Source organism: Acipenser ruthenus, chromosome 35 (assembly GCF_902713425.1).
Source record: "Acipenser ruthenus chromosome 35, fAciRut3.2 maternal haplotype, whole genome shotgun sequence".
In the NCBI taxonomy this organism is placed as follows: domain Eukaryota; kingdom Metazoa; phylum Chordata; class Actinopteri; order Acipenseriformes; family Acipenseridae; genus Acipenser; species Acipenser ruthenus.
In genome coordinates, this window is record NC_081223.1 from 3,899,869 (window position 1) to 3,964,128 (window position 64,260).

The 64,260-nt window shown below is 42.8% G+C and overlaps 2 protein-coding genes and 8 non-coding genes across 15 annotated transcripts; 6 read left to right on the forward strand and 4 right to left on the reverse strand.

Moving 5' to 3' along the window:
• Positions 1-5,007: 5,007 nt before the first annotated feature.
• On the reverse strand, positions 5,008-20,411 carry LOC117395327 (cyclic AMP-responsive element-binding protein 3-like protein 4). Of its 5 annotated transcripts, none has more exons than XM_033994184.3 (10): positions 20,302-20,411; positions 16,871-17,014; positions 15,977-16,262; positions 15,202-15,332; positions 14,071-14,160; positions 11,979-12,085; positions 11,139-11,207; positions 9,407-9,491; positions 9,042-9,138; positions 5,008-7,969 (listed from the first exon to the last, which is right to left on the reverse strand). In XM_033994184.3, exons 2-10 carry the CDS (start codon positions 17,009-17,011, stop codon positions 7,584-7,586), a joined length of 1,392 nt encoding a protein of 463 aa, XP_033850075.3. In that variant the 5' UTR covers positions 17,012-17,014; positions 20,302-20,411; the 3' UTR covers positions 5,008-7,583. The 5 variants fall into 5 exon arrangements, with proteins under 5 accessions (XP_033850075.3, XP_034766039.2, XP_058863778.1 ...); XM_034910148.2 differs by lacking the exon at positions 20,302-20,411 and adding an exon at positions 19,777-20,295; XM_059007795.1 differs by lacking the exon at positions 20,302-20,411 and adding an exon at positions 18,811-18,984.
• A 131-nt stretch (positions 20,412-20,542) lies between these two features.
• Positions 20,543-35,857, forward strand: LOC117395328 (zinc transporter ZIP1-like). Of its 2 annotated transcripts, XM_059007796.1 has the most exons (5): positions 20,543-20,949; positions 27,575-27,686; positions 28,677-28,957; positions 31,748-31,878; positions 32,294-35,857. In XM_059007796.1, the coding sequence occupies exons 3-5, from the start codon at positions 28,768-28,770 to the stop codon at positions 32,996-32,998; spliced, it is 1,026 nt and encodes a 341-aa protein (XP_058863779.1). In that variant the 5' UTR covers positions 20,543-20,949; positions 27,575-27,686; positions 28,677-28,767; the 3' UTR covers positions 32,999-35,857. The 2 variants fall into 2 exon arrangements, with proteins under 2 accessions (XP_058863779.1, XP_058863780.1); XM_059007797.1 differs by lacking the exon at positions 27,575-27,686.
• A 1,593-nt stretch (positions 35,858-37,450) lies between these two features.
• On the forward strand, positions 37,451-37,569 carry LOC131705590 (5S ribosomal RNA). The gene has a single exon (XR_009310538.1). It is a non-coding gene; the product is annotated as a 5S ribosomal RNA (ribosomal RNA).
• Positions 37,570-38,464: 895 nt separating this feature from the next.
• On the forward strand, positions 38,465-38,628 carry LOC131705536 (U1 spliceosomal RNA). The gene has a single exon (XR_009310489.1). It is a non-coding gene; the product is annotated as a U1 spliceosomal RNA (small nuclear RNA).
• Positions 38,629-43,783: 5,155 nt separating this feature from the next.
• LOC131705598 (5S ribosomal RNA) lies at positions 43,784-43,902 on the forward strand. Its single transcript, XR_009310549.1, has one exon. It is a non-coding gene; the product is annotated as a 5S ribosomal RNA (ribosomal RNA).
• An 896-nt stretch (positions 43,903-44,798) lies between these two features.
• Positions 44,799-44,962, forward strand: LOC131705547 (U1 spliceosomal RNA). The gene has a single exon (XR_009310500.1). It is a non-coding gene; the product is annotated as a U1 spliceosomal RNA (small nuclear RNA).
• A 2,862-nt stretch (positions 44,963-47,824) lies between these two features.
• On the reverse strand, positions 47,825-47,943 carry LOC117968910 (5S ribosomal RNA). Its single transcript, XR_004662419.2, has one exon. It is a non-coding gene; the product is annotated as a 5S ribosomal RNA (ribosomal RNA).
• Positions 47,944-48,734: 791 nt separating this feature from the next.
• Positions 48,735-48,898, reverse strand: LOC131705557 (U1 spliceosomal RNA). Its single transcript, XR_009310510.1, has one exon. It is a non-coding gene; the product is annotated as a U1 spliceosomal RNA (small nuclear RNA).
• An 886-nt stretch (positions 48,899-49,784) lies between these two features.
• On the reverse strand, positions 49,785-49,903 carry LOC131705462 (5S ribosomal RNA). Its single transcript, XR_009310418.1, has one exon. It is a non-coding gene; the product is annotated as a 5S ribosomal RNA (ribosomal RNA).
• Positions 49,904-51,123: 1,220 nt separating this feature from the next.
• LOC131705432 (5S ribosomal RNA) lies at positions 51,124-51,242 on the forward strand. The gene has a single exon (XR_009310388.1). It is a non-coding gene; the product is annotated as a 5S ribosomal RNA (ribosomal RNA).
• Positions 51,243-64,260: the final 13,018 nt, after the last annotated feature.

The following is a 64,260-nucleotide window of genomic DNA, read 5'->3' on the forward strand; positions in this document are numbered from 1 at the left end:
CAGCTATATTTATTATTATTAAGACAGTAGTTTACAGCATGTTGGTTTTATTACAGAGGTAATTGATATGTTTAGCACTGCTGATGACCCCTTATGAAAGTTTACCATGGTAATTTGGCAAAATAGTTTAGTTTTCACCCATGCTTTTGCATTGTTATGCATTAGTTTACCATGCTTTGCCATGGTTTTTAATATGCGTTTACCATCCCTCTCTTGGATTTACAATGCTTACCTACAGCTTTGGCCAAAAGTTTTGCCTCACCTAGAATTTTAGGATTGAGATATAAAAATAAACTATATGAGCATCTTATGTTTAACATCCTGTAATCAAAGAAACTATAAAATTATATTGCAAAAATCTACCGGAAGCCATAATAGTATAGTGTCTGTCAGTTTTTTGTGAAGTATATGGAAATCTATAAAGCAGTATCTAATTCAATATGTTAACGTAACATTCAGCAGTTTCATTTTTTTTTTTTTTACTCAGTAGCTCACTCAGTCATTATATACTATAGCCTGATCACATGATAAGGGTGACAAATTTAGGTACTAAAACAGAGTTTATTTCATAACAATAACCTAAACCTAAGGTTCGTGGGGTATTATGGTCACGTGGTAGGGGTGTTTAGGGTCTGAAGCACTGCGTAAATTACGAGTTGCGCACACAGCACTACCCTGCGCGAGCCTTCGTTCTGCTGTGCTATACTCTTGACCCATCCACAGAACTGCGTACAACGTAAAAGGCTATGCAGTTTAACAAAAGATTAGAATAAAACAACAACAGTTTCCAGAATTAAAACAGTATCCAGAGTCAGTGTTCAAAAATGTTGAATATAGTGCTATATAAGGCCCTAATGTCAGAGTTCACTTGCAAATGAAAATGCACAAAAGCAAATAAAGATAACAGATTAAAAAAATACATCACAGTATCTAAAACTGTTAATGATTAACTGTTACATTACCGTAGCTTCTCTCTCCGTTTTATTTTGGCTGCATTTCCGTCCGGTGAAACTGGAAGAAGCGCTGTGTAACTGCACAATAAAAACAGTCTGATTTGGCATGCAGAGAAAAAAAGAGATGGGCATTGTATCAGAAAACGGTGAACGAGTCAAAAATCGTATGTGACGGGTAAGTGCATTCATTTGTTATAATGGGGATTGATTTTATTCTTAATACAAGGGCGGTAAAATGCGACTGATGTGTATCTGGGTAACAGATATCCAAGTGCTTACTATATATATATATATATATATATATATATATATATATATATATATATATATATATATATATATATATATATATATCCTACAATTCTAGGTGATGCAAAACTTTTGGCCATAGCTGAACAGTAGCCTAGAACAAAGAAAAATTAGAGGAGATTTTAATAACTGAAGTCTTTAAAATCTTAAAAGTAAACTCTAACCACTAATTTTTAAGTACAGCACAAAACCTAGGACCAGAGAACAGTTGGAAATTAAGTGGGTTACCTAGTCATATTTTTGAGGCAGAATCACTGGGGTCCTTTAAGACCTGACTTGACAATGTTATGAGATCAACCAGCTACTAGGAACCGAACGAACAGACCTGTAGATTGCTATTCAATACACATGGAAACAAATAAGAATGTGGCAAAAGATAAGTTCTGCAAATATAGCTTTGTGGCAAAATGGCTGCTGAGTGAGAACAGGTGCAGAGGTGATGCAGTGCAGGAATAATCACAACCAGAATCTGGAATCCGTTTGGAAAAAAGGGGTCTTTTATTTGTAATCCCGGTCTGGCAACCAAACAATAAACCTCCGGCAATACACACCAATGTGTAAAACACGGAGGTAACAATGATAATGGGTTGCAGCCCAAATAATATAAACACATGTTATCCACCCCACAATAATACTGTACACGGTCACCAGTCCGGGTGCGTGCATTAGTGCTCGTGGTGGGTCATAACAATTTATAAAGTCTGTAGTGTAGTGTTGTTCCGGGTAGTGATTGCTCAAGGCGACAGCTCCGGATACGTGTTAGCTGTTTAGTGATTCACAAACGAAAGACAATTACTAACAGCAACAAACAAACAAAAAACACTCACATATCCTTTTTTTATTCTTTCTGGGTTTCTCCCGGTCCTTCCAGTTTCACTCTCTCTCAAAACCAAGCGAAAGAGTAGATTGTGATTCTCCGTCCCCTTTTATGCTATCACGCATGACCCCTTGGTAAACGAGTATAGCTGTCTCTACAATCAGCAGCTGCTATGTCGTTTCCCTTCCAGGTCAATACATTCCTGCAACAGAGTCTCGCCTTCTTTCAGACTGACCTACTTCCCAGCGCTGGGAAAGAACTGTCAGGCCAGCCCGTCCAAAGAACTCTACTTTCACTGCTTAGCGCCCTCACAGTCCGGGAGGGAGATTTACAACCAAGATTCATTATATCTCTGTCACAAGCCCCTATGGTAATTTTAATAGATATTTAATTTAAGGCCGTCACTTGTAGGCAAAGTTTCCATCATACAGAAACTTGTCCTTTGAAGCTACCGAAAGGCGATGCTTGTTTATCATGTTGTGAAATGAATGCAAGCAAATAAACTTGCAGCACTGATTACAAACGGAATAATAAGGGCAGCTCACCAAAGGGGCATTGATGATGAGGGTAAATCTCATTATAAACTCACATGAAGAGTGCAGGGGACAAACAGAGTTCCTCTTATGTATTCTTTCATTCATTCATTAACTCACTGCAGCCCAAATCCTTTTTGGATACAGCCAACAAGATGCTCGGATATATTGTGAGAAGTGTTGAATTTAAATCAAGGGAAGTAATGTTAAAACTTTACAATGCATTAGTAAGACCTCACCTAGAATATTGTGTTCAGTTCTGGTCACCTCGTTACAAAAAGGATATTGCTGCTCCAGAAAGAGTGCAAAGAAGAGCAACCAGAATTATCCTGGGTTTAAAAGGCATGTTGTATGCAGACAGGCTAAAAGAATTGAATCTATTCAGTCTTGAACAAAGAAGACTATGTGGTGATCTGATTCAAGCATTCAAAATCCTAAAAGGTATAGACAATGTCGACTCAGGGGACTTTTCTAACCTGAAAAAATAAACAAGGACCAGGGACACAAATGGAGATTAGATAAAGGGGCATTCAGAACAGAAAGTAGGAGGCACTTTTTTACACAGAGAATTGTGAGGGTCTGGAACCAACTCCCCAGTAATGTTGTTGAAGCTGACACCCTGGGATCATTCAAGAAACTGCTTGGAGATTCTGGGATCAATAAGCTACTAACAACCAAACGAGCAAGATGGGCTGAATGGCCTCCTCTCGTTTGTAAACTTTTTTATGTTCTTATGTTCTTATTTACTTTTTGCTTGTTTTTCGCTACTTGGACAAACTGAAATGGACAGTCCTCAAACTAGCATCGCAAACCCTGTTTATTTATTTATCAACATGTTTCTCCCCAATGGACTCCCCTCACCCCAGCAACCCTACCACAGCTCAGGAGAACTAAAGGGCAGCGGGCAGCCTCCTAACCCAAAGCAATCCCCTCTACACCCAGGAGCGTCAAGGCAGATGTGATCTACCGCCCCTAGAGGACAAAGGTTAGCACTGTAAGTGTCAGTTTTGAACTCACTGGGGCCTGGGAATTAAAGTCCACTGTAGTGTGGTGAGGAGAAACAGTCCCTGCTGATTTTGACTCCCTACCCCACAGGAACATCAGAGCCAATGCTCCCTGTGGAATCCCATGCAAAGTAAGAGCCATCTCGCGGTTTTCCTTTTGCTTACTGGTAAAATGATCAATGGCGTGTCTGTTTAATTTCTCTCTTGATGTAATATCCGACGACTTTTGTGTTGTACTCGGGGAATAGTATCATTTGCAGGCTGTCTTTGCCAGTTTTATTATAATGTATTTATGTATTTATTTTGTGCTAGATTTTGGTGCAGACTTGGCAGCACTACTGGAGAATTAGATGGAATATTTATCAGCTGATCTGGCAAAACACAAGCGGTGGGCCTGCTCTGGACTATAGGGAACCCCTTTCTCTTAAGGAAGGAGGGAACAGTTAAGTCTAATGCCTCAAGCCTGCCCTGGGGGCCGTTTCCCAAAAGCTCCTTGAACCAAACCAACAGCGTTTTGAAACAGCATCGTAACTCCAGTAGTTTTTGAACCTCTATGTCAGTTCACAAGAGGTCTGAGGTTGTCCTAAAATGTTCATGGAGGTGTTTAATGAACACTTTAATACAAAATAATTTATTATATATAAGTATGCTTATCAGGGCTTGAAGGGGGGGGGGGGGTGTCTCTATTTAGGAGCTGCCTGCGAGCAGCTCGGGGCTGTGTTGTGGTGTCCTGACGTTGAGTAAATAAACATCTGAATGAGGTTTTGTTACGGTGGTCTGTCTCGTTTGTTCCCCGGAAATGCTACACTACCAAATGAAAAGACACCAAATTTCCTTTTATGTTATCTAAGTTGCAACAGGATCAGGCATATCCAACGCCATTTGTGGAGCGCACTTAGTACTGAATACATTGCGGCGATGCTGTAATATAAAGTGACTGACTGTTATTTATGTGAATTAATGCTTGATTATGTCAATAAACATTTTGTCAGGGAAAGCGTGAACACGTTAAAATCATTGCGAGTGCGCTGTTAAAGTGCTCTACGGGCTCCAGAAATGTCTCCACTGTTTAGTAACTCCGTCCACTTGGGACATCATTTTACTGTCGTTTTTTTTTTTTTATATCGTCCTATCTCAAAACGAAACCTAAGCTGTGAACTCTGTCACATGATGAGAGGCGTAACTTGAGGCAATCGTAGTTCCGTAGTATCCTACACCACATACATACGTCTTTGGAAAGACCCGAATCTGCTTTTTAAACAAGCCATGAACCATGTAGGTGGCTTTTATGGTGCCTGAGTAATATGTGCGTAACCTAAATGAATGGGGCTGAGTTTCAAGAGTTAAAGCGAAAGTCACCGCTTGCAAAACAACACTTAGACTTAATATCGTTTTTTTTTGTTTTCAAAACCGTTTACTTATACTGCAGTGTACTGAGTTTCTATAATGTTTAAGAAAGCGGCCGAGAATCACGTACGAGAGAATAAAGTCTCGCGGCACTTAAAATATCCAGCACTACTTTTAATTATTTATTTTCGGCTCATAGTGCTTTTGTTACTGACAGCCACTTCTTTAGAGATTGTTGAAGCGTTACAGGCATTCTACATTGGATGAAAAATACAGTAGTTTGGTGTCTAAAATAACTGCAAAATTATTTTGCCCCCATCTTCAAACACTTTTTTTCTTTGGGCTTTGTTCCCAAAAGCAAACAATCGTTTATACCACGTATATGTGTTGCAAACGTGCCTATGCCTTTAAGTGCGAAGCAGACCCCACCAGAAGCTGCACTTCCAAGATTGCTAGTTAAGCTGTAGTTTCACGTGGGGCTTTGGGAAACACTGGAAGATCGATCAAAAGCAGCTGCAGTGGATCATAATTAGCATCTTCAAACCCCTAGTACTACTGTTATTGGGAAACTGCTCCCTGGACTGGAGGGAGCACCCTTTCTCTTAGGGGGTGAGGGAGCAGTTTAGACTCCATGCCTCAAGCCTGCCCTGGGCTGAAGGCAGCAGTTCAGTCTCCCTGCCTCAAGCCTGCCCTGGGCTGAAGGGAGCAGTTCAGTCTCCCTGCCTCAAGCCTGCCCTGGGCTGAAGGGAGCAGTTCAGTCTCCCTGCCTCAAGCCTGCCCTGGGCTGAAGGGAGCAGTTCAGTCTCCATGCCTCAAGCCTGCCCTGGGCTGAAGGGAGCAGTTCAGACTCCATGCCTCAAGCCTGCCCTGGGCTGAAGGGAGCAGTTCAGACTCCATGCCTCAAGCCTGCCCTGGGCTGAAGGGAGCAGTTCAGACTCCATGCCTCAAGCCTGCCCTGGGCTGAAGGGAGCAGTTCAGTCTCCACCCAATTTAGGAACAGAGATGGAACAGACACTTCTACCTAGATCTTTTTTCCCCTTTAATATATAAATACAAGAAAATAAAAATAAGAAAACATCAAATCAGATCATACTGCTTTGCAGTGTTCATTATTAATACGCTTATAGTGAAAATCTGCCTGCAAAAGAAAACAGTGGTCAGCTCAATACTGGATCTGCAAGTATTCTTTTTATGCATTAAAGCCATGTCCTACAAACATGTAGCTGTGCAGCCTGTGTTGAGAGTCCAGCTTGTTTAAATGAAGGTAGTTTTAACTCTTTCTTTTGAAATCTGCTTTCCACTAATGCCATGTTTCCATCTGCACCAGGAAACCAGTCTGTGAAACTCCTCTTGTTCCCAGTATCAAACTGACGCTGCAGCCGTTTCTATCTGCAGTCTACAATTCAATTACACAAACGTATGTAGATTTGCTATTTATACTGACAGTATAATATTATCACAGCCAGCATGTTCTGTCTATTTTTTTTCTTTTTCATAAACCCCTCTCACATGTTTTGTGTTGGACGTTCATTGGGTAATTTCCACCATCAGTGTGGAGTGATTGAGTTCTGGCAGCCTGCAATCCTAACCGGGGCTGACAGACAGGCAGGCAGACAGACAGAGTCCTGATTGAAATGGATTTGATCTGCTGCTGATGGAAACAAACAAATCTGAATTCAAACCACTTTCAAGTCAGTCCCAGTGGCAGGTGGAAACATGGCTTTAGTCACTCTGTGAGCCCGACATGCATACACCCCCCTGCAGCAGTTGGATAGGGGTTATAAATGAAAGCTTCATGTTCTGCAGTAGATCCTAAAGCAAAACTAAGCAGATAACTATGTTTTAGCTATTCTAAGCTGATATTTCCAACAGGAATTAAGTGCAACAACCTTCGCTAAACTTGTAGAAAACATGTCCAACAGACGGGTTTGGTGTGCATTGACACCTTGCCAATAAATAGACCAGCAATATGTGGTTTTAATGGGGGGGGCTTCCTAGTGAAGGGACATATAATTCAGTTTGATGTATTTTATTTCTTATTTGTAGACTGTTTTAAATTTACTGAAATAACTTTTTTTTTTTTTTTTAATCAAGTGTATTCTTGTTTACACCACAGTGTAACCATAAACCTACCCGCCTGCAACACTGCCCCCACTGAATGTAAGAAATACCACATTTGTTCTACCGATGTAGTATTTGTGACATCCACTGGGGGGCAGTGTGCTGCAGGGGGAACATCTTAATAGTTACACTCTGGTGGACTGGCTGTAGAGATAAGACATTATTGAGAGCTCTATATAGGCAACGGGTGCTGTAAACTTAATAAAAAAGTTCTCTGGGAAGTGACATCAGAAACAGAAAATAACAGAGTAAATCTGAACAAGAATATGTCTGTCAAGATATTTCAGAGCCTTATCAGGTTACCTTTTAAACCACTAATCAGTATGTACACCAACTCCAGCTGGTGGACAAGTAACACATTACAGCTCCCTCCTAATACCCAATATGAATGCTGGAAAGCAGACCGTACAGGACCTACAGAACAGCTTGAATGTTTGCAACAGACACACCAGCAGGGACTAAAAGAATAAGGTTTTCTAGACAATTCTTAAGAATGTGGTTACATTTCGTCTGCGTGGACTGGCTTGGAAGAATCAAGGCTTCTGTCACCGTGTCCTTTCACTGGCATCACATCCAGCGCCGGCTGGCTTTCTGGGTCCACAGAATCGACTGGCTCACTCGGCAAGGACACGTTTTTCAGCTTGACCTCCTGAAGGACATTGGCTTGGATAATGCCCTCTTCTTTCTTATTATTTGCATCCTCTTCGCTGCTGATTGGCTTTTGAAAGGTGATGCTGGAAGGATCCGTGTTTTCCGACTGGCCAGTGTCTGAGTTGGAGGGCGGGAGTTCTTGAAGGGATGGAATCTTGTTATCGGTGATGACATCATCTGCTGTGTCCGACATTCTAAAAGATTCTGTCTCTGTTAGAATGTTTCTCGATATCACTGGAATGAGATAACAGAAGTCAGATTTAGTATCTCCCAGTATCTCTAACTACTAGATCCACACTGCCTCTCCCCCCCCAGTATTTCACCTCTAACCACTATCCACACTGCCTCCCTCTCTGCCAGTATCTCACCTCTAACCACTATCCACACTGCCTCTCCCCCCCCAGTATTTCACCTCTAACCACTATCCACACTGCCTCCCTCTCTGCCAGTATCTCACCTCTAACCACTATCCACACTGCCTCTCCCCCCAGTATTTCACCTCTAACCACTATCCACACTGCCTCCCTCTCTGCCAGTATTTCACCTCTAACCACTATCCACACTGCCTCCCTCTCTGCCAGTATCTCACCTCTAACCACTATCCACACTGCCTCCCTCTCTGCCAGTATCTCACCTCTAACCACTATCCACACTGCCTCCCTCTCTGCCAGTATCTCACCTCTAACCACTATCCACACTGCCTCTCCCCCCCCAGTATTTCACCTCTAACCACTATCCACACTGCCTCCCTCTCTGCCAGTATCTCACCTCTAACCACTATCCACACTGCCTCCCTCTCTGCCAGTATCTCACCTCTAACCACTATCCACACTGCCTCCCCCCCCCCAGTATTTCACCTCTAACCACTATCCACACTGCCTCCCTCTCTGCCAGTATCTCACCTCTAACCACTATCCACACTGCCTGTCCCCCCCCAGTATTTCACCTCTAACCACTATCCACACTGCCTCCCTGTCTCCCACACCAGTCACTGTTCTCTTGGTGGACTAGCTCAGCACTTATAAAAGTTCACAACAGTAATTGTTCAATTTTGCTGTGCTTTTCCCATTGGATATACTGTGCATTAATATGCTTTACCATACCTCTCTGGGCTTTACAATGCTTTCACTGTGCTTTATTACATGTTTACTATGGGAAACATGTATTTGGTTTAATTTACCATTGTATGTTTTTTAATATGCTTTACCATGCTTTCAACTGTGCTTTACTACACTTGACTGTGCTTTTACTATGGGAATCTCCTATAAGGCAATGCCTGGATCGGTGTGTCGGTCGTGTTGCTCACCCCCTGCGGGTCTGTACCTCTCCTCACTGACCACAGGCTCCGAGCTGAAAGGGCTGTAACTGGGAAAGATGATCAGAGCCAGAGAGAAGATGAAGATCTGGAAAACACACCATGCATTACTATTACTACCAGTATCGATTCAGCTACTATCTGGGATTGTTAACACTGCATACAGGGATGGCAATAACACTCCTATTGCATAGCAGTTTGATCCATTCCTGCTCTTTACTACGAGTTTAAAAAGACACACCTGAACTTGTTACTTATAGACACTGTGGCTGATCAAGCTTGTAGTAAAACCTGGAGTGGGTGAAGCTGCTCTGCAACAGGAGTCTTATTTTCATCCCTGTGTATGTGTGTCTCACCAGGATACAAGTGCCAGTCTGCGCTGCCTTGGTTGAGGTCAGCTTGATGAGGGACTGCAGCCTCCTCAGCTGGGCTATGAGGGACCTGGTAATGGAAGGAAGGTACAGAGAGAAAAACAATCAGAGGGGTGCAAAAGCTCCACTTTACTGCTTCCAGTAAAAGCTGCAGCCGAGTGTAATCAGGATGACGCCCGTCCTATTTCTGATCACCTGGGGCTGGTTTTTCAAAACTTGAAATCTGCATAACAGTGATCCGGATTTTGTAATACTATATTTTGTGACAGAAATTACTTGTAATCGTAATCGTAATTATTTGGATAAATGTGATCCAGCAGCAGTGAAAAAACGGATCAAAACAATCCAGATAAAAGTAATCTCGATCACAAAATACAGGATTACAAAATCCGGATCACTGTTTTGAAATAAAAAATAAAAAAAAAACGGTCCCTGGGGTCATCTGAGTTTAAAACAGAGATGCTGTGGATGCTTTGTCAGCTGTCTGCCTTAGAAAGCACTGATGCCAGTAAGAATGCAGGGTGCATACAGGGTGTTCTAGGGGTCACAGGCACCGTGGTTAATACTGGTTTTGTCTCTAATCAAAACATAAGAGGAACAGATTCATATTTCTGTGCGGGGTGTGGCCGACCGATCCAACAAAGCATCCTGATGGGCAAAATATACAATATTGTCTCTTATAATGTCAGATTCATCGTGAAAACTGGAGGGTGCGTGGAGGACGACATGCAAAGGAAAGTGTCTGTGACATAGAGCCTCTGTGACACACTGCTTGGCCACCAGAGGGCTGTTCAATAATGTCAGCATTTAAATAGAATTGAAAACAGTGCAAAACAACAATGATGCGTGAATTAGGAGCCACCCTGTATAAAACCCATTTTCAGAAAGTATAATTTTTTACATAATAAAATATGTGTCACAAGGGTTGTTGATTTTGTTTTTGGTCCACTGATTCCTGCAGTGTTTCCAGCCTGTGTCTCTGTGACACTGTGACAGAAATACAGTGATTCTTGGTAGTAAATCTCCCTCCCGACCTGTGAGGGTGCTAAGCAGTGAGAACAGAGTTCCTTGGACAGGCTGGCCCGACAGTTCTTTCCCAGGGGTCAAGGGAAGTCGGCCAGCTAGAAAGGGGACGGAACTCCATTGCATTAACGCATTGACCCGGAAGGAAAACAAAGTGCAGTCGCAGATTGGAGGGGCGGATGCACTCGTTTACCAAGGGGTCATGTGTGACGACACGAAAGGGACGGAGAGACGCAATCTGTTCCTTCGGTTTGGTTTGTGTTGTTGAACCTGAAAGGACCCGTGAGAGACCCAGTGAATATACGTATCACGAGTGTCTTGTTTGTTATTATTAGACGACTAACACGTTCTGGAGCTGTCGCCAAGGGCCAGCACAAAACCCGAAACAGCACTGCACTACTGTCACTGATAAACCTGTATCACCCACCACGAGCACTACTGCACGCACCCAGGACTGGTGACCGTGTTTGTATATTGTGGGACAGATATTTGTGTTTATTATTTGGGACTGCAGCCCTGTTGTTATTTACTCTGTGCTCTACACATTGTTGTGTATTGCCGGGGATTATTATTTGGTCACCAGACCTGGATATAAAACAGTATAACCCTTTCCGAACTGGCTTATAATCCTCTCTGTCTGCTTCATTATGCACTGCTCCTGTACCCACTCAACCACTTTGCCACAGGCACCTACATGTTGTGTTTCTCCAGCTGGTGCACCGTCTTCTGCAGCTCCTGGTTCTGCACTGAACAAGCAGACACTCTGCAACACAGACAGCACACACCATCATGTCAAACCAGCCAGACCTGCTATTGGCAATGGTAATATGAACAAGCACCTGTACAGCTATGGCCAAACGTTTTGCATCACTCTCAAATCTTAGGATTGAGACATAATAAAAAATTTAAAACTGTATGAACATGATTCAGATCTTTTATTTAACATCATATAATCAAAGAAACTAGAAAATCATATTGCAAGTGTCTAGTGGATACCATAACAGTAGTACAATATTTTATGTTAGATTTCAAAATATCACATATTTCAATTCTTGTCATTTGTTTTGTTAAGTATATAGAAAACTACAAAGTGGTATGTAATTCAATATGTTAACTTTAAATTATTAAGTAGGTTTCATTCAACTTTAGGAAGCAAAATTAGTTCATTTTAAAGGGTGATGCAAAACATGGCTATATCTGTATATCTGCAGGGTGACAGATGAAAGTAACAGGGCCTTTGCACTACGTCGTGTTCTGTGAAAGTCAGCCATGTGTTTGTCACCATGCTCTGAGCTCCCACATAGAAGAACCCGTGTGTGTGAAAGATCACTTTTTAAGAATGCGTGTTTGTGTGGCACAGTGTGTTGTGAAATGTTGTGAGCATGTGTCTGCTTTGCTGGCATAGTGTGTTGTGAAGTGGTGTGTGCGCATGTGTCTGTCTTGCTGGGTAGGGCACAGTGTGTTGTGAAATTGTGTGTGTGCATGTCTCTGCCTTGCTGGCACAGTGTGTTGTGAAGTGGTGGCTGCTCCTAACCTGCTCTCCAGCCCGTCGATGTAATCCTTCTTCCTCCGCCGACTGTCCTGAGCAGACTGCTTGTTTCTGATCTTCCGACGCACTTTCTTCAGAATGCGCTCCTCCGCCTTCGGCAAACGACATAACCATCATCATCATCATCACTAAAATCAAGCCGCTTAATACAGACGCTTAGGGGACTAGCGCAAACTGACTTGATCGTCAAACTACTTCACGAGGGAGACGTGAGTTCCACAGCCCTTCCTCGGCACACAGCGCCTGCCCTAGTAATGTTGTTGAAGCTGACAACCTGGGATCCTTCAAGAAGCTGCTTGATGAGATTCTGGGATCAATAAGCTACTAACAACCAAACGAGCAAGAGGGGCTGAATGGCCTCCTATCGTTTGTAAACTTTCTTATTTTCTTATTCCCTCACTCACGTGTGCTTTAATGCATCATTATCATCACCAACCATCAATGCAGGACACACCTCCTCAGAATTCGGGCCACTTGAACTTGATTAAGAAAGTTTTTAGTTGCCTGCCATAGACGTGTGTAACACAGGCTAGCTCAGTCTAAGTGCCTTTATATATCAGGAGGAGCTGGCGCCAGCGAGGGAGCTGCCCCTTTGCTATCAAGCTTCCTGTAGTTTTGCTGGAGACACACAGAGCATTAGAAAAAAGTCAAACATCGCCATCCAGTGTTAGAGGGTAGAACAACAACCAGTGACAAAAGTCACTTTCTGATTAAGCACAGAAGTCTAAGATATGGATGAAAGCAGTAAGCATTACCCTATTATAAAGTTTTTTTGTATATGTGAATTCAGTATGCAGTACCTAAGCAAAAGAGGTGCATTAGTTTATGTTGATGTCTCTAGGTTATATCACTCAAAGACACCTACATCTGTACCAACAACATACTCCGCTTCTGTTTCATATTCTATTATGTGGGTAGAATTGTCTATTGTTGTAATCTTATTCTTATAAAACAACTTTGGCTGACATAACGTAACCTGTGTCTATGGCAGGCCATGACAGCTATGAACAAAAGTTTTGCATCATCCTATAGAATGAACTAATTTGGCTTCATAAAGTCGAATGAAACCTGCTGAATAATGTTACGTTAACACATTGAATTACACACCGCTTTGTAGTTTTCATTGCAAAATATCATTGCACCTGGATTATTGTTGTCTGTCTGTTCATTGATCACTGCTGCATTCCTGCACCTGCACACTGTTAACCACTTTGCCACATATGTCTACATGTTTTCTGCAGAGGATATGGCTTTCCAATGCCTTGTACACTGCTGATCCATAAGCAGGGGTTCACATAACTGGTCGCATGCAGACCAGTTAAAAAATGCAGACTTAGTAATTGTTGTATAAGATGCAAGAGTACCGTCAGTATATTTTTAACAGGAAAGCATTAATAAAGGCAGAGACGGTGCTCACGGTTTAAAGGTGAGCTATACATGCCTAATTTATGGATTAGTCCAGAAGAGTGGGGCTCTTTGTCAACAATCTCTGTGATCAAGCCCCCCCACCCCACGTCGCTCGCCCGCTCGCTGCACAAGTGAAACAAAAATAAATATATTTGTATCTTAATTTTTCGCCAGCACCTTCCTTTCGTTCCATTATTTTCTGCAATGTGTACTTGTTTGTGGACCAATGAAATAGCAACTTGTCAATACAGCCGTCTGCAAACACTAATGGGGTACGTAATGTAAAAACAACTGCTTTAATGAAACCGGGCCTTATTTTTTCAGTTTTTTTTATTTAAAAAAAATATATATATATATAAACCTCACCAACTATCACAAATGTGTTGATAGCTTAAAAAAAATGAAAGATTAAAAAACAAAACAAACAAAAAAAAAAAACATTGGGAACATTTTCTTCCTCCCGTATCTGCACTGATCACATCAATACCCCCGGGGGACTGAGTAAAAGCGGAACACCGCCAATCAGCTGAGACTTTTCATCTCTCTGAGTGTTGCGCACGGCACTAACACCCATAGGTGAAGCATCGTGCAACACTGATAACCTTCCCCAGACAGATGGATTGTGACCACATACCAAGTGTCTTTCTAAAGCAGACCATGTTAGGTGTACCTTGGTGAGAGGCAGGTTGTTGGGTAATGCAATCCCTTCTTGGTTCAACAATCTCTGCTCCTCTTCTGTCAGCATCAGATCAGGGTACAGCTGGAGAGAGAGAGAGCTAGATATTACTTTACACTGTGGCACACTGTAACGTGAATGGAACTCATTACTGTGCAGCCAGCCAAGCAAATGCACAGAAATACACACCTGGAATGGTTTGTATTCCAATTACTCAAACACTGCGTTTACTTTTTTGTGTGTTCAGGTGCTGTCACCTGTGGTTACACATGTCTATGAGAGGCAACTAGAACTGAACAGCAGCTCTTGAACTCACATAAGACTTACAAAAAATAAAAAAAAAACACAATATTTCAGTCACAGCAATAAGAACCAATTTGAAAATAAAAAAAATAAAAAAGGGACAGTAACCGAGGAATGAAACCTGAAGCTTCCTACACAGTCTGTACTGGGGGGTTTGTAACCAGAGAAATGAAACCTGAAGCTTCCTACACAGTCTGTACAGGGGGGGTTTGTAACCAGAGAAATTAAACCTGAAGCTTCCTACACAGTCTGTACAGGGGGGGTTTGTAACCAGAGAAATGAAACTTGAAGCTTCCTACACAGTCTGTACAGGGGGGTTTGAAACCAGAGAAATGAAACTTGAAGCTTCCTACACAGTCTGTACAGGGGGGTTTGAAACCAGAGAAATGAAACTTGAAGCTTCCTACACAGTCTGTACAGGGGGGTTTGAAACCAGAGAAATGAAACTTGAAGCTTCCTACACAGTCTGTACAGGGGGGTTTGAAACCAGAGAAATGAAACTTGAAGCTTCCTACACAGTCTGTACAGGGGGGTTTGAAACCAGAGAAATGAAACTTGAAGCTTCCTACACAGTCTGTACAGGGGGGTTTGAAACCAGAGAAATGAAACTTGAAGCTTCCTACACAGTCTGTACAGGGGGGTTTGAAACCAGAGAAATGAAACTTGAAGCTTCCTACACAGTCTGTACAGGAGGATTTGAAACCAGAGAAATGAAACTTGAAGCGTCTTACACAGTCTGTACAGAAGGTGTAATAATTCCTGAGTGGCATCAACGCACATGTACAGGAGTGTGACTCTGGCAGGGTTTGGTTCCCTACGTACCGGTAGCGAGCCCAGACTGCAGGGGTCGTTGGCGGTCAGTGGGCTGGTTCTCCCCGCTGCGCACACAGGGAGGGAGGGCAGCTCACTCATGATACAGCCCTGGGGAATGAGCATCTGGGAGCTCCACTCATCTGGAACACACAGCAGGGAGCGAGAGGGGCAACCGGGGGGCATTATTAGAGTTTGAGAGCATCACAGTCTTGCTAACTCCAAACTTTACCTTAACATTTAAAAAAATAAAATAAAATAAAATACCCTATGAAACTCAAAGTTCTGCAACAGCACATTTACTAGAACTATAAACTGGGCACTTGAGAGCTACAGCAGTGCGCAAGTTTATTAGAACACACCTCATTGCTTCTGTGGTTTTGCTTTGTTGTACATATGAAATCAAACCACTGGAATGGAAAACTTTCAAATAAGCATATATACACACACACTGCAGTTCAATATAACCCTGATACAGACACTGCAGTTCAATATAACCCTGATACAGACACTGCAGTTCAATATAACCCTGATAAAGACACTGCAGTTCAATATAACCCTGATACAGACACTGCAGTTCAATATAACCCTGATACAGACACTGCAGTTCAATATAACCCTGATACAGACACTGCAGTTCAATATAACCCTGATACAGACACTGCAGTTCAATATAACCCTGATAAAGACACTGCAGTTCAATATAACCCTGATACACACACTGCAGTTCAATATAACCCTGATACAGACACTGCAGTTAAAGACAGTTAAAGACACTCTCACTGACCCAGCTCTATGGATATCACATCCACGCTGCTGGATCCAGGCTCAGTCTTCACCCCATCCAGCCCGCTGATGTCATAGACAACCTGATAGAGTGTGGGTGTCGCGGTGACGACGGAAGGCACCTCTGATTGGCTAGCCCCATTGTGGGGTGGGCTGTCAGAGCGGGGGTCCTCGGAGATTCCACTGTCACTCTCTGAGGGTGACTCGAGTGCCTGATTAGAACTGTACACCTCATTTGGGTTAATGATGGAGTGCAAGACATCTTCCGATTCACTGTCGTTCAAACCCTGTGAAGAGAAAGCAGAGATAGTAACCCAGGCATTACAATCTATTAGCTCCTATCAGCACTGTCCTTACAGCACAGCAAAGTGGTATAAAGCACAGGTAAGCACAGTAACACAGTAGCAAAACATGGTAAATGATTGGTATAGCCATGGGAAAACTGCAAAATGACTGTGCAAATGTACTGTGGTGAACTTTTAAAATGGAGGTAGCATGATCACAAGAGATCCAAAAAGGAATAAATCGTTTATTAAATCAGCAAAGCTTTTATTTTATGAGCCTCAATCCTTTCCTGGCGCGTTGCCAGAGTGATGTGAAATGGCAGAACCTAATGAAACAAAACCAGTCGTCATCTTGTTTTTATACCGATAAGGTTTTCTCAATCCATGATATCACTGTGTATGATAATATGCATGTGCACGTTTTTAATTGTACAGGAATGCTTTTGAATAATAAAGTATTCTCCATTAGTGTCCATTATTACCTGTCCGATTGCTAATTGCACCTTTACAATATAGGATAAAAAAAAAATCAAAACCTTGCATGCACAACATGAACAAATACTTGGCATGTGACTGATGAGCAGTGAGGTCAGTGGGTCAGTGGTACTCACACAGTGCTGATTCATAGCCCACTCTTCCATGCCTGTCTCAGGACCCCCGTACAGGGGATCGGAGCAGACGAAGGGTCCCTCAACCCCCTCCTCCTCCTCTTCCCGTTGTCCGAAGAACACTCCCTGATTCTCTTCGTCCATCTCCTGGAGAAACAAAACAAGCAAGCTCAGCCTCCCCACAGCCATGGAACTCACACTGAACACTGCCCTTCCTGTCAGTGCAGCAGCCTGCTTATCTGTATGGGACTCACACTGAACACTGCCCCCCCCCCTGGTCAGTGCAGGTCAGTGCAGGTCAGTGCAGCAGCCTTCTTATCTGTATGGGACTCACACTGAACACTGCCCCCCTGGTCAGTGCAGGTCAGTGCAGCAGCCTGCTTATCTGTATGGGACTCACACTGAACACTGCCCCCCCTGGTCAGTGCAGCAGCCTGCTTATCTGTATGGGCCTCACACTGAACACTGCCCCCCCTCCCCTGGTCAGTGCAGGTCAGTGCAGCAGCCTGCTTATCTGTATGGGACTCACACTGAACACTGCCCCCCCCTGGTCAGTGCAGGTCAGTGCAGCAGCCTGCTTATCTGTATGGGACTCACACTGAACACTGCCCCCCCTCGTCAGTGCAGGTCAGTGCAGCAGCCTGCTTATCTGTGGAGACTGAGGCCATGTTTCCACCTGCCATGTGGAATGAATTTAAAGCGGTTTGAAATCAGACTTGTTTGTTTCCATCAGCAGCAGCAGATCAAACCCATTTCAATCAGGACTCTGTCTGTCTGTCTGTCTGTCTGTGTCAGCCCCAGTTAGGATTACAGGCTGGCAGAACCCGATCTCCTCACACTGATAGTGGAAGTTACCTAATGAACATCCAACATGAAAAGGTTTTTAATCTCTTGCTTAAAATATGTAGACAGAACATGAGTGAATATATCACACCGTCAGAGAAATGGTGAATTAATTTATAAATAGCAATTAACGGTTATTTTCCCTTGTTCCAGGTCTCAATTATCTTATCTCATTTAGTTTAACACTTTAAAGCTCTGTGTCCTTGATGTCTTACAGCCACTCGAGTGTTGTAAGTACCGTACCTAACATGAATCTTAAAAAAATAAATAAATAAATAACACATTGAACCAGTAATGAAGACAATATGAATAAACAATTAGGTAAAATGCACGCGTCTTTAAGAATTGGTAACTATGTTGTGATAGATCCTACGGTGTATGCTGTACTGTACATAAGAACCAGCTCTTTATAAGGCACATATTAGGGGTATCCACTCAAAGGGTGTAACAAATTAAACAACAATGAGAATATTATTCACCAGAATTGCTTTTCAGTTCTTCATGTATGCCCTAAAAGTCTCACAGACACATTATTCCTGAACATATAGTAACACAGGCCCTGTCTGTTTATACAGGGTGTGCACACTGGAGTTATGAAGCTCAGTAGTACTTTAAGCTTCCTGTGTGCTGATAAAGACAGGATCTTTACATCCTGGTTTAAGCAAAGCAAACAGATTAAAAGGTTTGTACAACCTTCGTCTTCACTATTTCTATCAACAGGGCTGTTGAATATTATTCTGACACATACTAGAAATAAGACCCTACATTAGGCAATACTCAGTGAAATGGTTCACGGGTCACTGTAATCTATGAAGCACAGGTGGTAGAATACTACCTCAGAACAAATGCCTGGTTACATCAAAACTGGACAAGTGCTAATAAGAACAGAAGAAAGGTTTGGGAATGAGAAAAGGCCATTTGGCCCATAAGTGCTTGTACCTTCTTATCACACCATTCTCCCCTACCAGGTGCAACTCATTTAAAAGCACACAATATAGTCTTTTTTTTTTTTTTTTTTAATGTTCCCAGTATTTTAAATACTACTACCAGGTATGCTATTCCATGCATGTTAACTCTCTGTGTAAAAAAGTGCTTCTTACCTTCTGTTCTAAACTCACTTTCACTCAGCTTCCATTCATGCCCTCTTGCTCTCTCTGTGCTCAATCTGAAGTAGTGTCTGGTTTAGCTTTATCTAGACCGTTTAATATCTAAGATATTATGAACATGTGTAAATAATCATACAGTGACATTCAGTGCAGCGCACATTGGAGTAAAAGGCATCTTGAAAGCACTTTTGTTTTAGTGACATGGGATGGCAATAAGACTCCCACTGCAAAGCAATTTGACTCATTCCTGATTTTACTACGATTTTAATAAGACACACCTGAGCTTGTTATCTATACACACTGTGGCTAATTAGGCTTGTATTAAAACCTGGAATGTGTGAAACTGCAATCAGTCTTATTTCCATCCCAGCACAGTGACACGCTGTAGGTTTGAAGGGAAGGAAGCAAGCTTTTGCCCCTACACCTGCCATGGAGGAACGCAAACCAACTGGAATATCAACAATTACTATTATTTGTTTATTTAGCAGACGTTTTTATTCAAGGTGACTTACAAGGACTAGGGTGTGTGAACTATGCATCAGCTGCAGAGTCACTTACAACAACATCTCACCCGAAAGACGGAGCACAAGGAGGTTAAGTGACTTGCTCAGGGTCAGACAGTGAGTGAGCCAGGATCTGAATTAGGGACCTCCTGATTACAAGCCCTTTTCTTTAACCACTGGACCACACAGCCTCCAACAATACATGCTTGTTAATACAGAAACGTTCACAGGAGACTAAACAATGGAAAACGTAGTAGACATTCCCTTAGAATTACTTTTTAGTGTAAAATTAAAACTTACACTTAATTTCCTTATGTGCTTTACCATACCTCTCTGGTTCCACTGTGGGAAACTTAAAGAGCTGGTACATCGTGGAAGAAAAAAAAGCCAGTCCCGTCCCTTCCCCCCCCAACTACAATAAATAATTTCAACCAAAGATAACTGGTAAACACGGTACCTTGGTTTGTTGCTTTGAGTTACTGCAAAACCGTCAGAGCTGAGGAGAGGTAATGTTTTTGTGTCCAAAGTTCTCCGAAACTGAAAACAAAATACAGTCCTCCTAGTAGCAATCCTGCCTCGTCGAAGGGCCGTGCTGAAGTTCACGGTTGTTACTGTCTTGTTGCTTTACCGATTACTGCAAAACGACTCGCTGTGTACATCACCCAAAGCTTAAAATGTTAACATATGGAACGGCGCCCCTCACTAAATACGCAATGAAGTAGGTAGGGCGTTTAGTTGCAGAGCCAGACAAACAAGAACGGCATTGTCCTGGAGGCTGGGGTAACCATTCCTCCTATTCAAACCCTCAGGGATACACCATAGGAATATGTGATTCATGTGTGTGATTTTTTGAGGCTCATTAAAAATGCAAACTGGTGATTTACTATAGTATTAGTAGCTATCTGTCATAACTTCCAAATAATATAGCCTATCACACATTACTGCGTATACCCAAATTGCACGGATTGGAAGATCCACTCACCCTACGTCTCTGCCTTCCAGGCTGGCAGTTCTTACGTCAACCACTTTGCAACCCAACAGGGTATACCGGCGTGAAAGAGACCCCCTGCGTCTGATTGGTCACTGGCAGGCAGCTCTGAACAATCGACGCGAGGCAGGCGGGACTGCAGCGCGGAGTTCGGAGGCGGTTTTGTTGTGAAGGTGGAGGGAGGGATTGCCCTTTACGCGATTGGTTAGTCACTCAGATTGAAAACATCCTGACCGAAGTTTGTGACGTACCGTTTTTAGTGTGGTGGTGTGCTCTGCGGCACAAAGACAGTTATTCCTCGTGGAATATAAAGTGTAATTTGTGCAAAGAAGCATCTGCCAACCGAGCGATCTTGTTTATGTTTTTCTTGTTTTTTGAAGCACGGTGTGTAAACAACGCCATTGTGGCTCCAACAGAGGCAGCTTGAATTGAACTATAGATAAGACGGAATCAAAATGGCGGAACACAGATGCAGTTTCTTATGCTCATTGGGCTGTGAAGTTCCGTAGTGTAATTGGTCATTTGGAATGTCAATTACCCCTAAATCCCGCCTACTTCCCCGACTTGTGTTCTGTGGTTCGTCGGCTGAGGAGACTGAGTGTCGGTGAAAATCGTGACAAGAGTGTGGCTGGAAAAAAACCTGTAAGTAGCTATTTCAGATTCCATAATACAGTCTGTTATTGTATTTATTTTGTATTAAAAAAAAGGTTGTGTTTCTTAGGCTAGTCAAATACATATTTCTAACTAAACAGAATGTGGTTTTCGTTACGCCAGCTAATGTTGCGTGCGCGGGTCATTGTCACTGTAAAATGTGACTTGACTAAAACTGATTATTTTGCAACGGAAGTCTATTTTTGCATACCATATATAACCACACGTCATGTGTTGTAGTGTGAAGGTTGCTAAAGAGGTGTCGTTTGGCGATTTGCACGTCTGTCAAATGAGTCCAGATAGTTTATATTGCATGTACTGTACTTCTCAAACTTTGTTTTTGTTTGTTTGTTTTTTCAAGGGTCTCATTTCTGTAAGCGTGTGTCGAGGGAAATGCGGTACTGCTTTTGTTGTCAACATCTGTGTAGTTTATCCATCTCAGCTGATGAAAATAAAACATAGTAAAACTTTAAGGTTATGCCCGAAGCGAGGGCGCGTCCGAAAAACTAACAAGCCTGCCCCTTTCCAGACAGAGAGTCCATTCCGGGAATTAAACACTCACTGCACACGACGCGTTGCTTGTTGTGAGTGGTAGAGTGACACGGGAACGTCAGTTCTGTCCCATCCTCTCCTGTCGAAAACGTTCCTGTCCCATCCCATGAAAGTGTCATCCTTAACAATTCTGTACCATCCTGTAATGTCCACACTTTCCCCGTCACGTAACTTTTTTTTTTTTTAATTCCTGTCCCACCCTGTCCTGTCAAAAAATCCCGTCCCGTGATGTACAGAGACAAACTATTATTTGGAGGTACAGATATTTTTGTATTCATGTATAAAATTAGGGTTTATAAGGTTTTGCATTAAACACTACCGGCATACTGCTAGTAATTTGTTTTTAGTTTTAGTTTTTTTCAGAAAAAAAAATACAGTGCAAGCACAATGTCTTTATAAGCACCATGTGCAATAAAGATGTAATATATAAATACGGTAATATAAAAACAACTGTAGAGTTTTGTGCGGCAGTTTCAGTTTCTAAACCGGTTACTAAGCAACTCGGCTCAGAGATTTTAGTATGTATTACGAACCATTAATTCATAAAAAAAAAAAAAAAAAAAAAAAAAAGGTATTGAAATAATATTTCATAAACGTTCAGGGAGTATCCATCATTTATTTATTTATTTATTTATTTATTTATTTATTTATTTTATTAAAAAGCATAGTATTATACATACCCCTTCAAGGTAGTGCCCTAACAGAACCTCCAAAATAGTAGCTGCTATGGCCAAATCGAAGCCGTTGGCATCTCTGCATTGTGATTAGGGGTAATATTCACAAAAACCGAAAATGTGCACATCCTTAATATACTGTGCATATAGAGAGAGATATGTTAAATACATGCCAGTAGCAATCCACAGCGTTTGGTTATTCTGCTAGTATCAGTAATTCATGTATCAATATTGTTAACTAAAGGACTGACATAACTATACAATTATGGGTAATTATGAAATATTTTAAGTATCAATGTTAAACCTAAGGGTTTTTATTAAACATTCCGTTTTGCCAAGACGCTGTTTCCCGCGTACATCTTTTGTCCCTCCGGGTTGATGTCGGTCTCTCTCCGAGTTTGACCCTTCTGATTCGGAGGCATACTCCTCGAATTGATACGGGAGACAATCTCTGTTTTCTCTCTCTAGGTCAGGTCTATCACTACATGATTCACATTCATAAGAGGTGTCTTAAACTGATAAAATGAGGCCACTCTCACTTTCACTGCTGCTGTCAGCCATACTGGCAGATGCAAGCAGCCTGCGGGTATCTCCCTCTGATGTCACAGTCTCCTGGCTCCACACCAGGAAATGGAAATCGCCCTCTGTGTATTTCCGGGTATTATTTGATTAATTGTAGTGCGATTCAACATAATTTGGTAAAATGAATGTAATTATATGTTCAAGTGGGACCTGTTATTATGTTTTATGTTTATGGTAACAGTCAAATTCCATGTCATAGGCTCTGCTGGTGGCAGAGTAGTCCTGTTCCTTCCCATTCCCTGAAGCTTAAATCCCGTTCTTACCCGTCCTGAGAGCTTTATTTTTTTTATTTCCTGTTCCCGTGAACTTCACTCCTGTACCATTCCATCCCGTAAAATTTAACACAATTTTTTCCCGTACCACAGGAATCCTGTGAGTCCTGTAGGTCCCGCAGGAGTCCTGTCTTCATGTCACTCTCTAGTGAGTGGTAATGATCGGGCTCACCAGCACACTCACAGCTCATTCTTTCTGTGTGATAAATTTCTTCCATTAATAATACTGTGTTCCTCTTCACTCAGCCTGCATATAGACCTGCTTCCATAAGCTATTCACCTTGTCTCGCTGACCCACAATGGGCTCCAAAATTTTAATCCAACTCATACCATTTGTTGTGAAAGATAAAAATAATATATCAAACAATAATCAGATTAAAACTATTTTGTTTTCTTTCTTTATTCATTTGTTATACTATCTCTTGCGCTTTTGTGATGTGTGCATTCACTCTGAGCGATTCCTATTGAAATCACTCTCATACAGTACTGCGTGTGTGTGTGAGCGATTCCTATTGAAATCACTCTCATACAGTACTGTGTGTGTGTGAGCGATTCCTATTGAAATCACTCTCATACAGTACTGTGTGTGTGTGTGAGCGATTCCTATTGAAATCACTCTCATACAGTACTGTGTGTGTGTGTGAGCGATTCCTATTGAAATCACTCTCATACAGTACTGTGTGTGTGAGCGATTCCTATTGAAATCACTCTCATACAGTACTGCGTGTGTGTGTGAGCGATTCCTATTGAAATCACTCTCATACAGTACTGTGTGTGTGAGCGATTCCTATTGAAATCACTCTCATACAGTACTGTGTGTGTGAGCGATTCCTATTGAAATCACTCTCATACAGTACTGTGTGTGTGAGCGATTCCTATTGAAATCACTCTCATACAGTACTGTGTGTGTGTGAGCGATTCCTATTGAAATCACTCTCATACAGTACTGCGTGTGTGTGTGAGCGATTCCTATTGAAATCACTCTCATACGGTACTGTGTGTGTGTGAGCGATTCCTATTGAAATCACTCTCATACAGTACTGTGTGTGTGAGCGATTCCTATTGAAATCACTCTCATACAGTACTGTGTGTGTGTGTGAGCGATTCCTATTGAAATCACTCTCATACAGTACTGTGTGTGTGTGAGCGATTCCTATTGAAATCACTCTCATACAGTACTGTGTGTGTGAGCGATTCCTATTGAAATCACTCTCATACAGTACTGTGTGTGTGTGAGCGATTCCTATTGAAATCACTCTCATACAGTACTGCGTGTGTGTGTGAGCGATTCCTATTGAAATCACTCTCATACGGTACTGTGTGTGTGTGAGCGATTCCTATTGAAATCACTCTCATACAGTACTGTGTGTGTGAGCGATTCCTATTGAAATCACTCTCATACAGTACTGTGTGTGTGTGAGCGATTCCTATTGAAATCACTCTCATACAGTACTGTGTGTGTGAGCGATTCCTATTGAAATCACTCTCATACAGTACTGTGTGTGTGTGAGCGATTCCTATTGAAATCACTCTTATACGGTACTGTGTGTGAGCGATTCCTATTGAAATCACTCTCATACGGTACTGTGTGTGTGTGTGAGCGATTCCTATTGAAATCACTCTCATACAGTACTGTGTGTGTGTGTGAGCGATTCCTATTGAAATCACTCTCATACAGTACTGTGTGTGTGTGAGCGATTCCTATTGAAATCACTCTTATACAGTACTGCGTGTGTGTGTGAGCGATTCCTATTGAAATCACTCTCATACAGTACTGTGTGTGTGTGAGCGATTCCTATTGAAATCACTCTCATACAGTACTGTGTGTGTGTGTGAGCGATTCCTATTGAAATCACTCTCATACAGTACTGTGTGTGTGTGAGCGATTCCTATTGAAATCACTCTCATACAGTACTGTGTGTGTGAGCGATTCCTATTGAAATCACTCTTATACAGTACTGTGTGTGTGAGCGATTCCTATTGAAATCACTCTCATACAGTACTGTGTGTGTGTGAGCGATTCCTATTGAAATCACTCTCATACAGTACTGTGTGTGTGAGCGATTCCTATTGAAATCACTCTCATACAGTACTGTGTGTGTGAGCGATTCCTATTGAAATCACTCTCATACAGTACTGTGTGTGTGTGAGCGATTCCTATTGAAATCACTCTCATACAGTACTGTGTGTGTGAGCGATTCCTATTGAAATCACTCTCATACAGTACTGTGTGTGTGTGTGAGCGATTCCTATTGAAATCACTCTCATACAGTACCGTGTGTGTGAGCGATTCCTATTGAAATCACTCTCATACAGTACTGCGTGTGTGTGTGAGCGATTCCTATTGAAATCACTCTCATACAGTACTGTGTGTGTGAGCGATTCCTATTGAAATCACTCTCATACAGTACTGTGTGTGTGAGCGATTCCTATTGAAATCACTCTCATACAGTACTGTGTGTGTGAGCGATTCCTATTGAAATCACTCTCATACAGTACTGTGTGTATGAGCGATTCCTATTGAAATCACTCTTATACGGTACTGTGTGTGTGTGTGAGCGATTCCTATTGAAATCACTCTCATACAGTACTGTGTGTGTGTGTGAGCGATTCCTATTGAAATCACTCTCATACAGTACTGTGTGTGTGTGTGAGCGATTCCTATTGAAATCACTCTCATACAGTACTGTGTGTGTGAGCGATTCCTATTGAAATCACTCTCATACAGTACTGTGTGTGTGTGAGCGATTCCTATTGAAATCACTCTTATACAGTACTGCGTGTGTGTGTGAGCGATTCCTATTGAAATCACTCTCATACAGTACTGCGTGTGTGTGTGAGCGATTCCTATTGAAATCACTCTCATACAGTACTGTGTGTGTGTGTGAGCGATTCCTATTGAAATCACTCTCATACAGTACTGTGTGTGTGAGCGATTCCTATTGAAATCACTCTCATACAGTACTGTGTGTGTGAGCGATTCCTATTGAAATCACTCTCATAAAGTACTGCGTGTGTGAGCGATTCCTATTGAAATCACTCTCATACAGTACTGCGTGTGTGTGTGAGCGATTCCTATTGAAATCACTCTCATACAGTACTGTGTGTGTGAGCGATTCCTATTGAAATCACTCTCATACAGTACTGTGTGTGTGTGAGCGATTCCTATTGAAATCACTCTCATACAGTACTGTGTGTGTGAGCGATTCCTATTGAAATCACTCTCATACAGTACCGTGTGTGTGAGCGATTCCTATTGAAATCACTCTTATACAGTACTGTGTGTGTGTGTGAGCGATTCCTATTGAAATCACTCTCATACAGTACTGTGTGTGTGAGCGATTCCTATTGAAATCACTCTCATACAGTACTGTGTGTGTGTGTGAGCGATTCCTATTGAAATCACTCTCATACAGTACTGTGTGTGTGAGCGATTCCTATTGAAATCACTCTCATACAGTACTGTGTGTGTGTGAGCGATTCCTATTGAAATCACTCTCATACAGTACTGTGTGTGTGAGCGATTCCTATTGAAATCACTCTCATACAGTACTGTGTGTGAGCGATTCCTATTGAAATCACTCTCATACAGTACTGTGTGTGTGAGCGATTCCTATTGAAATCACTCTCATACAGTACTGTGTGTATGAGCGATTCCTATTGAAATCACTCTCATACAGTACTGTGTGTGTGAGCGATTCCTATTGAAATCACTCTCATACAGTACTGTGTGTGTGAGCGATTCCTATTGAAATCACTCTCATAAAGTACTGCGTGTGTGTGTGAGCGATTCCTATTGAAATCACTCTCATACAGTACTGTGTGTGTGAGCGATTCCTATTGAAATCACTCTCATACAGTACTGCGTGTGTGTGTGAGCAATTCCTATTGAAATCCCTCTCATAAAGTACTGCGTGTGTGTGTGAGCGATTCCTATTGAAATCACTCTTATACAGTACTGTGTTTGTGAGCGATTCCTATTGAAATCACTCTTATACAGTACTGTGTTTGTGAGCGATTCCTATTGAAATCACTCTCATACGGTACTGTGTGTGAGCGATTCCTATTGAAATCACTCTCATACAGTACTGTGTGTTTGTTTTGTTGTTTTTTAATTTATTTTTTGGTAAGTCTGATTTGCTTGGGACATTAGTTCAGGAGAACAGATCAAAAGAGCAGATCATTAAATGACAGTGGCGCTGTCTTCAATAAACACACTGATCTAGCCTGTGTTACATATATCAAAGGCAGGAAACTAGAACAGAAGAGCACCATACACAGGCACAGTAACACATCTACAGTATGTTAACCCCTTCAGTGCTAGGGGACATATGATGTACGTGCTAAAAATACACTCCTAAAGTGCTCATGGACGTACGGTGTACTTCCTCCCATATATCACACTGTCCCGCAGGCTGTGAGTAACCGATCGCTTCAAAAATGTCACTGTGTGGGAGGGTTTAATCTCTAGAAATATGTGAATGGTGTATCGATCACATCATTTAAACAGTGCATTTTTCTTTTTTTTGTGATCAGATTTATATTTTGTTTAAAACAAAAGCACATTCTCATTCCCAAAGTATGGACACCCAGCTGCATCCATCTGTTTAAATCACCCTCAACCTGCCTGAAAATCGTATTAAAGTTGGTGAGTACAGTCGAGTGTAAAGATGGATGACTACCTGTATGTTTGCAGGCAATACTATATCAGTCATTGCAGTATTCAGAGGCAACAGGGCAGACTTAGACCAGTTGATATATATATACTGTGTATATATATACTGTGTATATATATATATATAATATATATATATATATATATATATATATATATATGCGCCAAATTCAGGAAAAACCTCTAGCACTGAGGGTTCCAAAAGCCCTAGCAGCGAAAGGGTTAATAATAATAGTTTGAACCTACTAACTTTAAATATGTCCTTGTTCACTGCTGTAAGCAGGTAGGTTTGAAGCACTGATACACGTACTATAAACCAACCCAGACCTGTTTCTTTAACCTGTGTGCTTATTCACAGCTGTAACGCATCGAGCCACAAGCACATCCAAAACAGGGATCTTTTACATTGTAATTGTGACGTGCCTCCCTGGGATGCCGTTGACATGAAGACTGCTTGCTGTACAAGAGTACATTTGTATCAGACCTGGGGTCAATTACTATTGGAATTTGTCATTAATTGCAATTACAATGTAATTGTAGTTGAATCTTTGCACACCTGTGTAATTGTAATTACCATATAATTGAACAATTACAATTCAGTTGCACACAAAGTTGTTTTTTTATATTGACCGAACATTCTTCTCATATTTTCAACCACTTTCTGTAGTTAGTTTGTGTATTTGTATCTGTGATTACTGCTTGGTAGAATAAACAGAGTAAACATGTTAATGTGTGGAGCTATTTATGTTTTTTTCATGTAATTCTAATTATAATTGCAATTACTGCAGCATCATTTTAACTAATTGAACAGCATTGGATTTGCGATTTCAGCAAAGGATTATGCAGTAATTGTAATTATAATTGACCTCAGGTCTGATATGGATTGGATTGGATTAGATTGTAGCTTCTCAAGTATTGCATCAATGACAATAATAAACAAGCTTTTCCTTCTTTATCGTCCAGGACCTCACCCATGATTGATCTGTTTGGATCGAGTGTGTGCTTGACGTGAGTGGCCAGTGTATGTGTGTGAAGCAGAGCTGCAGCGAGAGAGATGGGCTCGCGGACCGGTTGGGTCCCCGGGGCTCCCATGGTGTGGAAGGCTGGGGACGCCCCTCTCCCCTCGCTCACAGGGCTGGAGGTAAAGCTGGGCTCCCTGGCTGTGCTGCTGGTCATGACCCTACTGTGTGGCGTCATACCCCTCTGTGTACTGCGGGGCTCGGGGAGAATCAACGTGGCCACCGGTGAGTCTGGAGGGGGAGCAGGGATGGGAATGAGACTCATGTGCACGTTTCGGGATTATAAAGCTTGCATTGTTGATATTCCAGTTGGTTTGCATTCCTCCATGGCAGTTATAGCTGTAGGGACGCACACTTGTTTCCTCCCTTTGAAATCTGCAGCATGTCACTGTGCAAGGATAGAAATAAGACTCATATTGTAGAGCAGTTTCACCCATTCCAGGTTTTACTACAAACTTGATTAGCCCCAGTGTGTGTAGGTAACAAGCTCAGGTGTGTCTTATTAAACTTATAGTAAAAGCAGGATTGGATCCAACTGCTATGCAACGGGAGTCATATTTCCACCCCTGTAGCTAGTCATTGGCAGAGAGAGGTTTTTAGCTGAATTTATCGAGAAGATAGCTAACGTTATACTGGTGGTAACAGTGGGAGATAGAGAGATCAGGGATGGAAATAAGACTCCTATTGCACAGCAGTTTCACCCATTCCAGGTTTTACTACGAGCTTGGTTAGCCACAGTGTATAGCTAACAAGCTCTGGTGTGTCTTAATAAACTCATAGTAAAAACATGAATGGATCAAACTGCTATGCAATGGGAGTCTTATGTGTATAATTTAAAATGTGTATAAGACTAGATGTGTACAACACTTAATGCTGAATATAAAAATACTGAAAGAAACTTAAATTTAATGACAAACGTTTGAAATGCTTGTCATTGAATTTAAGTTTCTGTGTAGTCTAAATTCATCACTATTGAGTGTTTAATAGTTATGGATTACACAACATTGATGCATATATAGAATAGACTATGAAGAAGCCTTGGAACCTTACCCTGTGTTTTACTACTGCAAGAGGCCAGCATCTATATTTCATATCATGACATATTCCTGATAACAGTGAAGCATTTAGATAGAATTATTATTATTTATTTCTTAGCAGACGCCCTTATCCAGGGCGACTTACAGTCGTAAACAAAAATACATTTCAAGAATCACAGTACAAGTAATAATACAATTACGAGCACGAATGTGTGGTTGCTGGTGATACGTAAACCACATATAAGGGCTCCAATGACTGAACTGGAGGTGGAAAACATGCCCATTTTCATGGCCCATTGTTTCCCCCAAGCAGAGGATTGACTAGACGTTGGTGTCAATAACGTTGGTGTCAATAAGCTTGTTTCAAGAGCTTTTCAACTAAAAAAATATATAAGTGACCAGGGGTGAAACACCCCAGCCCACTTGAGCTGCAGTGAGCCATAAGGAATGTTTTATACCACACTGTGTGTGTGTGGACTCTTAAAGTCATCAATTAAATGTCATATGCACAACAAATGAAAACTACAGAAGTAAAGGCGTGTTCTAATAAACGTGCACACTGCTGTATGTATTGATGCCTGCACTATATCCCAGGCCCAGGGAACTAATATTTAGGATGTATACTGCCGTAGGCAAGCATGTATCGATCCATAACTATTAAACACTGAATAGCGCTGAATTTAGAAACACGAAAAGAAACTTAAATTCTAAAGTTTCGACTGCAACTCTTTTCCAGTGTCTTGAGAGACTGTGGCAAAGTGGGTGATTGTGAACAGGTGCAGAGGTGATGCAGTGCAGGAATAACACAGAGATTGTAATCCGATATGGAAAAGGGTTTGTTTATTTTTTATAATCCAGGTCTGGTGACCAAAACAATGATCCCCGGCAATACACAGCAACGTGTAATGCACGGGGTTAAATAATAACGGGTTGCAGTCCCAAACAATAAACACAGGTATCTCTCCCACAATATACAAACACGGTCACCAGTCCTGGGTGCATGCTGTAGTGCTCGTGGCGGATGATACAGTTTAATGAGTGACAATAGTGCAGTGCTGTACCGGGTTTTATGCTGGCCATCAACGACAGCTCCGAAACATGTTAGCCATCTATAAAACACAATTAACAATGATAGACAAGACAAAAACACAGTCACAATATTGTAAAAATGCTGCACGGGTCCTTCCGAGTTATGTTTCGTAACAAAAGCAAAGGAACCGATTACGATTCTCCGTCCCCCTTATATGCTGTCATGCATGACCCCTTGGTAAACGAATGCAGCTGCCTTTTCTATCTGCAGCTGCTAAATTGTTTCCCTTCTGGGTCAATACGTTCTTGCAACAGAGTCTCGCCTTCTTCCAGACTGACCGACTTCCCGACCCGGGGAAAGAACTGTCAGGCCAGCCCATCCAAAGAACTCTGTCCTCGCTGCTTAGCGCCCTCACAGGTCGCCAGGGAGATTCGTTATATTCCTATCAGAGACTTCCAGTTGTAACGTTTGTCCTTGAATTTCAAGTTTCTTGTACAGCTTTGGTCAAAGGATTTGCATCACCTAGAATTTTATGATTGAGGCATAATGAGAGAGAGAGAGAGAGAGAGAGAGAGAGAAAGAGAGAGAGAGAGAGAGAGAGAGAGAGAGAGAGAGAGAGACTTTCTGACTTTTCAATTTCCTTACAATATGTCATTAACACACCACAGTTCTTCACATTTTTCTATATTATTCATTAATTTATAGTACCCATACTCAATCTTTAGTCTACATTTCACTAACATTTTAAAAATAGTGATCACATCCTCACTCCCCTCCCCCTTCACTCTATTTGTTCTACTCTTGGCTGTGGTGTGTTTTAAAGTGAAACATGTGTTGACCCTGTGTGTGTGTGTCCCATGGTGCTGGTCCTGTGTGTTGTCCAATGGTGTTGACCCTGTGTGTATGTCCCATGGTGATGATCCTGTGTGTGTGTCCCCTGTTGTGCAGCCACGCGCAGGACCGTGCTCAGTCTGGTGAGCTGCTTTGCAGGCGGTGTGTTCCTGGCTACCTGCCTGCTGGACCTGGTCCCTGACTACCTGGCCGGGATCACAGAGGTGTTCGACAGCCTCCAGGTCACTGTGAGTACATGAGAACAGAAGGAAAGCCTGGGAACGAGAACAGGCCGTTAGGCCCATCAAGGCTCATGTTAGCACACCATTCTCCCCTACTGAGGGGAACTCATTTAAAAGCACACAATCTAGTCTTTTTTTAAGTGTTCCCAGTGTTTTAGATCCTACTACGTCACCTGGTATGCTGTTTCATGCATTTATAACTCTCAGTGTAAAAAAGTGCTTCCTACCTTCTGTTCTAAACTTTCTTCCACTCAGCTCCAATGCATGCTCCCTTGTTCTTCTCTCTGTGCTAAACTCATGTATCCAAATTCCCCGCAGTGACACTGATATTTCCTGTGGATTTAAACGCCTCTATTATTTTGCTTTTAATCTTTTTTTTTTTTTTTTTTTTTTTTTTTACTTCCTTTGCTTGCCTGTGCAGCTCCAGTTCCCCCTGCCTGAGTTTATCATGGCTATGGGCTTCTTCCTAGTCCTTGTGATGGAACAAATGGTGCTGGCCTACAAGGACCAATCAGCCAGCTCCCTGGAGGAGAGACGGGCCCTCCTGGGGGACTCCAGCATCCAATCGGGGAGCTGGGATCATCAGGAGCCTGTCCACAGGCACCATGTTCCCAGTAGGGGGGAGGGGGACAGGGATGAGGGGGGGATCCATCTGCACGTCGACTTCAACTCCCACTCCGCCACCCGGAGCTTGATCCTGGTGGTGTCGCTGTCGCTGCACTCTGTATTTGAGGGCCTGGCCGTGGGGCTGCAGGCGCAGCGGGAGAAGGTGCTGGAGATCTGTGCTGCCCTGCTGATCCACAAGTGCGTCATCGCCTTCAGCCTCACCCTGAAGTTGGTGCAGAACCGGCTGCGGAAGGGTGTCGTGGCGGCCTGCCTGCTCCTCTTCTCTGCCATGTCTCCCCTGGGCATCGGGCTGGGCATCACCCTGACGGAGAGCGCCAGTGCCGTGCACCAACTCCCCCGCTCGGTCCTCGAGGGCATAGCGGCCGGGACCTTCCTCTACATCACCTTCCTCGAGATCCTGCCCCACGAGCTGGGCTCCCCGGAGAAGCGCGGCCCCAAGCTGCTGCTGCTGCTCATGGGCTTCGCTGTGGTGACCGGGCTCCTCTTCATCAAGATCTAGAGAGGCTGGCTGTGCACTGGACATGGAAACGTGTGTACCCAGACTCCACCATCACTGAGGAATGTCCTCGCCAGGTTTCATCACAGTTGTTAAAACGGTTTCTGAGATATACGAAAAAATGTGACAGACCTACAGGCGCTGGGGATTCTGCGGGTTACGGGGGCAAAACTATCAGGGACTGGGTCACCTCACCACATAGAGCTCCTGGGTGTAGAGAGGTGATTGGTTTGTGGATCGGAGGACGCCCGCTGCCCTTTCGTTCTCCTGAGCCGTTGTGGGCAGTTGCTGAGTTGAGGGAGCGTAGTTGGACATTCCAAATAGGGGAGTAAAATAATCGAATAAACTGTTCTAAAGCTGTGATACTTAATTTCCATATCTATGTAAGTGATGTAATTGTGATAAAGCTTGTTATACTATGAGGATGTCGAGTGGCTCCCCTGTAAAAGCACCATGAATCCTGCCAGCACAGCCCGATCACACTCTTCACCTGGGGACATACAGGGCTGCTGCACTGTCATGGGGCTCCAATGCGGTTGGGAATCAAGTCGTTTAAGCATGGAGGGTAAAGAGGAGATTGGCTTGACCGTGTGATCAGAGGTGGCTCGTTGACCTTTAGTCCTCTTGATCATTAAGTGTTCTGCAGCCGATTTTGAAAAGAAAAAACAAATACAAAAAATACAATCAGATTTGAATGCAGTATTAGACTTGCTTAGAGCAAGTATGAATCCTGCCTGTTGAAGGCTGCTGTGTGTCTTCAGAAACAATAAAACAACTTTTTGCATGTTTTAACAGAGGGGGGAGGGGGGTTGCAATAAGACACCTGGCCGCCAGTGTATAGAGACGGGGGTCTGTGTAGCTCCACTATTTCCACAGTGGCTTGCATCCTTGGGATGTTGACGTAATCCACAGGGGGAAGCAGAACACGGGGATTGAAAGCACTTTGTGGTGAATGACAGCGTGAGTATATGCTTGCTGGCTGTTTTGATGCCATGACAGACCCCACCTGCCACGGTTACTGCCTGTTCATTTTCAATTCCACGCTGCACACATATATCAGTGTACTAATGAACCACGTCACATATCCATGTCTAAACAGGGTGGCGGAGGTGCTTAGAAACTGATACATATAATTAGCGGGGCCAACATAAAAGTTGTAGTATAAAATGACTTGCAGTATATATTTATAACAATATTATAACTTTTTATTTTGAAGTACTTTCATTGTTTGGCTTGTTTCCTAGATATGCTGTTATTTGTTCTTACATGGGTATGTATAAAGAACACGTACCTGGTTTTCATTGATTGATATTTTACCTGCATTTCAATTACAGTGGGAACTACATTTGAATACACAGTGTAATAATGTTGCTATACCATGGGATCCAGATAGCTCATGTTAATAGTTTTACCTTGGTCCTGTATTTTATCCATCTGTATTGATATACATTATTCACATCAGAATAATTTAAATAGTACTGGAAATAATGTAGTTTAATATAGTCCTTGTTGTAGCACCACACAATTTGGTACACTAAACCATGGGTACGTCAAAGAGAGAGGGCAAGGGTTAAATGGGCATTTAGAGAAAGGGTGCTTCCTCCAGTCCAGGGCAGTCTTGAGGTATTGAGACCCCTCCCTCACCCCCTAAGAGAAAGGGGGCTCCCTCCAGTTTATAAGTTAAATGAAATAGATATATTTCATAAAATATTTTGATTGATTCCGTAGTATATTACATATGTATGCACAGTGTTATTTCAGTATGCATTACAAAGTGCATCGAAGGAAACAAAATAGCACTAAGATGTAACTAATTGTAAGACATTTTATCTTTAGGTTTTTTTAAGGAGAATTATGTATGGGGTTATACAGAACTGACACAAATAATATTAATGGATATTTTAGTTTTCACTTATTCTGTACATGATTTATTTGTGCTTGTGTGGAGAAAGGCCCATCGATAAAGACACAGTTGTTCTTAATTTGTTGCATTAGTACAGCGTGCAGTTTGGATTTGAATCACTTGGGCACAAAACAGCAAGGAGAAGAGGGCTTTGTCACAATAAGAACGCAATTTCCACTATGACCCAATTGAGTGGGACACAGTGGAAGCTAAAGAGGATCTTTGATCTACATGTTCATTTTAATACAGTAGTTAATTGCTTACCTCTTTAATGTCATGTGTGTCCTCCGTCATTCTCTTAGAATATTTAGTAAACCGGGTAATGAACATTCAAGCAAAGATGTAAGTCTCCAACTACTGTGTCTTCTGAAAAGACTCCCGCATGGTGTATTTGATATTAAACAGGTAAGAGGTGTAGATGGGGTCACTTTAATGTGCAGCACACCAATTTAAGTCCATTCTAAGTGTTTTGTGATCACAGTATCAGCTTGAGTGTATCGGTTCATAGTTTTGCACCAAAAGCGAGCAGAGGCGAAAAAAAGAACTATATACCCTATTCTTTAAAATATCACTTTGCAGTGCAAATTTGAAGAACGCAACCACTTAGCAACTTGCAAATTGGTACTGCAATTTAAAGGCCTGTAGTGTCAGACTGGTAGTCCCTAACTGATTCAAGTGTTTTTGGAATGATTCTAGCAAAGACTGATTTATAAGAAAAAAGAGAGATTGACAAACAGCATTTTGTTTTATATGCAGAAACGGGCAACTACAAGAGGGTGTCAAACAAGCTGTGAATGTCTTAGGAGGCTACAGAGTACCTCTGGGTATGAATCCACATGCTCGCAGTACCTGTTCTTAGATGTCCGAAACCACTGTATCGCTGTATATCTGTATACCCTATAAATATCACTTTTTATTGTGTATTTGAGGAACACAACCAATTACAAACTTCTTTTGAATTGCTGTGCTATCAGAATATCAGTGTATAACTTTGCTAGGTATTGCAGTGTATGCTGGGTATCAAAAGGCTTTCACTTTTACAAAAGGCTGTCAAAATTTAAAAAAGGCCCTCAAAGTTACAAAAATGGGTGTGCTCCTAACCCAACATTTGTCTTTTTAATTCTGTGCATCCAAATACTTGTAGTTAAAAGTTTTAAGAATTAAGCCTATTGTTAGTTGTTCTGTCCTAAACCAGCAGTTTGTCACCCAGATTTATTAAATAAACGGGGGGGGGGTCATCAGATAATTCTCCATTTTATTGTAAGTGAGGTACCGTTCAGTTGAGCGGAAATTGTAAAGGGGTACTCGAGCTGAAACCTCCAGATAGAAGAGGTACAGTTTGAAAAAAAGGTTGAAAACCCCTGACCTACAGTATAAACTATCAGGAATAGATAAGGGAAATGCTGACTAATACAATACAATAGGATTTATTTGAAGTTGTTGAATGGCACTGGTCTCTTAAACCCAGAAGTTCTGATAAACCCCTACGCCTCACTATATACTGATGGACATTACATAAGCAAATGCGATGTCCTTTTTTTTTTTTTTTAGTATACCATGTTCCTAAATCTTTTCTGGGAGAGTAAAAAATACATTAACTTTAATTCATGTACTAAGGGTTACTCTTAAATGAATTAATGGTCCAGTTTATGGTAAACTGTGCATGCATGACTTAGAAACTCGGCTGTCAGCTAAGCAGAATATCTCAAAAACTGGCCTGAATTCGAAAATGCAGAATTTGGGACGTTATCTAAAAACCAGAGCAGCCCAGAAATTGGGATGTTGTCAGAGCGGCCCAGAATTTGGGACGTTATCTAAAAACTAAGCGGACCAGAATTTGGGACGTGAATGAAAACATGGGCAGTCTATATGTAAAACTGTGATTACATTAGAGGTAAAATAATGTATCCTCTAACAAAACTGCAATAGTGTATACATTTTATATTAAAATACATCACAAAAACGATTATAGATATATGCTACTTGAAAGAAAAAACTACACCACCACAGAAAGCCAATTCTTACATTCGTGCATAACATGATAATTCATATAAAGTAATCACCCATAGTTTGTTATATCAGTACAGCGTAATACCACATTATATTTTAATGGAAAGGTTGTGGAAAGCAGATCACTCCCTCTCTGATCACAATGTTAAAAATGCCTGCACGCTTTTCAACCCGTGTGACGAGAAATTCATGTGACAGACATGGACCAATCAAAATGCTAGACTGTTATGCGTTTCCATCCCCAAAAACGGCCCGTGTCATACCTCCTCTGGGTAATACACAAAATGGATGCATTTGAGAACTTAACACTTTCAATGCCAACGCGTGGCTACTACTTTGTGAACATACAATTTCGCAAGAATCTAATGGCACTTTTAACGCTGTTATATACACACACACGGGCCCGCACATGTGGAGCCCAGAGCTGCTTAAATGTTAACGTTTGTGACAAATTCGAGATCTGGAAATCCCTCCCCCAACCTGTCATTGCATGAATGATATTAACTTAATACTATGAAAGAGATCAACCAAGAGAGTCGTTCGCTTACGGCCATACCACCTTGAGAACGCCCGATCTCGTCTGATCTCGGAAGCTAAGCAAGGTCGGGCCTGGTTAGTACTTGGATGGGAGACCGCCTGGGAATACCAGGTGCTGTAAGCTTTTCTTTCTGCAGCTTGACAGGGGGCGCTGTTTCCCCTGTTATTTATGTTATTAACCTGGAAGCTGTAAAGATAAACATCGTTTTCATTTTTTGTTTTTTTTTTATTGTCCCATTCCACACGAACAAGTAAGTATTGTATCGGCCTTTACTGGTTTTGAAAACTGAGTTAGGACAGAAAGGGTGATCGTATTATATTCAAAACCGAAACTACCAGTAGCGGTCTGATACAAAAAAATGTGAACAGGGTTAAGACAAAAGTACTGACGAGTTTTGCTAGTTATAGTTAGTTTAATTAATTTAAAAAAAGAAAAAAAAGTTGATAATATACTTTTTATAGTAACAGAACGAGACATGTTTTAAAGCCACAAACTGCGTGTTTAGATTATTGTGCCAAACAAGAGAACAAAACGAGCATACATCAACCAAGAACGGATTTAGTGACGCGTTCATTCATTCGAGTTTATTTATATTATGTGTGACCTTAACAAATGTTTGACCAATGTTTTGCTTTCTTTCTTTTTGAAAGTCGTACATTTGTTCCATTTTTTTATTTCGTTTACGCAGACGTGTATACAGTCCCATCCCTTCTTTCGCGGAACATCTCACATGCTGCTGCACGACTGACGTCGTCCTGTGTAAATGCTGGCATCTTGTCCTCCAATGATAAAGGCGCATGCAAATATATACCGAGAGGCATTACGGGAATGCAATTTATAAATACTTATACTGAAAAATGAAGGAACCCATTACATCCAACAGACTGGAAAGTGCGATATAATAACAATGAAAGTGTTATATTAGGAAAACAATGTTTCTTTAAATTGCAGATGTAGGCACCGTTTCTTTGAAAAGTGTCTCTTGTGGACGGGTGACGAGTCGAAATGTGTACAACTCATACTTACCTGGCAGGGGAGATACCATGATCATGAAGGTGGTTCACCCAGGGCGAGGCTCGGCCATTGCACTCCGGCTGTGCTGACCCCTGCGAATTCCCCAAATGCGGGAATCTCGACTGCATAATTTCTGGTAGTGGGGGACTGCGTTCGCGCTCTCCCCTGAAACTATGGTCAAAGACAGAAACAAACACGAGCCTGTGGAAGGAAGGACATGAGCAGTTATTCAACAAGTGTCCAGCAGGTGGATTCGGCAGACAGAGAGGCAGGTTTTCTTTAAGTAGCTAAATCTTTTGATCTTTCTCACTGTCGAATAAATAGCTACGTGGTTCCTGCACATCTATTTCCATGTTTCCTTATTTTTTACTGAGAACACTAAAAGTAAAGAGTCAGCAGTGCCTGTATCAAAGGTTTTATTTTTTATTTTAAATAACTGGAAATCATTTTCAAGGTTATCAGTTTTATTTATTTATTTAGTAGATGTTTTTATTCAAAGCAACTTACAGATAAACTGTGCATCACAACTGCTGCTGCAGAGTCACTTACAATAGGACCTGGGTTTTACATCTCATTTGAAGGAAGGAGCACAAGGAGGTTAAGTGACTTGCTCAGGGACAGGGTCACACACAATGAGCCAGTGGCTGAGCTGGGATTGAACCAGGAACCTCCTGGTAACAAGAGCTTTTCTTTAACCACCTGACCACTAAGCCCCTTAAAACATATCTTGGCAGACAAACACTTTAATTAGACAACATAAAACCACATACAAGCAGATTTCCATTACATGAGAGTAGATGTTAAAACTTCATGCTGATTTGAACTCAGCTCTCACCAAGATAAGCACCAACTAAGACGTAGCTTTGCAGTAAACTAATGTGATCCATCTGTGTCTCCATCCATTTGCGTTTCCTTCCATATGATGATGCAGATATCCTTCTGGCTGGTGTTGATGGCTGACGTGTAATGCTGGCTCCAAGGATCAGCTTATTTTACCTCCATAGCGCATCAGCACGCACAACGGCTGCGATGCTGGCTTCGGGGATCAACCACAATGCGGTCTCCCCAGCGCATCAGCATGAAAACCGTCTGGATTGAGCTAAGTAGGGTACATCTCTGGGGTCTTCAAGTGGGCACCTTCCATCCTCAGTGTTTTGTCGACTAGTCCACTGTCGACATCTCAAGAGGGCTCGACAGTGATTCTGGCTTCCCAACATCACCCCTCTCCATCCCCCACTCAACTCAGCCCAGCTTACTTACCCGTCCATCAGCGTATCTTTCTTTCTTTCTATTGTACTTGAGATCCCCAACGAGAATCTTTCCGTCTCAACCACAGCCAATTGCTGCTCCTCTCTGCTGCTTCAGATAAGTTCTTCACTGTGCGATGCAACTCTTGGCCACTGAATCCGACGTCTCTGAGAAACCGGGTTGTAGAGTGTGCCACAAATCCTCGACAACCCACCTCCACTGGATAAACCCGGACCCTCCATCCTCGCTGTTCCGCTTCAGCGGCTAGTTGAGCATACCGCAGTTTCTTCCTCTCATACGCCTCATCTACAGCATCCCCCCATGGCACTGTTAACTCTACCAGGTGAACAAGGCGTGCTGATCCAGACCACAAGACAATATCTGGTCGAAGGTTAGTGGTGGCAATCTCAGGTGGAAAAATAAGCCGTTGACCAACAGCTTCCAGTTGTCCTGGGCGAGGCTTTGTTTTAACACCTTTTCTTGGCGGTTGCTCTCCTGGGTGGAGGAATGTTGTCTTTTGTGTGTAATGTTTTGATGGAACTGGTGGCAACTTATTGGTCATGTTACGCTTGTCTTCCAATGCTAAGGCCTGTCAAAATGTGCCTTAATGTTGCAGGTGATGAACACAAAGGACATAAGGGATCCTCTTCTACCTAGAGGTTTAGGTTCTGTGGTGATGGGAGAACATCATATGTTGACCTGATGAGGAAACTGATCCTGCTCTGTTCCATTGTCCATAGGTCTTGCCAGCCAATCTTGCGTTGTTCCACACTCTCCCATCTCATCCATTCTCCCTGCTTGGCCTGGGAAACGGCCTTTACGCACCTCATCCTCTCCTCCTGTTTTTGCACCTCGTTGACCACCAGCTTCCTCTGTTGAGCTGAGGCTGCCTTGTGCCATGTAGGAGGAGCTGAACTGAGACCAAGAACCCCTCTTCTATGCTGAACTTGCCCCATGATATCACCGATTCGAAGGGCAGCCTTTGCATAATAAGCAGAAAACATCTGTTTATTAGACTGGTTAAGATTTACAGATGTAGCTTAGTACTGCATTATTCGTTTGTCCCTTAATTAGCCTGTCTGTTTCCTAGACAGAACAAGATTAGGCACATCCAACAGGACCACACACACAGCTACTACTACCGTTGTGCACAGCATCATTACTGTAATAACTTCAGTATTCCAAAAGATCATTAAATACAACTATAAAACAAAACATAAAACTCGAAATTAAACCTAACACACGTGATCCATGCAGAAACCCTTACTCTTTAAGAAATGTGAGCCATGAAGTAAAATACAGGTAAACAACACCTCCCTGCACAGGTTATGTAAATGTCCGGTTTCAATCCAGCGAGGGGCGAGAGTTTTCAAGCAGCACTACACTCATGCACAGCACAACAAATTGACAGCACTAAGATGTAACTAATTGTAAGACATTTTATCTTTAGGTTTTTTTAAGGAGAATTATGTATGGGGTTATACAGAACTGACACAAATAATATTAATGGATATTTTAGTTTTCACTTATTCTGTACATGATTTATTTGTGCTTGTGTGGAGAAAGGCCCATCGATAAAGACACAGTTGTTCTTAGTTTGTTGCATTAGTACAGCGTGCAGTTTGGATTTGAATCACTTGGGCACAAAACAGCAAGGAGAAGAGGGCTTTGTCACAATAAGAACGCAATTTCCACTATGACCCAATTGAGTGGGACACAGTGGAAGCTAAAGAGGATCTTTGATCTACATGTTCATTTTAATACAGTAGTTAATTGCTTACCTCTTTAATGTCATGTGTGTCCTCCGTCATTCTCTTAGAATATTTAGTAAACCGGGTAATGAACATTCAAGCAAAGATGTAAGTCTCCAACTACTGTGTCTTCTGAAAAGACTCCCGCATGGTGTATTTGATATTAAACAGGTAAGAGGTGTAGATGGGGTCACTTTAATGTGCAGCACACCAATTTAAGTCCATTCTAAGTGTTTTGTGATCACAGTATCAGCTTGAGTGTATCGGTTCATAGTTTTGCACCAAAAGCGAGCAGAGGCGAAAAAAAGAACTATATACCCTATTCTTTAAAATATCACTTTGCAGTGCAAATTTGAAGAACGCAACCACTTAGCAACTTGCAAATTGGTACTGCAATTTAAAGGCCTGTAGTGTCAGACTGGTAGTCCCTAACTGATTCAAGTGTTTTTGGAATGATTCTAGCAAAGACTGATTTATAAGAAAAAAGAGAGATTGACAAACAGCATTTTGTTTTATATGCAGAAACAGACAACTACAAGAGGGTGTCAAACAAGCTGTGAATGTCTTAGGAGGCTACAGAGTACCTCTGGGTATGAATCCACATGCTCGCAGTACCTGTTCTTAGATGTCCGAAACCACTGTATCGCTGTATATCTGTATACCCTATAAATATCACTTTTTATTGTGTATTTGAGGAACACAACCAATTACAAACTTCTTTTGAATTGCTGTGCTATCAGAATATCAGTGTATAACTTTGCTAGGTATTGCAGTGTATGCTGGGTATCAAAAGGCTTTCCCTTTTACAAAAGGCTGTCAAAATTTAAAAAAGGCCCTCAAAGTTACAAAAAATGGGTGTGCTCCTAACCCAACATTTGTCTTTTTAATTCTGTGCATCCAAATACTTGTAGTTAAAAGTTTTAAGAATTAAGCCTATTGTTAGTTGTTCTGTCCTAAACCAGCAGTTTGTCACCCAGATTTATTAAATAAACGGGGGGGGGGGGGGGGGGGGTCATCAGATTATTCTCCATTTTATTGTAAGTGAGGTACCGTTCAGTTGAGCGGAAATTGTAAAGGGGTACTCGAGCTGAAACCTCCAGATAGAAGAGGTACAGATTGAAAAAAAGGTTGAAAACCCCTGACCTACAGTATAAACTATCAGGAATAGATAAGGGAAATGCTGACTAATACAATACAATAGGATTTATTTGAAGTTGTTGAATGGCACTGGTCTCTTAAACCCAGAAGTTCTGATAAACCCCTACGCCTCATACTGATGGACATTACATAAGCAAATGCGATGTCCTTTTTTTTTTTTTAGTATACCATGTTCCTAAATCTTTTCTGGGAGAGTAAAAAATACATTAACTTTAATTCATGTTCTAAGGGTTACTCTTAAATGAATTAACGGTCCAGTTTATGGTAAACTGTGCATGCATGACTTAGAAACTCGGCTGTCAGCTAAGCAGAATATCTCAAAAACTGGCCTGAATTCGAAAATGCAGAATTTGGGACGTTATCTAAAAACCAGAGCAGCCCAGAAATTGGGATGTTGTCAGAGCGGCCCAGAATTTGGGACGTTATCTAAAAACTAAGCGGACCAGAATTTGGGACGTGAATGAAAACATGGGCAGTCTATATGTAAAACTGTGATTACATTAGAGGTAAAATAATGTATCCTCTAACAAAACTGCAATAGTGTATACATTTTATATTAAAATACATCACAAAAACGATTATAGATATATGCTACTTGAAAGAAAAAACTACACCACCACAGAAAGCCAATTCTTACATTCGTGCATAACATGATAATTCATATAAAGTAATCACCCATAGTTTGTTATATCAGTACAGCGTAATACCACATTATATTTTAATGGAAAGGTTGTGGAAAGCAGATCACTCCCTCTCTCTGATCACAATGTTAAAAATGCCTGCACGCTTTTCAACCCGTGTGACGAGAAATTCATGTGACAGACATGGACCAATCAAAATGCTAGACTGTTATGCGTTTCCATCCCCAAAAACGGCCCGTGTCATACCTCCTCTGGGTAATACACAAAATGGATGCATTTGAGAACTTAACACTTTCAATGCCAACGCGTGGCTACTACTTTGTGAACATACAATTTCGCAAGAATCTAATGGCACTTTTAACGCTGTTATATACACACACACGGGCCCGCACATGTGGAGCCCAGAGCTGTTTAAATGTTAACGTTTGTGACAAATTCGAGATCTGGAAATCCCTCCCCCAACCTGTCATTGCATGAATGATATTAACTTAATACTATGAAAGAGATCAACCAAGAGAGTCGTTCGCTTACGGCCATACCACCTTGAGAACGCCCGATCTCGTCTGATCTCGGAAGCTAAGCAAGGTCGGGCCTGGTTAGTACTTGGATGGGAGACCGCCTGGGAATACCAGGTGCTGTAAGCTTTTCTTTCTGCAGCTTGACAGGGGGCGCTGTTTCCCCTGTTATTTATGTTATTAACCTGGAAGCTGTAAAGATAAACATCGTTTTCATTTTTTGTTTTTTTTTATTGTCCCATTCCACACACGAACAAGTAAGTATTGTATCGGCCTTTACTGGTTTTGAAAACTGAGTTAGGACAGAAAGGGTGATCGTATTATATTCAAAACCGAAACTACCAGTAGCGGTCTGATACAAAAAAATGTGAACAGGGTTAAGACAAAAGTACTGACGAGTTTTGCTAGTTATAGTTAGTTTAATTAATTTAAAAAAAGAAAAAAAAGTTGATAATATACTTTTTATAGTAACAGAACGAGACATGTTTTAAAGCCACAAACTGCGTGTTTAGATTATTGTGCCAAACAAGAGAACAAAACGAGCATACATCAACCAAGAACAGATTTAGTGACGCGTTCATTCATTCGAGTTTATTTATATTATGTGTGACCTTAACAAATGTTTGACCAATGTTTTGCTTTCTTTCTTTTTGAAAGTCGTACATTTGTTCCATTTTTTTATTTCGTTTACGCAGACGTGTATACAGTCCCATCCCTTCTTTCGCGGAACATCTCACATGCTGCTGCACGACTGACGTCGTCCTGTGTAAATGCTGGCATCTTGTCCTCCAATGATAAAGGCGCATGCAAATATATACCGAGAGGCATTACGGGAATGCAATTTATAAATACTTATACTGAAAAATGAAGGAACCCATTACATCCAACAGACTGGAAAGTGTGATATAATAACAATGAAAGTGTTATATTAGGAAAACAATGTTTCTTTAAATTGCAGATGTAGGCACCGTTTCTTTGAAAAGTGTCTCTTGTGGACGGGTGACGAGTCGAAATGTGTACAACTCATACTTACCTGGCAGGGGAGATACCATGATCATGAAGGTGGTTCACCCAGGGCGAGGCTCGGCCATTGCACTCCGGCTGTGCTGACCCCTGCGAATTCCCCAAATGCGGGAATCTCGACTGCATAATTTCTGGTAGTGGGGGACTGCGTTCGCGCTCTCCCCTGAAACTATGGTCAAAGACAGAAACAAACACGAGCCTGTGGAAGGAAGGACATGAGCAGTTATTCAACAAGTGTCCAGCAGGTGGATTCGGCAGACAGAGAGGCAGGTTTTCTTTAAGTAGCTAAATCTTTTGATCTTTCTCACTGTCGAATAAATAGCTACGTGGTTCCTGCACATCTATTTCCATGTTTCCTTATTTTTTACTGAGAACACTAAAAGTAAAGAGTCAGCAGTGCCTGTATCAAAGGTTTTATTTTTTATTTTAAATAACTGGAAATCATTTTCAAGGTTATCAGTTTTATTTATTTATTTAGTAGATGTTTTTATTCAAAGCAACTTACAGATAAACTGTGCATCACAACTGCTGCTGCAGAGTCACTTACAATAGGACCTGGGTTTTACATCTCATTTGAAGGAAGGAGCACAAGGAGGTTAAGTGACTTGCTCAGGGACAGGGTCACACACAATGAGCCAGTGGCTGAGCTGGGATTGAACCAGGAACCTCCTGGTAACAAGAGCTTTTCTTTAACCACCTGACCACTAAGCCCCTTAAAACATATCTTGGCAGACAAACACTTTAATTAGACAACATAAAACCACATACAAGCAGATTTCCATTACATGAGAGTAGATGTTAAAACTTCATGCTGATTTGAACTCAGCTCTCACCAAGATAAGCACCAACTAAGACGTAGCTTTGCAGTAAACTAATGTGATCCATCTGTGTCTCCATCCATTTGCGTTTCCTTCCATATGATGATGCAGATATCCTTCTGGCTGGTGTTGATGGCTGACGTGTAATGCTGGCTCCAAGGATCAGCTTATTTTACCTCCATAGCGCATCAGCACGCACAACGGCTGCGATGCTGGCTTCGGGGATCAACCACAATGCGGTCTCCCCAGCGCATCAGCATGAAAACCGTCTGGATTGAGCTAAGTAGGGTACATCTCTGGGGTCTTCAAGTGGGCACCTTCCATCCTCAGTGTTTTGTCGACTAGTCCACTGTCGACATCTCAAGAGGGCTCGACAGTGATTCTGGCTTCCCAACATCACCCCTCTCCATCCCCCACTCAACTCAGCCCAGCTTACTTACCCGTCCATCAGCGTATCTTTCTTTCTTTCTATTGTACTTGAGATCCCCAACGAGAATCTTTCCGTCTCAACCACAGCCAATTGCTGCTCCTCTCTGCTGCTTCAGATAAGTTCTTCACTGTGCGATGCAACTCTTGGCCACTGAATCCGACGTCTCTGAGAAACCGGGTTGTAGAGTGTGCCACAAATCCTCGACAACCCACCTCCACTGGATAAACCCGGACCCTCCATCCTCGCTGTTCCGCTTCAGCGGCTAGTTGAGCATACCGCAGTTTCTTCCTCTCATACGCCTCATCTACAGCATCCCCCCATGGCACTGTTAACTCTACCAGGTGAACAAGGCGTGCTGATCCAGACCACAAGACAATATCTGGTCGAAGGTTAGTGGTGGCAATCTCAGGTGGAAAAATAAGCCGTTGACCAACAGCTTCCAGTTGTCCTGGGCGAGGCTTTGTTTTAACGCCTTTTCTTGGCGGTTGCTCTCCTGGGTGGAGGAATGTTGTCTTTTGTGTGTAATGTTTTGATGGAACTGGTGGCAACTTATTGGTCATGTTACGCTTGTCTTCCAATGCTAAGGCCTGTCAAAATGTGCCTTAATGTTGCAGGTGATGAACACAAAGGACATAAGGGATCCTCTTCTACCTAGAGGTTTAGGTTCTGTGGTGATGGGAGAACATCATATGTTGACCTGATGAGGAAACTGATCCTGCTCTGTTCCATGTCCATAGGTCTTGCCAGCCAATCTTGCGTTGTTCCACACTCTCCCATCTCATCCATTCTCCCTGCTTGGCCTGGGAAACGGCCTTTACGCACCTCATCCTCTCCTCCTGTTTTTGCACCTCGTTGACCACCAGCTTCCTCTGTTGAGCTGAGGCTGCCTTGTGCCATGTAGGAGGAGCTGAACTGAGACCAAGAACCCCTCTTCTATGCTGAACTTGCCCCATGATATCACCGATTCGAAGGGCAGCCTTTGCATAATAAGCAGAAAACATCTGTTTATTAGACTGGTTAAGATTTACAGATGTAGCTTAGTACTGCATTATTCGTTTGTCCCTTAATTAGCCTGTCTGTTTCCTAGACAGAACAAGATTAGGCACATCCAACAGGACCACACACACAGCTACTACTACCGTTGTGCACAGCATCATTACTGTAATAACTTCAGTATTCCAAAAGATCATTAAATACAACTATAAAACAAAACATAAAACTCGAAATTAAACCTAACACACGTGATCCATGCAGAAACCCTTACTCTTTAAGAAATGTGAGCCATGAAGTAAAATACAGGTAAACAACACCTCCCTGCACAGGTTATGTAAATGTCCGGTTTCAATCCAGCGAGGGGCGAGAGTTTTCAAGCAGCACTACACTCATGCACAGGACAACAAATTGACAGCTCTCCCAGAAGCTTCCAGCAGGGGGCATGTTCAATACTGTATTATTATTATTATTATTATTATTATTATTATTAATAATAATAATAATAATAATAATAATAATAATATCTCTGTATGCATGTTTGTGTCCCTATACATATTTTTTATTCTATTTTATTTTATGTACTGTTTTTAACTTTCTGGGTCACATTTCGTCACGAATTGAGGAATTAAGAATGGTGTGTGCAACATATTAAACTATCATATTTGTTCCTGTGTGGGATGGGACAATAAAAAAATAAAAAATGAAAACGATGTTTATCTTTACAGCTTCCAGGTTAATAACATAAATAACAGGGGAAACAGCGCCCCCTGTCAAGCTGCAGAAAAAAAGCTCACAGCACCTGGTATTCCCAGGTGATCTCCCATCCAAGTACTAACCAGGCCCGACCTTGCTTAGCTTCCGAGATCAGACGAGATCGGGCGTTCTCAAGGTGGTATGGCCGTAAGCGAACGACTCTCTTGGTTGATCTCTTTCATAGTATTAAGTTAATATCATTCATGCAATGACAGGTTGGGGGAGGGATTTCCAGATCTCGAATTTGTCACAAACGTTAACATTTAAGCAGCTCTGGGCTCCACATGTGCGGGCCCGTGTGTGTGTGTGTATATAACAGCGTTAAAAGTGCCATTAGATTCTTGCGAAATTGTATGTTCACAAAGTAGTAGCCACGCGTTGGCATTGAAAGTGTTAAGTTCTCAAAGGCATCCATTTCGTATATTACCCTCTTTTAGGTTGAATCTGCAGCAGTGTTGTAATGGATATCAGCTGTACTGAGCTGTGTTGCCGCTGGAGGACTGTATGCCCTGAAACCAATTTGATGTTTATTCTACAAAATAAATCCCCCTTTCAAACAACTCGTGTGGTTCTTTAGGCTGAGCAGTACTGCAAGGGTCCCTCTTCTCCAGTTAGAGACAGCATACATGTGGTTACATGATACATGGATGAAGGCTTATTGTGACCTATTCGACTCCTCGAGACCATCGCTTTCAATTCAAACACAGAATGTCTCGTTTTCAATCGCTCGACAACACCCACAGTACAGAAATGTGCATTAATGATCAACAAAATGAGAATACGTTAAAAAAAAATGATGTAAAGCTGGTAGATTCGTATCTCAGAGGAACGGGAAATTAAAACAAGGTAAAGGCAATCATCTAAATAAAGCTGAATCAATAACGGATGCGGGAATCTCCTTCCTTCCACAGGCTCGTGTTTGTTTCTGTCTTTGACCATAGTTTCAGGGGAGAGCGCGAACGCAGTCCCCCACTACCAGAAATTATGCAGTCGAGATTCCCGCATTTGGGGAATTCGCAGGGGTCAGCACAGCCGGAGTGCAATGGCCGAGCCTCGCCCTGGGTGAACCACCTTCATGATCATGGTATCTCCCCTGCCAGGTAAGTATGAGTTGTACACATTTCGACTCGTCACCCGTCCACAAGAGACACTTTTCAAAGAAACGGTGCCTACATCTGCAATTTAAAGAAACATTGTTTTCCTAATATAACACTGTCATTGTTATTATATCGCACTTTCCAGTCTGTTGGGTGTAATGGGTTCCTTCATTTTTCAGTATAAGTATTTATAAATTGCATTCCCGTAATGCCTCTCGGTATATATTTGCATGCGCCTTTATCATTGGAGGACAAGATGCCAGCATTTACACAGGACGACGTCAGTCGTGCAGCAGCATGTGAGATGTTCCGCGAAAGAAGGGATGGGACTGTATACACGTCTGCGTAAACGAAATAAAAAAAATGGAACAAATGTACGACTTTCAAAAAGAAAGAAAGCAAAACATTGGTCAAACATTTGTTAAGGTCACACATAATATAAATAAACTCGAATGAATGAACGGGTCACTAAATCCGTTCTTGGTTGATATATGCTCGTTTTGTTCTCTTGTTTGGCACAATAATCTAAACACGCAGTTTGTGGCTTTAAAACATGTCTCGTTCTGTTACTATAAAAAGTATATCATCAACTTTTTTTTTCTTTTTTTAAATTAATTAAACTAACTATAACTAGCAAAACTCGTCAGTACTTTTGTCTTAACCCTGTTCACATTTGCTTGTATTGGACCGCTACTGGTAGTTTCGGTTTAGAATATAATACGATCACCCTTTCTGTCCTAACTCAGTTTTCAAAACCAGTAAAGGCCGATACAATACTTACTTGTTCGTGTGTGGAATGGGATAATAAAAAAACAAAAAATGAAAACGATGTTTATCTTTACAGCTTCCAGGTTAATAATATAAATAACAGCGCCCCCTGTCACGCTGCAGAAAAAAAGCTCACAGCACCTGGTATTCCCAGGTGATCTCCCATCCAAGTACTAACCAGGCCCGACCTTGCTTAGCTTCCGAGATCAAACGAGATCAGGCGTTCTCAAGGAGGTATGGCCGTAAGTGGACGCGCTTGATTTATCTCTTTCATAGTATTAAGTTAATATCATTCATGCAATGACAGGTTGGGGCAGGGATTTCCAGATCTCTCATTTGTCACAAACAGTAACACTTAAGCAGCTCTGGGCTGCACATGTGCCGGCCAATAGCAAGGCTCATGGATGGTAATACGTTTTACTAGAAGGGAGAGCTAGCCTTGAGCTTTGCAGCATAAAACAATACATTTTAATGGTCTTTATGCAAAAGAGCTATTCGTCCAACATTGTGCCCCCCACACACCTTTTTATACTTGATGGCACCTCTGATTTGAAGCAGAGAATGTACAAAAGACACATTGGGCAAACATTTGTTTACATTTTTTAATTTCATTCACGCAGACGTGTAGGCTTTTCTACACACCCATCCCTTTTGTGGAACAACTCACTTGTTGCAAATGCGGGAATCTCGACTGTATCATTTCTGGGAGTGAAGGGCTGCGTTCGCGCTCTCCCCTGATGTTATAGTCAAAGTTAAAAACACAGGTATTGAAAGCAATTAGCGATTATTCTATATATCTCCAGCAGGTGGCCCTGTCAGACTGGGAATGAGATTTTGTTTTTTCTTTCGGAGCGTACAATGCTCTAGAAAGTACCTAAGTGTTTTATGTACATGTATTGTGAAGTGTTTCATATTGAGAAGACAAAGTAACGAGTCAGCGGCACGTGTATCAAAGTTACAAAGTTGCTAATATTAAAGAAGACGAGGTTCAGCGGTACAGTTGTTTTTTTTTAAACATAGTGTTTCACTGCTGTACAGACGTTCTATGTCGTTATCCGTTATTGATTCAGCTTTATTTAAATGATTGCCTTTACCTTGTTTTAATTTCCCGTTCCTCTGAGATACGAATCTACCAGCTTTACATCATTTTTTTTAACGTATTCTCATTTTGTTGATCATTAATGCACATTTCTGTACTGTGGGTGTTGTCGAGCGATTGAAAACGAGACATTTTGTGTTTGAATTGAAAGCGATGGTCTCGAGGAGTCGAATAGGTCACAATAAGCCTTCATCCATGTATCATGTAACCACATGTATGCTGTCTCTAACTGGAGAAGAGGGACCCTTGCAGTACTTAAATGTTAACATTTGTGACAAATTCGAGATCTGGAAATCCCTCCCCTATCGTGTTATTGCATGAATGATATTAATTTAATACTATGAAAGAGATCAACCAAGAGAGTCGTTCGCTTACGGCCATACCACCTTGAGAACGCCCGATCTTGTCTGATCTCGGAAGCTAAGCAAGGTTGGGCCTGGTTAGTACTTGGATGGGAGACCGCCTGGGAATACCAGGTGCTGTAAGCTTTTCTTTCTGCAGCTTGACAGGGGGCGCTGTTTTCCCTGTTATTTATGTTATTAACCTGGAAGCTGTAAAGATAAACATCGTTTTCATTTTTTGTTTTTTTATTGTCCCATTCCACACACGAACAAGTAAGTATTGTATCGGCCTTTACTGGTTTTGAAAACTGAATTAGGACAGAAAGGGTGATCGTATTATATTCTAAACCGAAACTACCAGTAGCGGTCGGATACAAACAAATGTGAACAGGGTTAAGACAAAAGTACTGACGAGTTTTGCTATTTATAGTTAGTTTAATTAATTTAAAAAAAGAAAAAAAGTTGATGATATACTTTTTTATAGTAACAGAACGAGACATGTTTTAAAGCCACAAACTGCGTGTTTAGATTATTGTGCCAAACAAGAGAACAAAACGAGCATATATCAACCAAGAACGGATTTAGTGACCCGTTCATTCATTCGAGTTTATTTATATTATGTGTGACCTTAACAAATGTTTGACCAATGTTTTGCTTTCTTTCTTTTTGAAAGTCGTACATTTGTTCCACTTTTTATTTCGTTTACGCAGACGTGTATACAGTCCCATCCCTTCTTTTGCGGAACATCTCACATGCTGCTGCACGACTGACGTCGTCCTGTGTAAATGCTGGCATCTTGTCCTCCAATGATAAAGGCGCATGCAAATATATACCGAGAGGCATTACGGGAATGCAATTTATAAATACTTATACTGAAAAATGAAGGAACCCATTACACCCAACAGACTGGAAAGTGCGATATAATAACAATGAAAGTGTTACACTAGGAAAACAATGTTTCTTTAAATTGCAGATGTAGGCACCGTTTCTTTGAAAAGTGTCTCTTGTGGACGGGTGACGAGTCGAAATGTATACAACTCATACTTACCTGGCAGGGGAGATACCATGATCATGAAGGAACGTTGGATTTTTCATTCTGTATCGTTGGATGGATTTTGAGGAATTCTTTTTTTGTTCCTTTGTTTTGGAGTACCTGCTGTTTGAAGATGTCGGCTTTTGGAGTGCGACGGAATGCTATTCGTTTTGAGCTTTTGAATGACTTGGTTATGGACCGATTGGAGTTTAGTAGGAATGTCTTGCAAAAAGGACTGGGTTTTCACCCTAGAAATCTGGATTTCATCTTTGCCTTTCCTGGTAAGAAAACTTTTGAAGTTATCTTTTCAACTTTTGCCATGCTTGAAGTTTGTTTAGAAAAATTTAAAAAATTTGGAGACCGGTTTAAGAATATTGCTATTGTTCCATTGACAAGGGAGTTAAAAGTAATCCACGTGGTAATGTTTTCTGAACTGGTACAATATGAGGATATTTTAACCTGGCTGTCACAATACTGCGATGTGATTGTTGGATCGACGGTAAAAGACGATGATGGCGTGAAAACCGGGGAAAGGAAGTTTCAAGCTAAACTTCGTAGAGACATTGTAAGTGGAGACTACAAGCACTTACCTAACACCATTCAAATAGGTTCTTGTAGAGGATATGTGTTCTATATGGGTCAGCCCAAAGTATGTAGATCTTGTGGACAAACTGGGCATTTTTCAGCCAATTGTGACCAGAAGTTTTGCAGGAATTGTGGTGCTTTTGGCCATTTTTCCAATGAATGTGAACTCCCCTTGAAGTGTAACCTATGTGGGGATTCAAATCACGTTTTCAGAGACTGTCCGTTTGCCTATGCTAATCGACTTAAGAAACAGGGAGCTGCTAATTTGTCAGAGAAGCCAACAGAATCCCCCGCTGAGGTGGATCCAGAACCAACTTCAGTGTCGAAACTATCCGTGGAGGGTCTGGGATTAGAGGATCTATTCCAGGAGCCAGAATCAGAGCCAGGGCCAAAGCTAGAGCCAGAGCCAGAGTCAGCACCAGTCTCGGAGTCTACTGAAGATCGTATTTTAGCGACGGAAATCAATGCTCAACAACCAAATGAACTTAAGGTTTTGGAAGAAGTTAACCTTTTGGTGGAAGCACTTGGGTCCGTTGACACTGAACAGGATCTGGGCGAAACTGGTTTTCTACCGGAGACATCAGATTTACCAGGGCAGGAGCTTTCTGAGCAGAGTGGTGAGGAGGAAGGAGAAATGGATTTATCTGCCTCCGAGAGCAGAAAAAGGAAGATGAAGGACAAAGAATGGGCAGACAATTCAGAGTCAGAAGCAGGTTCGGACTCTGCTTCGGTTTCAGGGCAATCGTTTTTGGACTCTGATAATGTAAGTACTTTTGCATCTGCTACTCACATGAGAATAGAGACTGGTGAAGGGATGGAGAGTACAAAAGGGAAGAAAAAGAAAAAAAGGGAAAAGTGGGAGAAAACAGACTTGATATCCATCCGGTATTGCTTTCCTTTCCTTGTAGTAATGGTACTTTCATTAGTCTCTGTTAATGTGAGAAGCATCAAGGACCCCGTCAAACATCTTTCAGTCTTTGATTTTTTGAAAAATAGGAAAGATGATATTTTCCTGTTACAAGAATGTTGGATCCCTTATCAGGATAATTATTGTAAATATGAAGAAATGTGGGATTCTGGGTTGTCAGTCTGGTCGGGTGACAATGGTAACAGAGCAGCGGGTGTGGCAATTTTGTTTAAAGGGAAGGGTTTTGACATAAGAGCAATAAGAAGGGTGGTTGATGGGAGGTTATTGGTGGTGGATGTAGATTGGTGGGCGGTAAAGGTACGTTTAATTCATGTTTATTGTCCCGTGGATTTGCAGGAACAGTTGGATTTGTTGAATAGGCTATCGCCACTTTTAGTTTGCAATTTCAATATTATAATTGGTGGTGACTTTAATTGTTTAATTTCGAAAAAAGATAGAAAATCCAAAACTGAGTTTTATCTAGATGGCAGCTCGAGAGTACTTCAGACCATCATTGAGGACTTTCATTTAAAAGATGTATTTGGAGTCAGAGTTTCAGATTCTGATTTTTTTACATGGTCAAGCAGTAATTTTTCAGTTAGATCTCGCATCGATTATTGTTTAGTTTCCAAAGACATTAAGGTTGATGATTTTAGTCTTCATCCAGTCTTTTATTCAGACCATTCTTTATTATACACAGAGTTGGATATTCAAGGTAAAACTAATTTTGGGAAAGGTGTTTGGAAATTAAATGTACTTTTATTAAAAGAGGAGAAGATTGTGCAGAGATTTAGAGGAAGATATAGGAACTGGCAGACCCTAAAATTTTTGTATAATTCTGTGGGAGAATGGTGGGAGGATGTTAAAAAGAGAGTGAAAGTATTTTTTATTAACGAGGGAAGGAAAATTGCAAAAGGGGAAAGATATAAGTTAGGGAAATTAACTAACTTGCAGAGGCTGTATATTATGTTGAGATGGTTTTGATGTGGCTAATGATATAGCTATTACTAAAATGAAGATGTCCAAACTTTATAGTTCTTTTAGTAGGAGTATTATTTTTCGTAGTAGGGTCCGTTTTTGTGAGGAAAATGAAAAGTGCACTCACTTCTTTTTTAAGAAGATGAATCAAGGGAAAAAAGCAATTCATAGTTTATTTGATACAAATGAGGTAGAACAATCCTCTAGTGAGGCTGTTCTGGGTTGTGCTAAGGCCTTTTATGAAGAGTTATATGATGTTAAGGAAATAGAAGGTTCCTGGTTAGAATTTTATTTAAGTAAAATTGATTTAAAATTAAGTGATACTGAGAGACAGAATTTAGAGAAAGAGATCAGTTTAGAAGAACTGGGGAGGGCTGTAAAAAGCTTTTAAAAAAATAAGGTGCCAGGGATAGATGGTTTACCAATCGAATTTTATGACATATTTTGGGATTTAGTGGGTAAGGATCTTTTGGACGTGTATAATGAATCTTGGGGTAAAGGTATATTGATATCAACCATGAGAGAAGGTTGTATATCCTTATTATATAAAAAAGGGGACAAGAAAGAAATAAAGAATTGGAGGCCAGTCACTTTACTCTGTGTAGACCTGAAGATCCTATCAAAGGTAATATTTTTAAGACTGCAATCTGTAATTTCGTCTGTTGTAAATAGTGATCAAACTTGTGGGATACCAGGACGGTTACTAAATGATAGTTTGGCTCTAGTTAGAGATATAATAGAATATGTGAAGGACAGGAATGTGCCTCTTTGTCTTTTAAGTCTAGATCAGGAGAAAGCTTTTGATCATCTCAACCACAGCTTCATTATGTCAATATTAGTAAAAATGAACTTTGGGCCTGCTTTCTGCTCCTGGATACATTTGTTGTATAAGGATTGTTTTAGTAGGATAATAATAAATGGGGTTTTGTCTGAACCTTTTAAGGTACTATCTGGGGTAAGGCAGGGGTGTCCGCTGTCCCCATTACTTTTTGTGTTGGGGATGGATCCCTTGGCATGTGCTATTAGACAGGACTGTGGTATTACAGGAATAATTGCACCTGGGAGTGGGAAGCAGGATATTAAAGTTACCCTGTACATGGATGACATAACAGTTTTCTGTTCTGACAATGCATCAGTCGCCAAGGTCTTTTGGCATTGTGATAAATTTGCTTCAGCATCTTCATCCAAAATTAATGTGGGGAAGAGTGAATGTTGGAAAGAAGCAAAGATTGATTTTGGTTTAGTGGAGAAGTATGATTTCATAAAGATTTTAGGGGTATTATTTGGGCCAAATTGAGTAGTAAAAATTGGGAGGGCAGAATTGCAAGAATAAAACAGGAACTTGGTATGTGGGTGTGACGAAGTGCCCGCCCCTGTGTGTATTTTGTGTGTTATATGTTGTATGTTGCGTGCATGTGTTAATGTTGGTGTATAGTCATTGGTACACAGGATATAAACGGGTCTGTGTTTCACGTGTGATTTAAAAAGTGTAGATTTGTATTTAGGCACGAGGAGGGCACAAATCACTTCACGTGCCAGTTAAATGTAATATGTAAGCACGGGTTGCACAGAATTAATTCACGTGCTGGGATTCAAGTGAATAATTAAGTAGTAATTGAATCCCAGCACAACAGTGTATATATAGAGACACGTAGCATTCACTCGAAGTTGGGTGTTCGAGAGTGGAGAACGGGTGAGGAGAAGGAGGAAAGTAGTAAAGTGAAATCTAGAAGTGTTTGTACTCACCGTGTTTGTTTGTCTCTCCGTGCACCGTTTGTTAAGTGTTTAGTACGTTTTGTTTGTCTATTTATTTTGGCGCAAGTGCCGTGTCCTGTTTTGTGTTTAAAACCTTTTATTTTCTGTTCTGTCTATTAATTATTAAATGCTGAGCGAAAGCATTCGCTCAGCTTCACCAAACCCCAAATCCCTGTCTGTTTATTTCCTGCATCTGGCCTGACGCCACCCACTCCGGCCGTCTTTGTGACACGTGGTGTCCTGCGTGGGATCTACAGCGCCTCCAGGACTCAGGCCAGAGCAGGAACTGCATATTTGGATTAAAAAAAAAAAAAAAGAGGAAATATGGCAGAAGACGCCATCAAACTGCGGGACTGGATCCGGGAAAATGCTGGGCTGGAGGCCAAGTCGATACCAGTAGCCGTCCGGTTCCTGCGGTTGATGGACAGTGAGCGATGGGAGGCGTATGCAAGGGAACACACCGTAAGCACCTGGGAGGAAGGGGTGGAGTTGGTCCTCAGCTACCTGGACGGAGTTATAAGTGGAACAACAGCCCAGGTAGCAGGTCCACCAGCAGAGGAAGAATGCCTGCTGTCCCCGTCTCCACCAGCAGAGGAAGAATGCCTGCTGGTTTTGCCTCCACAGCCCAAGCGGGAGGAGTCTGAGCGTCCTACGCCTGAGTGGGAGGAGCCCGAGCGTCCTACGCCTGAGTGGGAGGAGCCCGAGCGTCCTACGTCTGAGTGGGGGGAGCCCGAACGTTCACAGCCCAAGAGGGGGGAGTCGGTGCGTCCACAGCCCAAAAGGGAGGAGTCGGTGCGTCCACAGCCCAAAAGGGAGGAGTCGGTGCGTCCACAGCCCAAAAGGGAGGAGTCGGTGCGTCCACAGCCCGAAGAGAGGGAAGTCGGGGCTTCCACAGCCCTAGGACCCAAGCTGCCAGCAGAGGGAGAATACCTGTTGGTTCACCTGCTGCTGCCATCCCGAGAGCTAAAGGGGGAGGAGCCATTGCTGCTGTCCCAAGAGCCAGAAGGGGAGGAGTTACAGGCGCAACCCCCTGAATTTTTCTGGGGGGGAGAAGGGCAGGATGCTGGTGTCCCCCAGCAGCCTCTATTTATGCTGCTGAAGGGAGCACGGCGCACACCAGCCCAGCCACCACAGCCTCCCTCTGAGTGGCCAGCATCAGCCCCATGGCCTCTGCCTCCACCGCAAGGAGCAGAGCAGCAGGAGCTGCCTCTGCCTCCGCCACCTCCACCGCTTCCTCCACTAGGAGCAGCTGGAGCTGCCTCTGCCTCCACCATCTTCACCGGCAGGAGCAGAGCAGCAGGAGCTGCCTCTGCCACTTCCAGGAGCAGAGGAGCAGGAGCTGCCTCTGCCTCCGCCACTGCCAGAAGCAGAACAGCAGGAGCTGTCTCTGCTTCCCGTACTTCCACCACAGGGAGTACGGTGGCCGCAGCCCCAAAAAGGGGAGCTGTCGGCCACGAAGAAAGGGGAGGAGGTCTGGAGACCTGCTCCCACTGCAGCAGTTTCGCTGCCGGAGATCGTGGGGGAGGTCAGGAGACCTGCTCCCACAGCAGCTTCTTCGCTGCCGGAAGTACTGTGGTCGGAGCCCCACCAAAGGGAGCTACCGGCTACAAAGACAGGGGGAGAGGTCAGGACATCACTTTCCCCAGCAGCAGTTTCACTGCAGGAGTGGACCAGCATGCTGTCAGCCGTGCCACTACCGGCAGGGGTGCTGACAGCATTGCCAGCCATGGGCCCACTGAAGCCTCCCTTCCCAGCCCGAGACTTTGTTCTGGACTGCTGGATTTTTAAGGGGGGAGGTGGCCATTGAGGCCATGTGTGCTTTGCACAGGGGAGGGTATATGTGACGAAGTGCCCGCCCCTGTGTGTATTTTGTGTGTTATGTGTTGTATGTTGCGTGCGTGTGTTAATGTTGGTGTATAGTCATTGGTACACGGGATAAACGGGTCTGTGTTTCACGTGTGATTTAAAGTGTAGATTTGTATTTAGGCACGAGGAGGGCACAAATCACTTCACGTGCCGGTTAAATGTAATATGTAAGCACGGGGTTGCACAGAATTAATTCACGTGCTGGGATTCAAGTGAATAATTAATTAGTAATTGAATCCCAGCACAACAGTGTATATATAGAGACACGTAGCATTCACTCGAAGTTGGGTGTTCGAGAGTGGAGAACGGGTGAGGAGAAGGAGGAAAGTAGTAAAGTGAAATCTAGAAGTGTTTGTACTCACCGTGTTTGTTTGTCTCTCCGTGCACCGTTTGTTAAGTGTTTAGTACGTTTTGTTTGTCTATTTATTTTGGCACAAGTGCCGTGTCCTGTTTTGTGTTTAAAACCTTTTATTTTCTGTTCTGTGTTAATTATTAAATGCTGAGCGAATGCTTACCAAACCCCAAATCCCTGTCTGTTTATTTCCTGCATCTGGTCTGACGCCACCCACTCCGGCCGTCTTTGTGACAGTGGGGTATGAGGGAACTAACTTTGTCTGGTAGGATTTTAGTTATTAAGACAGAGGTGTTGTCTTCCCTGGTTTTTTTAGAGTTTATATTCCCAATACCTCGCCAATGTCTTTTTGTTATACAAAGAGCAATGTTTCAGTTTTTATGGGGCAGTAAAAGCGAGAAGGTTAAAAAACAGATAATGTATAAAACCTTAAATTGTGGTGGGAAAAATGTCCCTGACTTGGGGGAAAAACTGCATTGCATTTTTGTGACTTGTGTGGTTAAAGGGTGTGTTTGTACAAACCAGAGTCTTAGGAAATGGACTTTCTTTGCAGGGTTTTGGTTAAAAGGGATTATTTGTCAGCTATGGAAAATGCGGCTGAGTTTAAAGGTGCCATATGCAGAACAACGGCCTTTTATTTATAATTTTGTAAAAACATTTATTGTTAAATATAAAGTAAATAGTCTTGCCCTAGAGGAGATATCTTGTGCTCGCCTAGAACAGCTAGTTTGCACAGAAGGGTTAGCTTTGCTCCCAGTTGGGACATTAGTGGAGGAGGACTGTAGGACAGTGTGGAGAAATGTATCTGCCTCCTATCTCTTGAATGCCCATAGGGATTTGGCTTGGAGTGTGGTCCATCAGTGTCTTCCTCTAAGAAGCTTTTTATATCGACGTGGTGGAACAGCTAGTCCTGTTTGCATAAGGCCAAGATGTTTGGGGGAAGAGACGGTACATCATTTGATGTGGTCCTGCTCCTTTGCACAGGAAGTGTGGCGGAAGATGTATATTTGGTTGGAGAAAATAGAGAGAAAGATAGTCTTGACAGAGCATGGCATTCTTTATGGATTGTCAAGTATAAAGATAAGTAAAGAGAAGTTTGGCAAGATCTGGTCGATCATTAATTGCACAAAATATGCTTTGTGGAAAGCAAGGAACATACTGCTGTGGAAGAAATGTGCATTGTCCGCAGAAGCAGTGTATGCTCTAGCACTTTCGATAGCAAGGGATTATGTGGCACGAGACTTGGTGCACAGATCAGGAGATGAAGTGAGTAAAATCTGGGGGCTGGAGAGGGAGCAGATGGTTTCCCAAATTGTCCTTAAGTGTTAGTTTAATTAGAGGATCCAGTTTTTATTTTGTTCTGAGTGAGTAGAAGATATCGGATTAAGGCACAAGGGTGAGGGGAAGTGTGACAGAAATACAATGAGTTCTGGTGATAAATCTTCCTCCCGACCTGTGAGGGCGCTAAAGAACGGGAGGAGAAGTATCTGGAAGGGCTGGCCTGACAGTTCGTTTCCGGGACCGGGAAGTGGGTCAGCCTGGAAGAAAGCGAGACTCTGTTGTAAGACCGTATTGATTTGACAGGTAAAAGAGGGGCAGCTGCAAGTAAAAAGACAGCTGCAACCGTTTACCTAGATATCATGCGGGATTACATATAGGGGCCAGGGTAATGCTGTTCTTTTCCTTCGTTTGGGTTAAGCCAAGGACCGAGAAGGACGAGACAGTAAAGTACTGTAACTGTATCACTCTATAGAGAGTTGCGTGTGTGTGTTTGTGTTTGTTTGTAGCTGTAAAATAACTGTGTGTTTTTGGAATCACCAGACAGCTAAAGCACATCCGGAGCTGTCGCCGTGGGCCAGCACAAGCCGGATCACCACATCACGAACCGTCACAAAATAAAGTGTATTCACTCACCACCCGCACGACTGCACGCACCCGAGACCGTGTTTTTGTTTTCTTTTGCCAGGACTGTAAACCTGTGTTTTCATCCCTGCGCTCTACACATCGTTGTGTATTGCTGGGGCTTATTATTTATGGTCACTAGGCCAGGAATTAAAATAAAATAAAGTTTTCCCACTGGATTATCGTTGTCTGCCTGTCACTCCTGCACCGCATCACCGCTACACCTGTTCCCCTTACTAACCACTTTGCCACACGTGGTGTCAGAGCACGGGACTATGGACCGCAACGCACTGGCGGAGCTGCTGCAGGCGCTGGAGAGCAGGCGCGACGCAGAGGAGAGAAGGAGGGAGTAGCGCTACACGGTGCTCATTAAACGGGTAGGGTTGGCCGTTGCTGCAGCGACGACCCCTACCACAACACCGCTGATGTCGCCCCCGAAGGCACGGGCAATGAAGATGTTGGCGGAGGATGACCCGGAGGCGTATTTGGTGGCGTTCGAGCGGCTGGCTACCGCGGCGGCTTGGCCGCGGGAGTTCTGGGCCAGCCAGTTGGGACCCTGCCTGATTGGGGAGGCTCAGGCAGCCTACCAAGCCATGAGCGACCATCACGCCACCGATTATGACCTGGTCAAGCAGGCTATCCTCCGCCGTCTGAACATCACCACGGAGACCCACCGGGCGCGGTTTAGGGAGTACCAGAGAGCCCCGGAGACACGCCCCAGGGTGGTTGCAGAGCGGTTGTGCGACCACATGGTGCACTGGCTGACCCCCGGGAAGAAGACTGCCCAGCAGATGGGGGAAGCCATTGTGGTAGAGCAGTTCTGCCATGTGGTCGGCGCCGAGACCCAGGCGTGGATACGGCGCCACAACCCCGACACCCTGGAGGAGGCGGTCAAACTGGCTGAAGATTTCGAGGACTCCCTGACCTCTGCCCGGATCGGGATCCTGTCGGCCCCTGCCCTTCGGAGCAGCCGACCTCTCCCTCCCTCTACTCCAACACCACCACCACCACCCCCCACATTCCAGGGACCCAGACCTCCTAGAGCACCGACCCCATTGGGCCCCCTTGCCTCCCCCCCATGGAGACCAAGGTTGGCCCCCAACTGGGGTAGAGGTGCTGCCCCTGCCCCGTTGCCATAATAGCAGCGGGACAGATTTCTAACCTATGCCCCCTCTGTCCCTCCTATCTGTTTTAGGTGCCACCAGCCGGGACATCTGGCCAGGTCATGCCCCGCTGCCATGGAGTGTGACGTGGCCGCGTGCAATTGGGCACCTGAAACTGGTAAGCGGGGGGAAAATGGTCGGGAGGGGCCTTGTTTGATTAATGTTGTGTTAGGGAATGTGAAAACCCACGCATTAGTGGACACAGGGTGTGAGCAGACTTTGATTAGGACAGCTCTCCTGGGCGGTGTGTCGTGGCGGCCACGAGGTCAGGTGGCCATCTCCTGTATCCATGGAGACACGGCGGCATACCCCACATTAAAAGTATATTTATCGGTAGGACCGATAAAACGTCACCTTGTAGTCGGGGTGGCGGAAAGGTTGCCACACCCAGTTATTCTGGGCCGAGACTGGCCAGAATTCAAAGAATTGATGCAAATAATGGCAGTCTCAGCCACACACGTAAACGTGGCAGAAAAAAAGGAACGAATTGGTGATGTGTTTCCTTTTCACACTGAAATGTTTTCCCCTCTTTTCCGTCCTAGAAAAACAAATAAGGAGAGACGGACCGCGAAATGGGAGGGAGCATTTGTGAGACAAGGCTGGGGTCTGGTGGGAGAGTGCTGCAATGGTAACAAACGCCAGTCGAAGGGAGTGGGAACGCAGTGTGACCGAGAGAGCGAGGTTACTGGACCAACTAGAGCAGAAGTTATTCCAGCCCCTCTCAATGTACCGGACCCGTGGTACTCAAGCGCGGACCTAGTGTGGGGCCAACATAATGACCCGTCACTGGTGCACGCTTGGGGGCAGGTCCGGTCCATTGAAGGTAAGGATGTTGACGGCGCTGGGGCGCTAGTATATCCACATTTCAGTATCAAGGGGCAATTACTGTATAGGGTAAACCTAGCCGCGGGCACAGGACAGCCTGTAACACAATTGTTGGTTCCCCCATCTTGTCGGACCGAGGTCATGAGGCTGGCGCATGATATCCCTTTTGCGGGGCACCTCGGAGCCGAGAAGACGAGGGAACGGATATTGGCTAGATTCTATTGGGTAGGTCTTCATACTGATGTGTCGAGATATGTAGCCACATGCCCAGACTGCCAGCGAGTAGCGCCGGGTCGAGTGCGCCCCGCCCCTTTGGTCCCACTGCCGATTATTTCCACTCCTTTCGAGCGCATTGCAATGGACATAGTGGGCCCTTTGCTACCTTCTGACTCCGGGTATACGCATATATTAGTGGTGGTGGATTACGCAACGCGATACCCGGAGGCAGTTCCATTGAGGTCCACTAGTGCCGCTGCAATAGCCACCGAGTTAGCGCAGATTATGGCTAGAGTAGGGATCCCCAAGGAGATTTTGACCGATCACAGGACCAATTTTCTGTCCAATACGTTACAGCAGGTGTACAAAATATTGAAAATACGTCCCATCAGGACGTCCGTTTATCATCCACAATCGGACGGTCTGGTTGAACGTCTTAATCAGACCTTAAAGTCGATGCTGAGGCGATTTGTAACACAAAAGCTGAAACATTGGGCATCGCGTCTTTCCTACCTCCTGTTTGCGGTGAGAGAAGTGCCCCAGAGTTCAACGGGGTTCTCCCCTTTTGAGCTCCTGTACGGCCGGCAGCCTCGCGGCATTCTCGACCTGCTGAGAGAGGGGTGGGAGGAGCACAAAGGCTCGTCTAAAAATGTAGTGAAGTATGTGCTCCTACTAAGAGATCGCCTGGATTTGGTCAGTCGTTTGGCCCAAGACAACCTCAGATCGGCTCAGCACCGACAGCAGCAGCATTACAACAAAAATGCACGGATTCGTACCTTTCGACCAGGGGACAAGGTAATGCTGCTACTTCCCTCATCAGAATCAAAACTGTGTGCCAAATGGCAGGGGCCGTATGAGGTGATTCGGGCTATAGGGAAAGTAAATTATGAAATTAGACAGCCCGATTGCCGGAATGAACGTGAAATTTACCATGTTAATTTGTTAAAGCCCTGGCAGGCAAGGGAGGTCTTATTTATAGCCCCAGGCAATATGGAGGATGATTTAGGCCCCTGTCCAGAGACCCCGAGCACAAGAGCGATTTCAATGGGGGAACAGTTGGTTCCGGATCAGCAAAGAGAGCTGCGTAAGCTTATTGAGGAGTTCAGTGATGTTTTTTCTGATGTGCCCGGCAGGACAAACTTAGTTGAATATGACATTATCTCTCCACCAGGTGTCACAGTGCGAGAGAGACCGTACCGGATCCCGGAAAGTCGACGAAGTGGCGTGCGCAAAGAGGTATGGGATATGCTCGAGCTTGGGGTGATTGAACCTTCCAGGAGCGAGTGGTGCAGCCCCATTGTTATAGTGGCTAAGAAGGACGGCACGAACCGCTTCTGCGTGGATTTCAGAAAGGTAAACGCTATTGCTAAGTTCGATGCGTATCCCATGCCTCGGGTCGACGAGCTTTTAGACAGACTGGGAAAAGCGAGGTTTATTTCCACTCTGGACCTGACGAAGGGATACTGGCAAATCCCTTTAACCCGCAGCTCCAGAGAGAAAACCGCATTTTCAACACCAGAAGGGCTGTTCCACTTTAAAACCATGCCATTTGGGCTACATGGTGCGCCCGCTGCCTTTCAGAG

Bases quoted from the DNA above. Each gene is read 5' to 3' on its own strand.
- LOC117395327 (XM_033994184.3), bottom strand. From the start codon at position 17,011: ATGGACGAAGAGAATCAGGGAGTGTTCTTCGGACAACGGGAAGAGGAG. The intron at 9,492-11,138 runs GTAGGTGCCTGT...TTCCATTACCAG, and splicing joins CAGCTGGAGAAACACAACAT to GTCCCTCATAGCCCAGCTGA. The intron at 7,970-9,041 runs GTGAGCAACACG...ATCTCATTCCAG, and splicing joins GAGGTACAGACCCGCAGGGG to TGATATCGAGAAACATTCTA.
- LOC117395328 (XM_059007796.1), top strand. From the start codon at position 28,768: ATGGGCTCGCGGACCGGTTGGGTCCCCGGGGCTCCCATGGTGTGGAAG. The intron at 28,958-31,747 runs GTGAGTCTGGAG...CCTGTTGTGCAG, and splicing joins GAGAATCAACGTGGCCACCG to CCACGCGCAGGACCGTGCTC. The intron at 31,879-32,293 runs GTGAGTACATGA...TTGCCTGTGCAG, and splicing joins TCGACAGCCTCCAGGTCACT to CTCCAGTTCCCCCTGCCTGA.